At 39.4% G+C, this 72,089-nt stretch overlaps 1 pseudogene; it reads right to left on the bottom strand.

Moving 5' to 3' along the window:
- Positions 1–36,780: 36,780 nt before the first annotated feature.
- LOC101670388 lies at positions 36,781–37,585 on the bottom strand (annotated as a pseudogene).
- Positions 37,586–72,089: the final 34,504 nt, after the last annotated feature.

Below are 72,089 nucleotides of genomic sequence, written 5' to 3'. Positions count from 1 at the left end.
AAGGAGCACAGAGCCAGGCCATGCTGGTGGAGGGTCATGGTCTCCATGCTAAGAAAGAAGTTTTTAAGTGGCAAGGGTATCGAAAGGATATCTTGTGGAGGGAACAGGTGGCACCCAGAAAATGCTCTGGGAGAACATGGGTGCACCAGTGACATAAAGTTGACAATGACACTGTCAGCTTGCAGCAGAGCTACCCAGTCCCCGAGTCCTCATGCTTCCTTTTTCCTCCGCTTCCCCATCTCTCCCTCCTTCTTCCCTTCCTGCCTGCCTCCCTCCCCACTCCGTTCCAGGAGTCCTGCTCCTACTACTTCTTTCCCTTTTTATTTTCTTCCTCCTTTTCCTCCTCACGATCTTCTTTCTCTTTCTGGTCTACTTCCCTCTTCTTCCTGCCTCTGTTCTTCTCACCTTTCCTCCTTCTCCTCTTTCTTCTCTTCAAGGAATCTAGCTCTAATTATGGAAGGAAGTGGGGCAGCAGAACTCATTTGAGAGTCAATTTTGCTGGGCTGCATTTATTCTAGAATATGAGGGCTGACGATAATTTTAAAATATTGTAAGATAAATTCTGGCAGATTAATCACATTTTAATTAATCCCAATTTCTTTTGCAATGATAACAGAGCTTCTATCTGTCCTGTGTCATTTTCCTTTAGGCATCTTACGTAATTTAGCATAAGTGGGTTAAGTTTTTAATTAACTATGGTCAGTCAAGGAGACAGAATTGCCAGTATCTAATCATCTGTCTTATTTTGTCTTTTGAAATAGATTTGAACATGAGGAAAATCTGTCTTGTTTGGTTTAATTTGGTTCATTAATTTAAAACTTTTTAAAGGTGCCCATCTTCCATGTATTTGAGACATGATTTAAAATATTTTCTATTTTCAGTAATTAATACAACCATTTCCATGAAATTCAATTATTTCCAGATTAAATCAATTCTCCCTAATCTTAGGGTACTAGAATTTCTAGATATTAAATACTCTGTGGCTGTTATTCCATAACAGTCCTGATTAGAATCCATGTGGGTTGTTAAAGCTGAATGTCATGCTTAAAACTTGACAGTACATATTTTTGTAAAGTGAAGTGGGATGAAAGATATGTAAATGATGAGTTACCATTTTACCTGTGATAAAGAGTTTATTGATTTTTCATATTGCAATTTTAACAGAAAACTGTCACTTTTTAAAACAGTAGTTTATAATAAACTGATATTACCATATATGCTTGAAGACTTAAGGTTATTAAAATGGCTTTATTTCTAGTACATGAAGTACATCTGCTATTTTGAGACTCTGCTCTATATATGTCCAGGCTTATTTATCAGCTATTTGGTGTTCAAACCAGAACTATATAATTTATGTATTACTTTGATGGACTTAAGGCAATTTACATATATGCATTGTATTTTTAAAAATAAATGGAACTCAGGCGCACCTGGGTGGCCCAGTCAGTTAAGTGTTTGCCTTTGGCTCAGGTCATGATCCCAGGGTTTGGGATTGAGCCCCGCCCTGGGGCTCCCTGCTCAGTGGGGAGTCTGCATCTCCCTCTGGCCCTCCTCTTGCTCATGCTCTGTCTCTCACATGCTTTCTCTCTCTCTTAAATAAATAAAAATCTTTAAAAAAAATACATAGAACTTGGGACATTATTTCTACCTTTAAGAATTATAAAATGTCTTTCCTGTTCTTGTTTTCATTCTTTCTTGTCTTTTTTTTACACTCCTTAACCTTCCTTGCCTGCACCTGCTCCCTTACCTGTAAATGGGACTCCTACACATCTAGGATCATTCGTGCTCTCTTGGTCTTGATTCATCTCCCATCATATGAATCAAGGGGTCAGATCTTTTGGTAACTCCATCTCGGTCTCAGCCACTATCTTGTCTTGTCCCAAGTGAGTTTCCTTGTGAATGTCCTCACTTTGGTTGCCCATTTCATCTACGGAAGAGCTGCACTGAATTTGTTAAAGTGCAAATCTGTTCAGGACGCCTGGTGGCTCAGTGGGTTAAAGCCTCTGCCTTCCGTTAAAGTCATGATCCCAGGGTCCTGGGATAGAGCCTGAGAGCCTGCATTGGGCTCTCTGCTCGGTGGGGAGCCTGCTTCCTCCCCACTACTGCCCCAACCTCCTGCCTCTCTACCTGCTTGTGATCTCTCTGTTAAGTAAATAAATAGACCTTAAAAAAAATGCAAATCTGTTCAACTCTCCAACCTTCCTTCTAATCTGGCAATGGCTTCCTACTGACCCTGGTAGGAAGGCCAGTTGGTTTTTCAAAAGATGAAACCCTACCTGTGATATCCATGATCTTTGCTTGGTTCTTCAGCTCTCCCTCTCACCACAGCAACGCCAAAACTCAATCCTCTAAATCCTCTAACCTACTGCATTTTCCAACGAGTCAAGCTCACATTTAACCCCAAGTCTTGGCACATTCTATTCTGTATGCCTTAAATGATTCTACTCCTTTTAGTTTCACATATTATGAATAAAATAAATATACTTCAAGTTTGTGAAAATAATGTCTCTACCTAAATCATATTTTTAAAATGAAAATACAAATCTATTAAAGTTGATATTCCATCTCAGTTCACTCATTTGGAATAAGAAGGTTGTAGCTACCTGGAGTGACTGAATCATTTTTTAATCCACTCTCAACAATTTCTGCCTTTTATTTGGTGCACTTACATTGTTCATATTTAAAATGGTTATTGATGCAGTTGTGATAATATTTAGCATGCTTATAACTATTACTTAAATACTTCATTTTCTTCTTTGTTTCTACCACTTTCACTGTCTTCTGTTTTTAATTGAGCATTTTATATGATTCTATTTTATCTTCTCTCTTAGCATATCAATTGTACTTCTTTTAAAAACTATTTTGGTGATTGCACTGGAGTTTATAACTAATCTAAATCCACTTTCAAGTAACACTACACTACTGCATGAGTAGTGCAGGTGCTCTATAATAGGGAATTCACAATTTATCCTCCTACTTCCTTATTACACTGCTATAAGAAATTTTCATACAGGGATTGATTTATAATCATCATTTAAGGAATTATAATCTATTAGAATTTCCATCATATAGCTAAGCAAATTGAAGTTGACAGAGAAGAGGGAAAAAAGGACTGGATATCTTATATTTCTTTGACACCAATAAAAAGGATCTTGCCAAGGCCCCAAAATAATTCTATCATGAACACTTGTAATTGCTATCTCTTGGAGATGGGGGCCGAACCATCTCTACTGGCTGAAGACCATTGACAAAATAAATAAATCTAACAGATTCATAATATGGTTCCTCATCAGAACTTGCTCACAATCAGCAAACACATGAACGTTCATATATAAACATACAATTGCTCTCCATTAGACATGAATACTTCTTCAGTCAAGACTGGGTTTGCCTCATTCCTATATTAATTAAATTGGTGATTAACCCATCAAAGACCATTCCTTAATTATGTTTTTGTCCCTAAGATTCAGCCACACAGTCTTGACTTCCTGTCTTGTCCCACTGGTCCATTCTGGTTATCAGAGAAACTGGTATGCTTCTTGGTAAAACCCAGAATGTTTTCCACATTCCGCATTGCCTCATAGAGCACTGGCTTTCCTTTATTCTACATAATCAGATATGTTTCATAAATCTTAAATCCCCCCATTAACATTTCTTGATTTATGTCAAAGTATTTGTTTTTGGTTGCCTTATTAGTCACCTTAGTCATGCTTATTCAATTACAGATTCCTATATTTCTTATTTGGCTAACGTGTACAGTTTTAAAATTTCTTATCTCCCAGGTTTTAAAATAAATACTGGTGAGTCCCAGGTATGAGTGAGGCACTCAAGCTTTCATTATCAGGTTTACAAAACAAGATATTTTATATGTTGGGAACTCTGATATGATATCAGAATAAAGGGAAGACTTTTTTGAGGATTTCCTCGTAAAAGACTCAAAAAAGAATGACTTTAATTATTTAGTTTATATATATACACCCAGTCTTGAAGATGGTGTGAAATTTTTAGTTGCATAGGAGATACAGTGCAATTATGACCTCTTTGGTCAATGCTGAATAGCTTCAGATGAAATATTTACTGATTCTTTGGGGTTGTATTTACTCTGGGAGAAGCTGTAGTAAAGGCGATCATAGCATAGCTTTGTCATTCCTTTTAAAGATCTTCCTTGTGATTAGACTTTTAAAATGCTTCAGGTGTGAAGAGTGGAAAAGCACCCAACACATATGAAAAGGTTAAATGGTTGCTGTTGAAAAGAGTAAACATCTTCCTGAATATAAATCTTCTTCATTCATTTGCTTGTAGTGATTTCCTTACTTGAAGTGACTTCTCTATCTTGGTAGACTTTTATCCTACAGATCCTGCTTAGACATAACTCTTTGCTGAAACCTTCTCCAATCGTCCTCCTCACTCAAATTGCTATATATTCATTCACTCACCCATTCATTCATTCACTCATCTACCTACTCATTCATTAAATAAATCTCTAGATCATTTACCAGGAATTGGGGCTATAAATTCCAATAAGATTTAATATCTGCCTTCCAGAAATATATAATGTATTCAGAGGATACACATATTGAGAAAAATTAGGGCAATGCTCATTAAACCTTCTACTAGATAAGTCATTAGGAAGGATAAAGAGATTGCAAAGTCAAGAACTATTAACAACCTTAGGAACTACAAAGGTGTCATAGAGAAGGAGGCATTGTGATTATCTTAAGAAATGTGTACGTTTGGCTAGTGCAGCTGAAGCTGTTGGTAGCCTGTCTATGCTTTTGGTCTTTACAACATCTGTGCCTACTGGCTCAAAAGTCATTGGACTTTTGGCCAAACTCATGATAGGCTGGACATGCTTGGAATGAACCATTCTCCTCAAGCAGCCCTCAATCATAGATACATGGCTTACAATCAGGAGAAAGGTCTGGGACAGAAGTATTAAGAATGGGAGTTGGTGGATAAATGCTACACCTCTCTTACCCACGGTTGAGACAACTCTGAGGAATGTGTAGCATAATGATTAGGAGTCATCCAAGGAGAATAAACTCCAGTTACCCACAGTTTTAACTAGCTTTATAATGTACATTTATTAGCTGACTTCCTGTCTCACTTCCCAATTTTCTTACTTTTGAAATGACTCCCTATACTCTGTTATGGGATGATTTTTTAAAAAGTAAAATCAAGACTCTCATACTGCTATGAAATATAGACATATCACATACTACATTATTGATTAATGAGGGAAGTGAGGGCACTGGTAAGAGGTTACGTGGGGTAAATGTAGGACCTCCAGATGCTTAGTTAAATTTGAATTGCAGACAAACAACTTATAATTTTTCAGGATAAGTAGGCCCCCAATATTGAATGGGACCATACTTATGTTAAAAAAGAATTATTTATTTGAAATTCAAAGTTAACTGGGCATCCCGATATTTTGATTTGCTAAATATGACAACCTTACTCAAAGAGGAATTCAAACTACTACATACAGATGCCAGATAAAGCATGCTCGGAAATAAATTTACAAACAGATACAAAACTGACTGAACTAGTCAATATCTATAGGACCAGGAGGGTGTGCTCTAACAGAGCCCAGGAAAAGAGAGGAGAGCTTTGGGAAACAGGGAGCAAGAAACTATGTCAAGTGTTACAGAGAGGAACACCAGTAGGAATAGTACACCAGTACTAAAGTGATGAATATTGCCCATTAACCACTGGGGCAGCATTTTCCAAAGCATGCTCTGAGATACTCAAGTTCAGTGTACCATGTTCGCTTGATCTTAGCCAAAAGACCAAGAATCAATAGGGGTACCATGTTGAAATAAGCATAGGATCACTTGGATATCATATTCCCCTATTGTTGAGTTAAAAGAAACATCATTTAGACAACTTTGAGAAATTCTGATATATTTCCCCCAAAACAATAAGCACAGACAAGCAGTATGATTTAACATTATGTAGTCCAAAAGTTCCCAATCAGATTTGATGATGAAGCATTTTCTGTAACCCGCTACCTATTGATATACTCTGGAATATGTTTTTGGGAAGGATGCATTAGAATTAGTGAAGAAATAGGAATACAAGAGTAAAAAGTGGTAGGTGAAACAATGTAGAATGTTTAGTATCAGTACTAGCAAGTTATAATTATTGGTGCTTGGCCAATATACCAAGACCTCTACAATGATCCTGTAACATGGGTACTGTTATCATCCCCATTTACTAATGAAGAAACTTAAGATAAATAAAGCAGTTAACTAACTTGCCCTAGGGGGTGCCTGGGTGGCTTAGTTGGTTAAGCAGTCAACTCTTGATTTCAGCTCAGGTCATGATCTTAGGGTCCAGGGATCAGCCCCACATTGGACTGCCCACTCAGGGGGGAGTCTGCTTGAGATTCTCTCCCTCTCCCTCTGCCCCCCCCTCATTTGCTCTCTCTCTTAAAAAAAAAAAAAAGTTACCAACTTGCCCTAGATCATACAGATAATTAATGGCAGAATCAGCTTCTGAATTCAGGCAGCCTGCTGCTGAGCAATACTCTTATGCACAATGTTATATTACCTCCCAAATATTTCTGAGAGTTATTCCAAAATGTTAAGGATACATAAGGATGACCTATAAAGTTGAAACTAAAAGGAAGTAAAAACTGACTACAGTAACCACACATGTTCTATTATAGGAGCTGGCAAACTATGGCCTATGATCCAAATCACACCTGTCATTTGCTTCTGTGAGAACAGTGAGCTAAAAAATGCTTAATTTTTCATTTTAATTCTTTATGTTTAAGTGGTTGCAAATAAATGAAGAATAATGTTTCATGACACATTATATGAAATTATGTGTAAGTGTCCATAAATAGAGTTTTATTGGAACACAACTGGATCCATTTGTTTGCATACTACCTTTGCATGTTTTCATGGTACAACAGCAGAATGGAGTTGAAACAGACAGAATGGCCCTCAAAAGCCTTAATTAAAATTTTACTGTCCGGTTGTTTACAGAAAAAGTTTGCTGACTCCTGTTCTGTAAGAAAGGGCATATTTTCAAAAAGAAAAAAAGAGAGTAGAGACTCAAGGGCTAGGTGTCACAGTTGACATTATTATTATTGATGCAGGGCTTGGGAAAACGAAGCATTATGTTTGGTTAATACAAGCCTTCTGTGAATGTTAGTATGAAGAGCCAACACACAAGCAGACACAGGTTCAGTTATAGAGAATAACAACCATTCAAGACAGCAAAAATAAAGGGGCAGAGAAACATCATTGTATTTTCAGGATATGAGAATGCCACAACTCAAGGACTTGTATTGCAAGAAATACAGCTAGTACTTCCATAAAATGGACAGTCCTCAAGCCTTCATCTTTGCCCTCCTTTTTATCACATGGTACCTTGCCTCTAATTTTCTTCTGCCTCTTTTTTTGCCTTCATAGAACAGTTCTCTCCTCACTCACCTACCTTCACAAAGCTGCCTCCAAATGGTAGTCTGCATAACTCAAAGATATACACAACCTTCCAGTTTGGTTCCACATTGTAAATGGGTAAGTAGGTCCCAGAAGATGACATATATAGTATACTACCTTTTATTATAAGGTTAAAGAAACTAAAATGAAATGATATATTTCAGTATTTGTGAGTCCACTGAGCGATGAACTATAAAAAGAAGGCAAAGGAATAAGAGGCATAAGATTCAGGGTCACATTGACTTCCGGGGTGGGAAGCAAGGCAAAGGGATGGGTTGGGGGAGAAGTAAATTACTGACAATGTTCTCATTTTGGAGTTGGCTGTATTGTGGAAGCTTATTATCTTAATAATTTAAATAAATGCATGCAATATAATAAAAAGACACATACATGAAGCAATAATAGGTCATGAGCTCAGAATTATAATTAATCTAGTTTTGTACACATGTGGTTCACCAAAAAAAAAAAAATAAATAAAAAGAGAGAGAGAGACAGAAAGAAAGAAAGGAAGAAGGAAGAAAAGCCTAGAGACCTAGCTAATACTCCCAACTATGGCTGGGGAAGAATGAGTCCACAAAGTTAGCTTAGTGAGTGGAAAGAGGAGTAATACTCTTTTTGCTTGTACCTAGGACATCAAGCTTTTTCAGAGTTGTCTTTGCTCTAGCTTACACACATGTAAGAGGGTCAAGTTTTGACTGGCCTTTCAAAACATGGTAACATCTTGTCAAAGTGTAAGAGCAAGGGGAAGATGAAAACTAAAATGTCAGGGCTGTATTTATATAAACCAAGTAGAAGTGATCTGAAGGTCTAAAGAGAAGGTTTTATCATCAACTTAATTGTGGATTTTGATGTTAATGCTGGTGTTCAGAGTTTCCTCTTTCTCAACTAAAGGTTATTCTGTCAATGAATAAAGGGTAGAGGGTGACCTGTCAGAGATAAGGCTCCGGGGTGATACCAAAGGATCTAATTAGATAGAGCCAGAGGCTCCAAGAAACAGATGAAGGAAAAAATTGAGAGGTCCTCAAAGAAGACACTACTCTCAATTTTGTAAAGTAAATTTACATATAAAAAGATCCTATAATACAACTGTGTTAGAAACATTGGAACGTATTAAATAGTGTAGCTTTCTCCAATATTTGTCTTATGTGCCTGAGAGGAAGAAGAAAGCCTCAGATGGGCCTGAAATTGCTGGGCATTGGTGGTGTTTGGAAAGCCCTCGACCAAGGCAAGTTTCAATACCAACTGGAATCCTCATGGCTCTGGAAGCCCCTGTCTTCTCTCATCCACTAGCACCCTCCACACCAGACACTGTGATATCTAGTTTGCTAGCTGAACTGGAAAATGGTATGTGAGGTTTAAGTGTAATAACTGTAGAAAGAGATGGGAAACAGATCTCTTAGGGACAGGATAAGGCAGCATGAATTCTCAAAGCCACTCTCTAAAATTGGGTAAATGAATGAAGATTCTTTTTATGTATGTATGTATGTATGTATGTATGTATCTTGCTCTTTTGATAGAGTCCACCTTTCCTTGGGCTGCAAAGCTTGCTGAAGAGCCATTCTGCCTGGCTGGTGTCAAATGTACAGACATCCCGGAAAGTGAGAGAAATGCCTAGGACATATATCTGCTGATACATTCATAAGGATGGCTATCTATAAAAACTGACTTAACAAATTGGAGAAAACTCAGATCAATTTAAAAGCTGTCCTGGAACATTTGTATGAAGTAGCCAACCAGGGTATTCTATTCAATGGAGCAGATGGACTCTTGGAATGTGGCAAGTAGCATCTGGTGACAAGTGTCTACTTTCTCTGACTTCAGTCATTTCCGTTTTAAATTGGGGCAGAGGAAGAGTAAAAAGATGCAAAAGAGTGCCTGGTTCCAGAGAATGGTGTTGATTTTTTCCTCCATTCAACAGATGTTTGCCTCAATGATGCCACAACATGGTCAGCAATCGTGTGAAATTAGCAAGGCTGATTTCTAGAGCAGCTATTATGGGCACTGAAGTGGTTTTCAAATAGGTAGAAGCATTTAGTCACTGTGTAAGGAAATGTTTAAGTAGCTCAACAAATATGTCACATTATCTTGTTTAGACGTCCATGAAGGAAAAGCACATGACTCATTTATAGCCATTGCTAAAACTATATTATATATCTGTCAAGACTGGAGTTGGCTAAAAGATCTGAGTGGGGGAACCAAGCTCATTCATATCCATGTTGGAGTTAAGGAATAAAATCAACTGTCAAAGAAGATATCCCATGGGCCATTTGCAGTGATTGTGACAGTTTGTCCCTTGTGGCCAGCTGGAGAGAAGCCATACTTCATTTCTGCCAACCCCCTGCATCTCTCAAGTAGAAATCCTGGCACTGGGCAAATGCCTGTGTGAGTCTGACCTACTCTGGAGACAGAGAAGTCTGCCTGTAGGGGTCATGGTCCCTGAAAATAGATTCAGAAGATGACCTCAACTGACAACCAACCTTGTAGTCAGGATGCACCCTTTCAATAAACCATTGTGTTTTTGAAAAAGAGCTACAATCATGTAGTTTGGTTTATTCAGATTGCTTTATAAGAGTTGTTTGGGCAAGCAGAGGCATTTGACAGGAATCAGCTCTCAAGGCTGGCAAGAAATAAGGCTTATCGAGTTGGTGAAAAAATAATGAATACTGTTTTTCTGAAAATAAATAAATTAACTTATAATATATATATATATATTTTTTAAAAAAAAAGGCTTATAGAGTTTAGCAACGGTGGGAGTTTACGAGGCTCCAAACAGACAAAGTCAGTTTCTGGGAGGTGAATCAGTCAGAAACAGAGACCTTTCTTGAGTCAATTGATCCTCTGTTTCTTTTTTCTTTTCTTTTTTTTTTTTTCACATATAAAGTCTACTTTTATTCAGTGAATATCGAGGGCACTTGATGGATATTTGTACAATGACTGATAGAATTTTCCTCAGCATGGTGATTGCTTTATAATATCTATAACAGTGATTTGTTCAATGTTGGACGGCTGGCCCTGGCTGACCCTTGGTTTACCTGTAAGATTAGGGCCTAAAGAACATTAGAAACTGCCAGGTAAATCTTGCTTCTCAGTGAGGATTGTGGGGGGAAATGTCAGGCTTACCTCCCAGGTTGCACTTTGTGTACTAGGGATGAGTAATTCCTACAGGAGGACAAGGAAAAGTTATAAGCAAACAGGTTTATGTGTGTTTTCCTCTGGGGGAATGGCATTGGAGAATGAGACAGGCATCTCACTTTTACTTTGTGCACTTTTGTCTTGTTTGATTTTTTTTTTTTTTTTTTTTTTGGCCAAGGGCATTCATGTGTTAAAAAGTGAACTGGCATCCAAAGTCTATGAAAGATCGCTGTTCTGGCTGAGATATTTTTTGTAGGATCAGAGGCTGATTTTTGTTGTTGGTGTTGTTACTTGTTTTCAGTCTCTTTTTTTTCCTACTGACCTTGAAAATACATATGACACTAAATGTTCTTAAGGGAAACAGAAAAATTTAGTCTAAAAATCTGAATGTCAAATAATATTTAATATTTGAGCAACAAAACTGTAATGTTTTAACTGCTTTGGAAAGTCGTTTCTTAATCTGTATGTGGTTTAAGATATATTAATATAGGGGTGCCTGGGTGGCTCAGTGGTTAAAGTCTCTGTCTTCCGCTCAGGTCATGATCTTAGGGTCCTGGAATGAGCCCCACATTGGGCTCCCTGCTTGTCAGGGAGCCTGCTTGCCCCCCCTCTCTGACTGCCTCTCTGTCTACTTGTGATTTCTCTCTGTCAAGTAAATAAATAAAATCTTAAAAAAAGATATATTATTACATTGTTATAGCACTCATTTGAAAATAAATCAGTTAAACCAATTAATTGGGCTTATGAAATATGGGAGAAATGCTGTTTTTTGTTTTTTTTTAGCTTTCCTAGTCTTGTGTGTTAACTCCAATTCAACAGTCTTCTACTCAGTTCCTTGTATGTGCAAAATACTGCATTAGATATTTTAAGATTAATCCAATATAAATGCTGGCCTATAGAAGTTTACTTCTAATTGGTGGAAAATACAAGATGAAATAAGTCTTACTTGGAGGGGAAAAACAAAGATCTGTGGGGTACAAAGGAGTGAGTCATAGTCTTGAGGAATAGCCAAATGAAGATAAAGTTGTTTTTATTTTTTTTCTGGAATGGATCTTATTCCCACAATGATAACATACCTCATCTCTTATTTAAAAAAATGATTAAGACTAAAGTTTATAGTGGGCTGGTTTTCCAAATATCTGGATTTTGGTTTCAGTTCTTTTATGGGTCAGTTGCATTGGATAGATGCTTGGCAAATCATTCAAGGTTCCTATTTGGTCTCCTCTTTTACCTCACTCCACCCTCAGCAGGCGGCCATGATATGGGTGAGTATGTTTAAGGATCATTACTAGGTCATTGAGCTGTGCTGGAGTTAGTCATGATGAAGGGAAGGATTAATATGCAGAGCCTTTGGGTTGAGTGCTCCTCTTTGGAACCTTCCACAGTTCATCTCTATGGCGATTTCTTTCTTCCTTACCGGTGGGTAGAAAAGGCTTCAGGGTTTCTTTTAGCTTAGAAGGAAGGGCTCAGAGAACCATTAACAATCATAGCCCTTCCTAAGGAAAGGAGGCATAAAGAGTAACAGTCCTATAAGTTTAGGTCTTTAAGATCAAAAAGACCTCTAAAAGAGACCTCTTTTCCCCTCCATCTTTAACCCTGGAATTTTATTCAGCATTAAGATACTAAGTGTAGATCAGGGGATTAAGAATTGGGTGTGGGGGCGCCTGGGTTGCTCAGTGGGTTAAGCCGCTGCCTTCGGCTCAGGTCATGATCTCAGGGTCCTGGAATCGAGTCCCGCATCGGGATCTCTGCTCAGCAGGGAGCCTGCTTCCCTCTCTCTCTCTCTGCCTGCCTCTCTGCCTACTTGTGATCTCTGTCTGTCAAAAAATAAATAAATAAATAAAAATCTAAAAAAAAAAAAAAAAAAAAGAATTGGGTGTGGACTGAGGAGAAAGACTGGAAAAGCCCAAGAGCTGGCTTTTGATTTTACTTTTAGGCTCATTCATGTTGGGCCAAAGGTTTCTTTATAGCTATAGTCAAACCAATTAAGAAAGTCTAATATTCAGGAAAATATCTCATTTGAATAAATAAAATAATTTTGCCTCGTTGATTATTTTTTTATTTTCCTTGGGAATTTGGGGGCAGAGAAAGTTGGATGATTGAGGATTTCTGTTTTTAGGATGACATGACTGGCCATGTTTGTTTGTTTTTTTCCAAAAGAAATGAGATTTGTTTAGCTCAACTTGTTTCTTGTGTCTTTTTCTTTTGCTTTTTTTCTTTTACGTTGTTTTTATAAATATATTTGCTCTACTTTCTTACAAGCAGAGGCTCAAGGAAAATGCATGTATCCTCCTTGTTTTCAACTCAAAAGTATAGGGCTAACTGCAGGCAGCTCAGGAGATTAGTGGATATTTGAATATTATTCATAAGACAATTCATTAGCTAATGGATTAATTAAATGAATAATTATTGAGTTTCTTCCATGTAATGCTATCTTCTACATTACACTTTAACCTGGGGTTTCTAATTTGAGATCCTTGAATGGCTGTAGGGTCCAAAGATGATTTTCAGAAGGTATAATCCCCTGAATTTATATATAAGCTTTGTGTGTCTGTTTATCTAAAAATATGAATCCATAGCTTTGATAGGATTTCCAAGGGGATCTTTAACCTCAAAAATGTAAAAACAGTTACTTTGAAATCTAAATTCTCTAAGGTCATGGGCCTTATACTTTATTTTCTTGGTGTCTTCTAGTATAAAAAATCAGTGGAGAGTAAAAAAATCCATCAATGTGGATTAACTGACTCAATTCAATAGGCCTTAACTAAATGGCCATTTGGATTCAGGTAAAATGTTTATCTGCTAGATAAAGTTGAAGGGGAGGGAGTGGGAAAGGAGGAGAGGTTCAGAGCTATCTGGGGAGCTCATTCTCATCTACCGCCTACTGAATCTGAATTTCAGGAGCAGGGATAGGCACAGATGGATGAACTACAAACAAGGCTTTCCAGGGGATCTTGTGGGATCTGATCCTCTATCCAGGTGGTAAATCACTGGGCTGGTGGGAAAGATAAAGAGATAAACATTAAACAAATAGACTTCAAGACAGGATGAGCTGCCTTCTAAAAAGAAGTCATTGACATGAACTAGGAAACAGAGAGACCTATGTAAATTTCAGAATATCTACAGCTTTGAACTGGACCTTGAAGTGTGAGAAAATTTCAATAAGAACAGAATAATAAGGCTTGAAAATTCTGAGTATGGAAGTTTTGATGATGGAGAAGGAAGGACAAGAGAATTTTTGGATATTCTCCTGTGACAGAGTATTCAGAAAGGGTAAAATTTAGTATAGGAATCAGATACAAATATATTTAGTGCAGAGCTGTACACAAAGGACTAAGTCAATTGATCTGTGTTGGCTGAAAATACCTTCATAACTGATGTAGCTCTACCATAAATTCATCCTCATTTTGTTCATACCAAGTCTACTATTCACAGGATGTACAGTTTGACTTGACTTAAACAAGCAGGTGGAAGTTCTAAGAGCCAATTTAGCATAATCAATATAACTTCTTAAAAAGCAGACATTCACCCAAAGCTTCTCAAAAAAAAACCCCTTCATAATGAGAAAAGTACTGTGGATCTCTGGAATATCCTGACAGGGCCAGGATTTATCTTTGATGCTGTTAATTCAGCTTAAACGATTTCCAATATCTCGATGCCATTAGCCAGTATTTGGCTACCTGCATTGTATTTTCTTTGGGAATTTCACGCAAGAAATTATCTGTTGATACAGTATTGGTTTCCAGTGTCTGCTATAACAAATCACCACAACGCTGGTGGCTTAAAACAACAGAAATTTATTCTCCCACAGTTCTGGAAGCCCAACATCCAAAATCAAGGTGTCAACAGGTATTTAGTCCATCTGAAGTCTCTAGGGGAGAATCTGTTTCTAACATCTTCCAAACTTTGGTGGCTGCTGGCATTCTCTGTCTTGTGGATACATGTCTCTGCTCTATGTCTTCTATTTTGTGAGTCTCCTTGGTTTATCTCTCAGAACTCCAATTTCTCCTTTCATAAGGACACCTGTGTTGAAGTTTTCAATTTCATTGGTATTTGCTCAAATTTTTATTATTTCTTTCCTTTTGCTTACTAGGGCTATAAGTTGCTCTTCTCTTTTTTGAAAGTTACCTAAGGTAGAAGCTTAGATTATTGATTTTAGACATTTCTTCGATTCTATTATATTCATTCAGTACTATATATTTCCCTCTAAGTACTGTTTTCACTGCATTCTACACATTTTGATGAGTTGTATTTTCATTTTCATTTAGTTAAAAATATTTAAACATTTCTCAAGATTTCTTTTCTGATCCACTTGTTATTTAGAAGTATGTTGTTTACTTTCCAAATATTTTAGGATTTTTCCAGCTAATTTTGTTATGGTTTTCTAGTTTAATACCCTTGTGGTCTTATGATATTTGCTCTTTTAGATTTGTTAAGGTGTGTTTTATGATCCAGAATGTGTTTTATCTTGATGAATGCTCCATGGAAGCTTCAGAAGACCATGTTGGATGAACTAGTGTATAAATGTCAATTAGACTAAGTTTTTGTTTTTATTGAATGGCACACATGATGTCCTGGGTAAAAGAACTGAGGCAAACAGGTCTTTAGTGTGAGAGTTTATGCTTATCTAGTTAGGAGTAAGGCTATAATTACTGCTTGCTATAGCTGTGGTATCAGAGGCTAAAGTTTCCTTTAATGTCCTTGTTTTTATTTTCCTTATTGTCCTGTTTCCCTAGAGCCTCCTCCTTCTTATTTTTATTAACATATAATGTATTATTTGCCCCAGGGGTACAGGTCTGTGAATCATCAGGCTTACACATTTCACAGCACTCACCATAGCACATACCCTACCCACTGTCCATAACCCAGCCACCCTATCCTACCCCCAACTTTTTTTTTTTTTTTAAGATTTTATTTATTTGACAGAGAGAGAAAGAAAGAGAGAGAGATCACAAGTAGGCAGAGAGGCAGACAGAAGGGGGAAGCAGGCTCCCTGCTGAGCAGTGATCCTAATGTGGGGCTCCATTCCAGGACCCTGAGATCATGACCTTAGCCGAAGGCAGAGGCTTAACCCACTGAGCCACCCAGGTGCTCCTCCCTAGAGTCTCCTTCTTAACTAAAGTCTGAGTCTTGCTGTCCTTTCAGATATAATCTTCTGTCATGTAGGAGAACTGGTGTAGTGGTAAGTTGTGGGGGAGGGCAGTATTTTATAATCCTATGATTAAGTTTCAATGTTTTAGTGAGCCCATTTCCCTGGGCTGTGACTTACAAGTATTTCACAGTTAACCATTTTCATTTAGGTGAGATAGGAAGGCTATAAGGGGCTGGAGTCCAGTAGTTCCCTTCTACCAGGACAACTAGGCTCTGATAAAAATAGTTTCCCTTGAGGATAGGCAGTTGTTAAGAAGAATGAAACAATCTGAGCTCATTTAAAAATTATTCCTTTCCTGGGGTGCTTGGGTGGCTCAGTCCGTTAAGTGTCTGACTCTTGATCTTAGCTCAGGTCTTGATCTCACAGCTGTGAGTTGAAGCCTTGCTTTGGACTCCATGCTGGGTATGGAGCCTACTTTTAAAAAATGTTATTTTTCCTGTCTCTCTGCCAGAAACATTAAGGAGTTTTTCTCTGATCTTTACTGGGAAAACGTGGTAGAGCTCTTTGAGGTAAAACTCAACAAAGTTGGCAACCTCCTTAAGGCTGTGTCCACAGGAGTTTTTCTCTCTCAAATGTTGCTGCATCTCCAGCAATTATTCCATTATCCTTTGAGCGTTCTTAGTAGACTCCAGCAGAAGCTTCTGCTGCAGGTAAACTGCAGCACTGCGATTATGTGTTCACTCATTTCTCCAGTTTTCAAGGTAGTTGTTTGCCCTGTGACCTCAGTTCTCCAATGGACCTAAGAAGAGTTGTTGGTTTGATTTTCAGTTGGTTCAGCTTTTTCATTGCTGTTGTAAAAACAAAAGTGATGATCCCAAACTTTTTGCATGCCAGAATGGAAACCATATCATTGAGACCCACTTTTTAAAGATATTACAGAGTGGGCATATTTATCAGGAAAAGTAGTTGTACTTAATAATCCCTAAATTCTCTTCTAGGTCTGAGCTTTTCTTCTAGTTCTAACAAGTTTTGCCTTGTAAATTTTGCCCCATAAAATGGAGTTCAAAGCCATTATGATGTCTTTAATATTAGAGTTCTGAAGCAATATACAAATGGGGTAGGAGAAAGCCTGTATATAAATCATGAAGGTGAGGTCTAAGTTTCAGCTCACCACTTCTGTTGGGTCTAAGAAAAAGCTACCTCATATCTTTGGATTTCAGCACATTCATTTATAGAATATGGCAGTTGGCTTACATTGCAATTAATGTTAACATTCTGCTATTCCAGAGGATGATTATTTAAAGGATTCATAGCAAAATTGTGCCTAATTTATGACTCACAACCTTGGTTCTCATACATGAAATACTTTATTGGCATTAAGCAAATAGCTATTTAAATGTCAGCAGTTGATCTGGGTACTTTATCTGGCAGCCTTCCATTTTCTAAATGGAAAGGAGAGGTCTTGCTGGTGCTCCCACTTATTTTAGAAATAAGAAATATAGTTCCTGGTGGTTAACAGATCTCCTGAAAACTAGACAAATTGGCCTCAGTTGAGCAAGATGGTTTTTGAATAGCCGATTAACTAAAAGGGGAACAAAAGCTACAGATAGTACGTACTGATTTTCAGCAGTTGAGAACTCAAATTATTGAATTTGTCAACAGATTCAGTTGGAACATGAAAAGTTCAATCAGTCAGTGGGTTATTAAGGCTCTCATGCTCCCCAAAGATGGATTTTTTCCTTCTTCTTTTTTTACTTCACCGATTTGAATATATTTTTGTGTGACCTGAACAAATAGGCTTTCTTTGGTTGCTATGTTGGCACAGAATAATTCTAGTACTTGCCTGTATGCAATAAATTTACATGTGTCTGTACTTTCATCTTCTAACCAATTCAGATATCATTTAGTGAATATCTATGGCATGTCTGGTACTATTTTAGAGGAATTGATTTGAGTATCATCAACCTATAGATAGTAAATGAAAACAAGAATATGGATTTAAAAAAAAAAAAAAAGGGCGCCTGGGTGGTTCAGTCGGTTAAGCCTCTGCCTTCGGCTCGGGTCATGATCCCAGGGTCCTGGGATCGAGCCTCGCATAGGGCTCTCTGCTCAGCAGGGAGCCTGCTTCCCCCTCTCTCTCTGCCTGCCTCTCTGCCTACTTGTGATTTCTCTCTGTCAAATAAATAAATAAAAATCTTAAAAAAAAAAAAAACAAAGAATGTGTGGATGAGCTCTGTCAGAGTATGGGACCATGAGAATCCCCAATACTTAAAAGTTTCAGTGGGAGGAAACCACTACTGAAAATAAAAATTTAGGGAAGTAACTATAGAATTAAAAATTTGCCTTCATTTGGGTTCCATAGGAAGTAGACCCCAAGACAAGGTTTAAGTCCAAGGAATTTATATGATGAATGAATGATCCAGGAAGTCCCAGTAGAGGAGTAAGGAGGCGAGGCAGAGAAGAGAAGGCAGTAAAGGTTGCAAGCTCCTGCTGTGAGTAACTGAAGCTTCGCTTCACTGGAACTCTGCACTGAAAGGCAGTACAGACATGTCTCCTAGAATTGTCTTGGCTGAAGGGTGGAGGAGCTGAAGTATTTGTTCACTAATTGTTGTAAGTCATTGGTTAGGGGAAGTTCTTGGGAGATCTTCATTCCCTGGCATCGCTGACCTATTACCTGTGCACCAAGAGCGGGTTCCAGTGGTCACAGAGAACCCTGAGTTCCACAAAAGAGGGTGTGCTGATGGTGGGTATAGGTCTGGGCCATCACGCACAGACATGTTAAGTGCATAGGAGCTACAGATGCAGCATTAACAGCACTTGCCGAAGTTTAGCTCCCTGAGACTACCAAAGGGAGAGAGAATTTCTGGAGGAGAAAGTAGTAAATCATCTCAAAAAGACTGACGCGTCACATAAGTAAAAGGACGGAGAAAGTGATAAGGCGAGGGGAAGGCACTAACAGAAACAGAAAAGATAAAAAAAAAAGTGATAGAAAATGAGTATTTGATGGAGCAGGATACAAGAGGAGATGAAATGAGAGGTATGTGCTTATTTATAACTAAAATTCAGAATATATACAAAGACAGGGATGCCTGGGTGGCTCAGTCAGTTAAGTGTCTGCCTTCAGCTCAGGTTAAGATTCCAGGGATCAGGGGCACCTAGGTGGCTCAGTGGGTTAAAGCCTCTGCCTTCGGCTCAGATCAGGTCATGATCTCAGGGTTCTGGGATCGAGCCCTACATAGGGCTCTCGCAGAGAGCCTGCTTCTTCCCTTCTCTCTCTGCCTGCCTATCTGCCTACTTGTGATCTCTGTCTGTCAAATAAATAAATAAAATCTTAAAAAAAAAAAAAAAAAGATTCCAAATCCTGCATCAGGCTCCCTGCTTCAAGAGGAGCCTGCTTCTCCCTCTCCCTCTGCTGCTCCTCCTGCCTGTGCTCTCTCTCTGACAAATAAATAAATAAAATATTTTTAAAAAATCCCTTCATAATATACATAAAGACAAATTAAATGTTACAATTAAAAATAAAAACGCCTTTTTGAGACTTAATTCATTTATCAACTTACTCAGGAGACTCTCCTTGAACTGCCAAGTCTGGCTTCAGTGTCACTTTTTCTTCTTTCCAGCGCACCCTGTGCTCATTTTTATGATGGGATTTACCACTCAGACTCCAAGTTATTTATTTGCTGCTTATGCAGGGATGGTATCAGGCACAGAGAGAAGTTAGAGCTCCATTTGGTTCATTTGAGCTATAAAGCATTGAATTACTTTGTGCCCAGCAATCTTAGGACACCTGAATAGAAACTAAACCAGCATCCTGGGGGATATAAACCCGGTCACACAGTGTCCATCTCAAATTGAGGTTAGTCACGTCCTTGATGTTCTCTCCTGACATACCGAGGAGCTGCACTGCAGCCCAGCATCAGAATACAGGATGACTTCTTTGGAGCAATTACATTTTTCCTAAGCAGGCTCTAGATGGAGATATTCATCTATTGTTCCTTTGTTTTCTCCGCAGTTGGGGTGAACAATATACTCGACAACTAAAAAAAAGTAAATTAAAATTATTCCTCATTTTTAAGTCTCTCAAAGACTTGTAGAAATGATTTAGAATATTCTTTAAGGCAGATAAGATATGAAAAATATTTTTGCATTGCTAATCTGGATAATTTATTAAAGTGGGACACTGCTGCATGTTACCTCTTTCTATCTACGGACATTTTCTAAAGAAGATACAGATCAATTGCCTTTTTATATGAAATAGATTTAATCTGAAATACAAAGGAGTTAAAAAACATTTCAATATATTCTTTAAAATCTGCATTTTGTAAACAATGATGGAGAGTACCAAAGTCAATTCACAATAGAAAATAAAAGACCAAATTTGCAAATCTGCATGGATTTTAACCTTTAGGTAAGGTTTAAGAAGTTAGTATTGTTATAGCTATTGTTATTGAGTAATCACATGCCTCAGTTCTTTGGGGGGAAATGGGTTACTTGGTACCCCTCCTGTTTCAAGCAGGAGAGGAAAAGAAGGGAAATTAGTATGGAGTGAGGAGCGACACAGGTTGATGGAAGGAGAAGGTAACCAACTCCTCACACTACTGGGAGAACATTAACCTCGCTGAGCTTCTACTTTCTCTGCTGTCAAACAGGAACATTTCTTCCTGCTGTGCTTATCTTGTAGACTGATTAAGGTAAGAGAGGAAAAGAGTAAGTGGTTGTGAGGGGGAGGTGGAGGGGTTGGGGGTGGGGGGGAGGGGTGCAGGGTAGGGGGGAGGTCAGGGCCAGCTGGCAGCAGGACATGCCACGGCCCAGTGACTGCTTCTTCTGCTGGTGGTGGGGCGGACCTAGGCTTGAAGCTGAGCTTGAGTAACACAACTGTGGAAGAGATATACATACCTAGTACTGGGGTCCCCCATCCTGCTAACAGTTTGCATAACTGTGATGTGACTATGGGTTTATCATGGAAACTACTAGAAATTTCCTGACCACTATTTTGAGTGAAGGAAGAAGCCACTGAAATTTATATAAACCATGATTTGCTTTTTGGGGTCACTCTGTGGAAGGACATGTAGAAGACTGGTATTATTCACTTGTACCAGCAGGGACTCCGGAAGTTCCCAAGCCCTTTGCTACTCCTTGCAAAGCTGTGGCTTTCATCCTCTCAGTGGGCTTTTACTTGTGTTTTCAATCTTTGCAGGAACTCCAGCTCCCCTCTTCCCCCTCCTGCTTCCCAGCAGGGGATATTGAAGAGCGGCTATACAGTTCTCCCCAAACATGAGACACCTGCTACTGTGTTCACCCCTAGCAAGAAAACTCTGCTCTGGGTCTAAGATACACATCTCAACCTTAGCCAAGGAAATATGGAAGGCTTTCCTGGATCTGCTCTAAAACAAAAGACACACTTCCAAGAAGGTTAAGATGTACTCTCAGCTCCGAAAAGGCAGGCATATCTCAGAGTTGAGCATGCCGAAGCCAGTATTTAAGACTGCTACTTTAGGAATGTTAGCAGAATGATTCAGGACCTATCACTTAAACCAAGATCAAGCAGCAGCACAGGCAAAGTGCAATGCCTAGCCCAGCCCTACCCCGAACTAGGTCAAGATTTCACAGAACACTCCAGAGCAATTCTTCAGCAACACAAGGATAAGTCTTATAAATTTTTCTATAAGATGTCAATTCTCTGAGAACATAAGATTAACTGGCTTCTGAGCCATGGGGAGGGGTTGCATTCTTACCTGAAAGTGGGAGCACAAAGAGAGCAGAAAGGAAAAGACAATGTAATTTGAAATTAAATAATTCCATCAGTGACCTATAATGATTTGTCTTTTTGTTCTTTTATCTTTTCTTTTTTTTCCTCTTTTCCTTCTTTTGCATTGTGAAATAGAGAAGGCATATACAATTACGAACTGCAGGGTAAAGTGTGAGGCTCACTTTTAGATTTCAAGAATCACGGGAGATTTCGGGTGTTTGGTGGGGGTGTCAGTTACACTGAAGACTGCCTACCACCGAAGTAAAATCCATTATAGACTTTTTACCAGTTTGTTACAAAAAAGATGGCATTAATGTATAATGAACCCTAAGTTAAATCATGATTTCAATTAATATGAACTGAATTAGTTGATAATCAATGTAATAATTGTAGATAGATGAGAACTGTAACTTCTGGGCCTTTACTGGTTCTCAGACTGGTTTAAGGAAATCTCATCCAACAGAGTATTGCCACCCAGCACACTTAACCAGCCTTGTGATTTAATGCTTTAGTGACTAGAAGCTTTGGACAATGTCATGTGCTATGCCAGGGGATTAGCCAACCTGAGACTTTCCAAGGAGCATTTGCCATGGACAGTCCCTCATGGACCAATCTGGACTTCAGTTCTGCAGTTTCAGAAGATGGATTTTACCAGCACGCTTAACACTAGGAATGAATGAGCTCAATAACTAGAATTAAGAGACTCATGTAAATGAACCTGCTGCGATAGTAAATTTACAGAGAGACTGGATAAACACACAAAAATGATTGAGACAGTGTTGTGAAAGATGTTACATAACAGGAGGCATTATAGCAGCCTTTGAATGTAAACCAGAATATCCAGAATGGATGCAGCCTAGAAGCAGAAGCTCAGTTCCTGGAAATAAGAAAGTTGTGGCTTTAACCCCTTGATCCATTTTCCTGATCTTGAAAATCCAGCTGACTTTTCTGTTCCTTTGTTACATAATCTGCAAAAGTGGGCTGTTGGAGAAGCAGCAAAGGTGAAGTTGTCTGTAAGTACAACACGCTAAGATAATTAGCCACAGGAGACTGTTTTCTTCAAAGAAGTTCAAGTTTCCTGAAACTCTGGTTGGTGAGATTATTTTCATGCTTTTCAAGTTGGCATTTGAACTTTCAAATGAAAAAAAAAGTTCTTATTTTTACACAGCTAGAGGTGTGACAGAATTTTATTTCTGCCTCTCCTGGGTTGACTCGAAGTCACGACAACAAGCAGCAGAGTTGAATGCTGCCAAATGGTGTATTATTCAAATGTAGTCGGGTACTCCCCCCCACCCCGACACCCGCACTATTTTACTGGGAGGTGATACACACAGTAGTAATTATAATACTATTGATCTCCGACAAGCAGGCAGACACACACTCCTACATATTCATTACATCATTACATTACTGACCAGCACACTTAGTCTTTTCTTTTCTTATCACTGTGAATGATAAGTTGAACATTACCTCCCCCGCCACCAACTGCTAGATGTGGACTGACCCCATCACACATTCATGGCCTACTGGCTCCATTTGTGGCCCAAAGGTCTCAGGGCACATGCTGAGTTTTCTTTCTTCATGTTATGTGACATCATCTCTATGTTTATCTTCCCATGGTCTTGTTTTCTATCATCGTTTTTGTTTCAGTGAACATTTCTTGACTCAAGGATAGGCATGTGGTCACACTGGAAGTTTCGTAAAGTGCCAAGACAAATATAAATGACATTAAAAGTAGTGTGTGTGTGTGTGTGTGTGTGTGCACGTGTGTATGTGTTTTACCATGGTTCAAAGCAAGAGAGCATAATCAAGGAACTGTTTTAGGAAGCAAATGGTCAAAATTAGCCTTTAAATAGACACTGAGGAAAATTCTTCAAATAGCATCTGATCAGACGGAGTGACCAACAATAAAATAGAATCTAGAAGAGAGAATGGCCAGAGACATGACATGATTTCAAGTATATGCTGCCCAGAATGTATCTCCATGGGGGCCTGTGCTTTGGCCTTCTAATGAAGATTCTCTTAGCCATTGCATTTCCAGGAGAATATTCTTGTCCCATTGCTGCGTAAGGGTAAATATGGATTCTGACTCTAATTTCAGTGGAGAGTGAGGGATTTTCTCACCACCAAGCAATTCTCAGACACCAGCTGGGTGCCCTAAAATTCAATTTAATTCTGGCGCTATCTCCCTAGGGATAACATCAGATCCCACGGATTAAGGGCTCAATCCCACAAGACTGTCCTCCACTTCAGATGCTAATGGCAAGCACAGGTTGTTACCTGGGCTTCTGACCTGCCAATTACTGATTGGTGGTTTCCTCAACTCCTTCCTTGGGTTGATTATTTCCAAGAACTCAGGAAGCCCATTTCCTCACTAGATTACTAGTTTATTATGAAGCATATTAAAAGATATGAATGAACAGCCAGATGAAAAGATACATAAGTGAGGTCCTGAACAAAAGAGCTTCTGTCCTTATGGAGTTTGGGGCCTGGCACTGTGGCACACAAAAGTGTTCTAGTTCACCAATCTGGAAGCTCTTTAAACCCTCTCTCACTCAGTCTGTTTTTTTGTGTGTGTTTGTGTGTGTGTGTGTGTGTGTGTTTTAAATTATGAAGTCTTCACACAAGCATGGTTGATTAAATCATTGGCTACTGTGACCTATTCCACCCCCAGTCCCTTTCTCTTCCCCAGAAATCAGGGGCTGGGACTGAAAGAAGTTCAATCCCTCTGTTGCCGTTGGTTCCCCTGGCAACCAGCCTTAGGAGCTTTCCAAAAGTCATATCATTAACATAAACTCAGTTGTGGTAGGAAGCACTTATTATGAATAAAAAAACACCCATTTCACCTTTATGGCTCTGAAGGGATTTCAAGAACTGAGGACAAGAGACCAAACATTATAACAAAAGATGCTCCCAATTGTTCTTTATCTCTTAGAAAATTCCAAGGGTTTGGAAAGCTGTGATCTAGGAAGCATGGATGAAAACCAAATGTATATATATTTTAGTACAGATCATAATATCATAGGATAGTTACTTGTAGAATATTATGGTTAAGAACATAGATTTATAATGAGACCCATGTTCAAACATGCCACCAAAAAGTGGTAACTGTGTGACCGATAAATCCTTTTATTCCTCAGCAAGAATTCTGTGGAGCAGCATTCAGATCCCCCCTTCAGGACTGCAGCACCAAATCCCCTAGCTGAGACCAGTAGTGGCTGGTGGCTTTGAGTCCCTCCCCAAGACAGCTCTCAGAGTTTCCTAGGGGATCCTTGAGGTCTTTGTTGAGACTAGTTCCAGTTCACCTTCCTCTGTCCACTCCTCTGCAGGTGGCTCTCCCCAGTCAAATCCCTGAATGTAAGAATCTGTCCCTGAGTCCATTTCTCTCAGGACATACTTGCAACCCTCTTGGAGTATCTGTTTCCTTATAACAGTATAGACCTCTTCACAGTTTTGTGGAGAAGAAAGAACATGCCATTATTTTTTCTGTATCATACTAGAGGCAAGCTCTGCTGTCCTTCCAAGTTTCTCTTGCTGCTACCACCTTCCCTTTTCCTTCTTACACCACTAGCTCTGAGAATAGCTATTTTGTGTCTTCCATAATCTTTCCTTTTGAGGCACTATTCTTGGCTAGCTATAAGCTTTTTTTTTTTTTTTTTTTTTTTTTTTAATTTTCCTGTTTAAAACTCTGGTTTCTTCATGTGAAATAAGGCCTAAAATTAAAGTCCCAATATTATGTGTTCCTCGGCATCTGGGGCAAGGCAGGAGTACCTCAAATGACCTAATCACAAGTTCATGTCCTCACTCTCACTCTGCTCCCAGGAATAAGATTTCCTAGGAAACATCTCTCCTTATGATGGGGACCAGCTATAGTTCCTGCTTATCCTTGAGTACCAGCTTTGGTTCCTTGACAATCTATGGAACTATTCAAGATTAATTTTTTTTTTTTAATTTATTTGAGAGAGAGACCGTGAGAGAGCATGAAAGGTGAGAAAGTCAGAGGGAGAAGCCAACTCCCTGTGGAGCTGGGAGCCTGATGTGGACTCGATCTTGGTACTCCCGGATAGTAACCTGAGCTGAAGGCATTACTTAACAAACTGAGCCACCCAGGAGCCCCTATGGAATTATTCAAATGAGCCAACCATATCCTCCCTGGAAACCAGGAGTTAGCCAACTGCCTGATACTGCAAAGCCCGGCTCCCACCACCACTGACTGTTCACTCTGCTCCTCATTGTAAAGAAGCGTCATCCTACATGGTGTGTGGTGTCCTTCTCTTCCAGGCTGCAAGTATATATGAAGGACAAATTGCAGTCAGTCTCATTTGTCCAATGTCAGTTGTTGTGGATTTGTCATTCCCACAACCCCGAGGCAAGAAACCATTTCTCACCAATAGGTAAAGACATGACTGAAACACTTTACTAAAAGAAAAGGGCCCTTTTCAATGGCTCACTTCACTGTAATGAGCTTTCATGTCTGAGATAAGAATTGTAAACAAGGCTCCAGTCAGTTTAGGGTGTAAGGGCTGAGGGCAGGCTGTCCTAAAATGTGTCACTTTGGTATATTATTTTAAATTAAAAAGTTACTTAAAAAACAGCCAGTGCAAAAAAGAACACCCTGACCTCCCTTTGTCTCCAGAAATCAGGAAGTGAATCTCCCACGTGAAAGGTAGCTTTCCTGCACCAGGAGCTAAAGACATACTGTTATCACCAGAGATAAGGAATTCAGAGAAGAGAAGGCTGTATTACGAATCTTGTTACTTTTTATTAATTCAACCCCAGCTCAAATCCTGTTTAGAAGTCCTTACTAATTAAACACCTGAATGTAAGTTTTCATGGTCCTGTCAATTCCTCACAGATTTATTATCTTTTTGTCTAAAAAGTATAAAAACTGCCTACCATCATTTCTTTGGGTATCAATTTCGTTATTGGTCCTCTGTGCTCATGTCATTAATTTTTTTTTTCTCCTGTTTATCTGTCTCATGTCAATTTAATTCTAAGGCCAGCTAGAAGAATCTTGCAGGGAAGAGGAAAACAGATGTCTGCATATGCAATCACACAGGTGTCAACCACTGGCATCTTATTTTAACAATTATTCCGTTGGTTACTTCTGCAATTCTTTTGCCACCCAGTCCCATAAATTCCCTCTCTACCATGTCCCTAGATATTATTGTCCATGTCCACTTTAGAATTTTTTTTTAAAGATTTTATTTATTTATTTATTTGACAGAGAAAGCACAAGGAGGCAGAGAAGCAGGCAGAGGCAGAGAAAGAAGCAGGCTCCCCACTGAGCAAGGAGCCCAATGCGGGGCTCAATCCCAGGACCCTGAGATCATGACCTGAGCTGAAGGCAGTGGCCCAACCCACAGAGTCAGCCAGGTGCCCCCACATTAGAATTTTGAATGCCGAAAGGCTGCTTTGAGAAACTGAGATTGGTTCAGAGTCTCAGTTGAAAGATGCAGGTACAACTCCCAGGGAAGATGGTGGAATAGGAGGATCCTAGGTTCATTTTGTCCCAAAGACACAATTATATAACACTGATATCGGTCTTAGTAACCCAGAAAATGACATGGAGACTGGCATAACTGAATCTCCACTACTAAATGTAGAGAAGAGGCCACATAGGAGAGGGTAGGAAGGGCAGAGACTCTGTCAGGAGCCAAAGAGATCCAGGCCATCCATTGGGGGAAGAATTCATGGTACAGAGAGGGAAGAGAAGCAGAGCCCCACACCAGGCACCCCAGGCTTTGGGGACCCACAATGGGAAGACAAATCTCTGTAACCTTTGGTGTTGAAAACCAGAGAAGACTGGTTTTGCAAGTTTTTTTTAAAAAAAAGATTTTATTTATTTATTTGACAGAGAGAGACCACAAGTAGGCAGAGAGACAGGCAGAGAGAGAGGAAGGGAAGCAGGCTCCCCGCTGAGCAGAGAGCCCGATGCGGGACTCAATCCCAGGACCCTGAGATCATGACCTGAGCCGAAGGCAGCAGCCTAACCCACTGAGCCACCCAGGAGCCCTTTTTTTAAATCAGTGGGGCTTAACACCTGGAACTTTTAAAGTCAGTAGGCTTGGCTCTGGGAGAGCTGGTGGATGATGGGAAACTGAGTCTCTGCCCTTAGAGATAGCAAAACAAAAAGCCTTGCTGATATATAGCACAGAAGAGGCAATCTGAAAAATATCCATGGTATACAGGAAGGAGATTTATTTAATAACCTCAGCATGTGCTGGAGGGATAGGGATCTTTGGGAGAATTCTCCAAGAGCAAAAGAGCTTGTGGGCACCTTTCCTTCCCTTCATCCCCAGGCTAGGTAAACTGACACCTGTGGGAACCAGCACAGCATTTGAACCCTCTCCTCCTAGCTAGTAACAGTGCACCCAGCCCCTGTGTGCTTCTGAAGAGCTGCCTCCTCCAACCCTGCTGGTCTCAGCAGGAGTTTTTTTTCAGGCAGCTGCAGGGCTCCTCCTGCAGCAGACTAGCACAGATTTTGTTGGCCTCATGTGCCCCACCCCCTCATTCTCCTGTGGATACACCCTCCAACATGCCCTTGAAAGGAGTCCATACAAAGTGTGCCATGAGCCTCGCAGTGTGTGCAAGCAGCCCTGATAGGGGCCAGTACCCCTCCAAAGTGACTCATGCCCAGGGAGAGGGGAAGATAACCACACACAAGCCAGTACTAATGCAGCCCCAGTGGTAGGCTGGGGGCAGGAACTGGGATTGACTGCAGGCTCTGCCCACCAAAGAAAGATTGTCAGGGCACCACACAGGGAGAGTACCCTGCAGTTCTGTGTTACTGAACTCTGGAAAAGGCATGGTCTGACTCTCCTCAAATCCAAGGTGGCCCCAGACTGGCCCACTACAACACAGAGACAAAAACCTGCCCCAAATAGGACCATCGTAGATGACTGGACTGAAGGCAAAAGTGGCTCAGCCACAACAGTAGAGGGCATGCAAAATACATAGGAGATATCTCTCTAGTGCCAGGTTCTAGTGAATAGAAGATAGCTCATCAGAACAGAACCATTTAGTAGTACCTGTCACTTCAGGGTACTACAGAAATCATCTTCAAAAAGCCACTACTTTCAAGAGCTGACTTTCCTAAAACTTAGAAACAGATACAGAGAGTTAGACAAAATGAGACAGAGGAATATGTTCCAAATGAAAGACTAGGACAAAAACCACAGCAAGAGAGCTAAATGAAATGGAGATAAGTAATATGCCTGACAGAGAGTTTAAAGTAATGGTCATAGAGATACTCAATGGACTTTAGAAGAGAGTGGACAACCTCATTGTGACCATCAACAAACAGAAAACAAAAAGAACCAAGCAGAGATAAAGAACATAATAACTTAATTTAGAAATACACTAGATGGAATAAACAGTAGATAACAGAAAGCAGAAGAATGGATTAACAACCTGGAGGACAAAGCAAGGAAAGCAATCAAGCCGAACAGGGGAGAGAAAACTGAACATTAATGAAAGAAAATAGATTCAGGGAAATCAGTGATACCATCAAGTGTAGTAACATTCACATTATGGGGGTCCCAGAAGAAGAAGACAGAAAAGGGGGCAGAAAATTAATTTGAAGAAATATAGCTAAAAATGTCTCAAATCTGGGGAAGAAACAGAAATCCAGACCAAAGAGGCACAGAGACCTCCAACAAAATCAACATAATGAGGCCCATACCAAAACACATAATAATTAAAATGGCAAAAAGTAGTGACAGAGAATTTCAAAAACAGCAAGAAGAATACAGTTACAGAAAAGGGAATCCCCTTAAGCTATCAGTAGGTAGATTTTTCTGCAGTCCAGAACAGATTAGGATGATATATTCAAAATGCTGAAAGAAAAAAACCCCTGCAGCAAAGAATACTCTACCCAGCAAGGCTATCATTCAGAACAGAAGGAGAGATAAAGAATTTCCCAGACAAAAAAAAAAAAGTTAGAGGAATTCATCACCACTAAACCATCCTTACAAGAAATGTTAAAGGGGACTCTTTGAGTGGAAAGGGAAGACCATAAGCAGGAGTAAGAAAAGTAGGAAGCATTAAAATTAAGTATATTTACAAAAACCCATCAAGGGACTCACAAAATAAAAGGATGTAAAGTGTGATAACATATACCTAAAATATGGGTGGAAGAAGAGTGAGTATTTGGTGCTTTTAGAAGGGGTTCAAACTTAGGCAACCATCAACTTAATATAGACTGCTATATGCATAAGCAGTTATATATAAACTTAATGATACATACAAGTAAAAAGCCAGTAATAGACATGCAAAGAATACAGAGAAAGAAATCCAGGTATATCACCTAAAAACAAACAAAACAAAACAAAAAAACAGCAAACCATGAGAGAAGAGAGCAAGCCAAGAAAGGAACAGAGGAACTACAAAAACAATTGTAAAACAGGTAACAAAATGGCAAAAAGTAAAAGCCTATGAATAATAACTTTGAATGTAAATGGACTAAATGCTCTGATCAAAATACATAGGATGATGGAATGGATACAAAAGAAAGACCCATCTGTATTCTGCCAACAAGAGACTCATTTTAGACCTAAAGACACATGCAAATTGTGAAGGAAGGGATGGAAAAGCATTTATAATGCAAATGGAAGTGAAAAGAAAGCTGAGGTAGCAATACTTCTATCAGACAAAATAGACTTTAAAACAAAGTCTGTAACAAGAGACAAAGGAGGACACTACCTAAGCATAAAGGGAACAATCCAACAAGACACAACAATTGCAAATACTTATGCACTCAATATGGTAGCAGCCAAATATGTAAAGCAGCTAATAACAAATATAAAGGAAGTAATTGATAGTAATACAATAGTAGTAGGGAACTTTAACACCCCACTTACATTAATGGATAGATTATCTAAACAGAAAATCAGCAAGGAAACGGTGGCTGTGAATTACACATTGGCCAGATGGATCTAACAAATATATCTAGAATTTTTCATCTTAAAACAATGGAACACACATTCTTTTCAAGTATGCAAGGAACATTCTCCAGAATAGAACACATATTAGTTCACAAAACAAGTCTCAACAAATTAAAAAAGATCAAAGTCATTTCATGCATCTTTTTCTGATTACAATACTATGAAACTAGAAATCAACCACAAGAAAAATTCTGGAAAGAGCTCACATACATGGAAGTTAAATAACATGCTCCTAAATAAAAGCAGGCCAACCAAGAAATCAAAGAGGAAATTAAAAAATACATGGAGACAAAAGAAAATGAAAATGCAATGGTCCAGAATCTTTGGGATGCAGCAAAAGCTGTTTTAAGAGGAAGTTTATACTTACGCAGGCCTATCTCAAGAAGCTAAAAAACTCTCAAATAAACCATCTAATCTTACACTTATAGGAGCTAGAAAAAGAAAAACAAAAGAAATCCAAAACCCATAGAAGGAGGAAAATAATAAAGATTAGAGCACAAATAAAAAATATAGAAATTGAAAAAACAATAGAACATAGCAATGAAACCAGGAGCTGGTTCTTTGAAAAGATCTATCAAATTAATAAACCTTTAGCCAAACTCACTATGAAAAATTATACACCAACAAATTGGACAACCTAGAAGAAATGGGTAAATTCCTAGAAACATTTAACCCCCCAAAACTAAATCAAGAAGAAATTGAAAATTTGAACAGACCAATCATCAGTAATGGTATTGAGTCAGTAATCAAAAAACTCCCAACAAACAAATGTCTAGGACTAGATGGCATCCCAGGTGAATTCTACCAAACATTTAAAGAAGAGCTAATACCTATTCTTCTCAAACTAGTCCAAAAAACAGAAGGGAGGTACAACTCCCAAATTCTTTCTATGAGGCGTCATTACCCTAAAACCCAAACCCGAAAAAAACACCACAAAAAAGAGAAGTAGAGGCCAATATCTCTGATGAACATAGATGTAAAAGTCCTCAACAAAATAGCAGCAAACCAAATCCAACAATACATTAAAAAAAAAAAATCATTCACCACTATCAAGGGGATTGCAAGGGGTGGTTTAAAATTCCCAAATCAATGAACACAATACAGTCACAATAATAAGAGAAAGGACACAAAACAAAAGATCATTTCAATAGATGTAGAAAAAGCATTTGACAAAGTACAACATCCAGTCATGATAAAAACTCTCAATAAAGTAGGCTTAGAGTGAACATACCTCAACAGAATAAAGGCCATATATGAAAAACCCACAGCTAACATTATACTCAATGGTCAAAAACTGAGAGCTTTTCCCCTAAGCTCAGCAACAAGGAAAGGATGCCCACTCATACCAATTTTTTTTCATACCACTTTTATTCAATATATTACTGGAAGTCCTAGCCACAGCAATCAGACAACAAAAAGAAATAAAGGGCATCCACATTGGTAAGGAATAAGAAAAACTATCACTATTTGCAGATTACATGATACTATATCATGTACCCACCAAAAAACTATCAGAACCAATAAATAAGTTCAGTAAAGTCACAGGATACAGAATCAATAGAGGAATCCATTGCACTTCTATATACTAATAATGAAGTAACAGAAAGAGAAATTAAGAAAACAGTCCCATTTATAATTGTACAAAAATAATAAAATACCCAGGAATAAACTTAACCAGGGAGGTGAAAGACCTGTACTTGAAAACTATAAAACACTGATGACAGAATTGAAGATGACACAAACAAGTGGAAAGACATTCCATGCTCATGAACTGGGAGAATAAATATTATCAAAATGGACATACTACCCAAAGCAATTTACAGATTTAATGCAATCCTTATCAAAATACCAACAGCATTTTTCACAGAACAAATAATCCTAAAATTCGATGGGACCACAAAAGACCCTGAATACCTAAAGCAATCTTGAAAAAGAAGGACAAAACTGGAGTTACCATAATCCCAGATTTCAAAATATACCTCAAAACTGTAGTAAACCAAACAGCATGGAACTGGCACAAAAATAAACACAGATATCAAAAGAGTAGACCAGAGATCCCAGAAATAAGCCCATGATTATATGGGCAATTAATCTTTGACAACAGAGCCAAGAATACTTAATGAGGAAAAGACAGTCTCCTCAACAAATGGTGTTGGGAAAACTGGACCACTCTCTTACACCATACACCAAAACTCAAAATATTTTAAGGACCTAAATATAAGACCTAAAACCACAAGTATCTAGAATAGAGCATAGGCAGTAATTTCTCTGATGTAGAGATTTTTTGCTATGGCAAAAAATTTCTCTGATGTAGAGATTTGTTGCTATGACAACATTTTTCTAGATATGTCTCCGAGGGAAGGGAAGCAAAAGCAAAAATAAATTACTTAGATTACATCAAAAGAAAAATCTTCTTTACAGCAAAGGAAACAATCAACAAACTAAAAGAATCTACTGAATGGAATAAGATACTTGCAAATGACATATCCGATAAAGGGTTAGTATACAAAATATATAAAGAACTTATACAACTCTACACCAAAAAATAAAATCATCCAATTAAAAAATGGGCAGAATACATTAACAGACATTTCTTCAAAGGATGACCAAGAGACACATGGAAAGATGCTCAACACCACTCATTATCAGGGAAATGCAAATTAAAACCACAACGAGCTATTGCCTTGCACCTGTCAGAATGGCTAAAATAAAAAAACCTGAAAAATAACAAGTATTGGTAAGGATGTGGAAAAAGAGGAACCCAATGCAAACTGGCACAGTCACTGGGGAAAACAGTATGGAGGCTGCTCAAAAAACTGAGAATAGAATTACCATATGACCCAGCAATTCCGCTACTGGATATTTACCAGAAGAATATGAAAACACTAATTCAAAAGATATGTGCACCTCTCTGTTTATTGCAGCAGTATTTACAATAGCCAAATTATGGGAGCAACCCAAGTATTCATTGGTAGACAGATGGACAAAGGAAAGTGGTATATACACACAATGGAAAATTACTCAGCCTTAGAAATGAATGAAATCTTGCATCTGCAACAACATGGATGGATCTAGTGGGTAAATGCTGAATGAAAAAAGTCAGAGAGAGACAGGTATCATATGATTTCACTTGTACATAGAATTTAAGGACCAAAAAGGAAAATGAACAAAGAAAATAGAGACAAACCGTAAAACCAGACTCTTAATTATAATGAACAAACTGATGGTTACCAGAGGCATTAAGAGTACACTTATTTTGATGAGCACTGAGTAATGTATAGAATTGAGTCATTATATTGCACATCTGAAACTAATATAACACTGTAGGTTCCTTATGCTGGGGTTAAAAAAAAAAAAAAGAGAGAGAGGTACAATGAATTTTTGTATCTCAGTCATCAAAATATACTCCTAGCTGTCAAACTCAACTTTTATCTAAGGCTTTACTCTTTCTATATCTCTCACCCATTTGCATTTTTCACTTACCCTCTTTGAGGTGATTACTTTCAAATATCTCTCTATTTTGGCTTCACTCCTGAGGGGTAATTTCATATTTTCAACTACCACAAGGATAATTCAGATGGCTGCCCTATCATCAAATCCTGTTCTACATTTTAAAAGAATTTATGTTTCCTTCAACACAAATTTTCTCCTACAGTTGACTGATTCCTAATAGTCTATTTTTTCCACCTACATTTCTTAGTCTCTGTTGCAGGTGGACCAAGCCTATAGGTATATACTAAGACTAGCCTGTGCACCGAAATAACCCTAGCAGTCATGCACCATCCAAAGGAGACAGCCCTGTGCCGTGGCACATTATTTGCACGCAGAGATGTGAATGTATTGTGCCTCATGTGATTTTTTTTAGGTGAATCCAGAAATCCAGATTTTCATGTGAAATTTTTCAATTTTCAAACATTGGTTCAAATTTATTCATCACTATTTGGGCCACAAAAAATGTCTGTGGGTTATATTCTGCTGATGGGACATTTGTTTGCAATCTGGAACTGTATGATCGCTAAGTCTTTGTCAGCAAACAACACCACATCCATTAGACAGATGTTCACACATTGGTCCATAATAATATTATGGAAGTATCTATTTCATTGCATCATAACCCTGCTTTAAAAACAAAAATCCTAGGGCTGCCTGGACTTTAAACCTCATACTACCCACTCTAAGCAAACTCATCTTCACAAAAATGTGCCATGTTCATTTACTTGTGTTTGTATATCTTTTCTACTGTGCTGGCTACCATGTGATCATCTATGCCCCTGCTACTTAGCCAAATCATATCAGTCCTTAAGGGTCACCCAACTCATTCAAAGCAACCTTCCTTGATCAGTAGAGTCATCACTGGGCCACTTTTATTTTGAATCCTTGATGCATTTATAGCTGAGAGCACATTAAGTTGCCTTTAAATGCATTATCATATATTAGCAGTACTATTCCAAGTACATTAGCACTCTCTCTTAAACCAGAATGAAAGCTGGAACAATTCTTGAACCATGCCATTTTTATATTTCTCAAAGTGCTCAGTGCTATTCTTCAGCATTATGTGACAAATTTTCCTGTGTCACTCAGACTGCTAGTGCATAGGACAATACTCCACTACAAATGCAGCTGGTAACACCTTTAGAGAAGATGGGTGAGGACGTTCTAACTTGAAAGCAGTCCATGTCTGGTAGAAGGTAAAAGAGGGCAAAGAAAGAGAGTAAGCAAAGGGACATCTAGCACATCGTTTTTTTTTTTTTCCCCTTTAATTTTTAAAGATTTTATTTATTTATTTGACAGACAGAGATCACAAGTAGGCAGAGAGGCAGGCAGAGAGAGATAGAGGAAAGCAGGCTCCCCACTGAGCAGAGAGCCCAATGCGGGGCTCGATCCCAGGACCCCGAGATCATGACCCAAGCTGAAGACAGAGGCTAAACCCACTGAGCCACCCAGGTGCCCCTATCTAGCACATATTAGCATAACTACTTACTTACTATACAAAAAGGCAAGGAGAAAAAGGGCATGATTGTTTAACAGAATTTGAATTCCAAATAAATTATCTTAAAAAAAAAAATCAAACTTGCTTTTTCAAACATTTTTGAACTGGTTAAAGAGAAAAAAAAAATCACATTGCAAAGAAAAATCTGTAGGCTTATACAGCAAGTTAAGACCACTATATTAATAAAATAAATAAATGCTTCAAATATTTTACACAAATTCAAATTTTTCAAAAAACAGGTCAAATGTTTACCATATGTTTGTTTCAGCAGCTGAAATACCATTTATCAAACTGACATTAAACTGGACTGCACTTCCTATCCTACAAACAGTACAGGTGCATCACTGAGGCTGATATGCACATGTGCGTATTACATACGTGTGAAATCTCTGACACTGCTGGGCATACTATTTCCATTAGTAGTTTAACTCTCTAAAAACCCCTTGGACTATCTTGAATCAAATGGCAAAGAATCAGTGAAGGTAAGTGTTTTGACATTTGGTCAAAGAATTTGAAAATGCAAAAATTTGTAATGGTTTTGGGATTAAAGAGGATTGAACACTAGAAAAAAGTCAATATTCCTTACAAAATACCTGGATATGGAGAGTATATGCAACACACTCATGTCAAAGAGTATAAGAGGAAGGTGTATTACAGAACTCTGGCTTCATTAATTCTGTACCTATTGTTTTATTCTAAGTTTTACCTAAACTTGGATGGAAAGTCTATCAAATAATATGGTTTTTTTTTTTCCCACTTCTAATAACCAGCTTTAAGAAGAAGTACAGTGCAAGGGTATAGATCTTTCTGTACTCATACTTCTATGGCCAGTTTGATTTTTATTGTGATGTGATATTGTAATTAATATCATGCTAAAAATAAAATCGACTGTATTATGCTTTTGTCCACAACATTCAAGTATCTTATTGCTAAAATATTCCAAAATGAATCCAGTAAACTATTTCCAATAGCCTGAGAGATGGATCCAACCTTTTTTTTTTAACCAATTACAACTAAACTAGGCTGAGAGAACAGCTGTGTTGAAACCCCACAAACCAAAGCCAGTCATCCAAAACCCGAAAATACTAACATTTTCCATCCAAGATAGAAAAACAAGTATGCAAAGTAACGAAAACCCCACAATTAATCAAGTAACCAATGAACATTCATTTCTCTGTTATTCAAGCTAATAGTTCTTTGAAGTTTGAAATTTCTGCCTTTGTTATTTATTGGTGGCTCCTAGAGTCACGATTTCCATGTCAGATGACAGTGTTCCATTGACCCCTTTGTCTAGAGGTAACTTTGCACAGCTGATTATATTTTTCTGTTTAAAAAATGGCAACATTTGTATTAATGCACAATGCTTGATCCTTCTAAGAGCATTTCAATTATGAATGCTAATGTTTGCCCACAGTAATAAATTAGAGTGCTAGAGCTGGATTCAGAATCATTCTGGTGTGTTCTATGCTCCGACAGTACCTCTCAAGGCCAGCTTTCCACTCATCAGGCACCAATGTGGAATGACATATTTGGAGGATGCTCCAAGCACTCCACTCCTATCAGCCATCTCCCCCACCAGAACTGACCCTCAACACTGGAGTCTATGTGCAATGCTATGAGTTCCATGTCAGGGTTACATGTATATCCTCAAAATGACTGGAAGTACATTTATGGAATTGATGCCTGTAATCTTGGGCGTCAAAGTCACCATCTACCTTACACCACTGTACTGTAATGCCTCCGGGGTTTTTTACTAGTTCTTGTATGGGTTCTGATGTTTGAGATGACATTGTACCATGGTTAAAAATGTAGTCTTTTACTATGTCAAGAACTGAGTTATCTGACTGAGCAGATAAACAAGGCACATTAAACAGTATGGTCATTTCTGGTAACCTGTCCAGCTGAATGTGTGAGGCTTTTTTGGTAAAGCATCCCAGCTTTTCATTCTGTTTTCACTACCAAGACTCGGCTTTTCTCTTCTTCTTGGACTAAATCCTCTGCAATGTTAGTCCCAAGCTCTCTGACTTCTGGAAGTCGTCTATTGGCTTAGTAGTCTCCTGTTCAGTGGTGTTCACCTCTTATAAAAAAGAGACAGCAGTCATTTATCCTGGAGCTTCCCTTTAAATCACTAAAATGCCATATCAGGACTTCCTTTGTGATGCTCTCTCTTGGATCTCTGGGACAGCGAGCTAATCCTAAGTCATGATCCTTTTCTGAGAATCTCATGAGAGATTTATAGACACTCTCTCTCTTTTTTAAAAAAGATTTTATTTATTCATTTGCAGAGAGAAAGCTAGAAAGGGAACACAAGCAGAGGGAGAGGGAGAGAGAGAAGCAGGCTTCCGGCTGAGCAGGGCACCCGATGCGGGTCCCGGGACCTTGGGATCATGACCTGAGCCAAAGGCAGATGCCTAATGACTGAGCCACCCAGGTGCCCCGATTTATAGACTCTCTTCCCAGAAAAATGATAATCCCTATCCTGCCTCTGTGCCTCCCGCAAAGCAGCTCAGGTGCAGCTCCCTTGTCCCCTTGACCCGGATGTATGGCTGTGAGCTGTGCTTTGCAGCTTCCTCACTTCCCATTCATCACCTGAAGCAGCTCTTTGGAGGGAGAAACAGACTCTGAAGAAAACCAAAATTCTTGGTTTGATACGTTATGCTCGAGCTGTTTTCAGCATGACTTTTGCTCTTTCCAGATTGGTTGACCCATGTTGGCAACGAGAAAGAGTAAAAGAGACCAATAGCCCCATCTGGCTACATATGGTACCTCTCGGCCTGGGGTTGATGGTGTGAATGCCTGGGGGGGGCAGGGGGCAAAAGCCAAGGACAAATGGTCTTTTTATAACAAAAAAGTCAGGGAACCAGGCCAATTAGTTGATTGCCCTAACTTCTAACTCCCAAATCCAAACCCTGTATTCACCTAGCAGTTATTTCAGATGAAGAGGAAAAATCTCTTCATCTGTTTTCTAATATTTCCAGTTGGTTTTGAGAAAGAAAACCTTTTTCTGGTTAAATTATATGCAACTTCTAAGGAAGAATTTGAGAGAGTTGAGCCAGGGGAATTAACACTGAAATGATTTTTATAAGCTTCAACAACATTATGACTCAGGAATAAAGTAATAATTTTAAATGCTTTGAATGTTTTATGAGAAGAAAATGAGTCAGGTACGAGGAAGAGTCCAAGAGTCGTCATTTGGCATTGCATGCTTCCTAGCTCATACATTCTGTAGAGTGGTGACCTCTAACTGAAGGTTACAAGAATAAAGCATGGCATGATGTAGAGGATGGAGATGAGAGGGTATTAGCCCAGGGAATGTGTGGGCTGAAGACGCTCCCATTATGCCAGCATGAGATTATTTGGATCCATGTTTTTTCCTCCATGGGCCTGGACCAGGTGGGACCTTTGGTTTCCTCTGACTCTGTTATTGCTTGAGTTTCCAGGACTGCCTGTTGGAAGGGGAGGCGAACGTGGAACGGACAGCAAGCCCCATAGGCCCTGGGACTAGGCATTTGGTATGCTGCTCATGGTGCTGCTGTTACAGACTCTGACCTTTCTGCCCCTCTGGGACCCACCCATCCCTTTCTGTCTCAGTGAACCCCTTCATCCTGGCCCACTGTCTTGCTGGACTGAGGAGTCTGCCCGGCTTTATCTTCTCCAGGCCCATTCTCTCCCTGGCTTATTTTGAACAAAACTCCAGTACTACCCACCACCCTGTTCTTTCTCTTCCAGGATCACATGCCTGAGGGACAGTTTAGCTAAATGAACTTGTTAACCTTTATGGAATGTTTATTGTGTACCAGGCACTGTTCTAAAGGCTTGCTCATATCAACTCATTTAATTCTCTTGTTGACTATGTGAGGTCCATATTATTATCCCCATGCAGTAATTTTCCCAAGTTAACACAGGTATTAGGGGACAGAGCCAAGATTCAAATCCAGATAGTTTGGTTCCCAAAGGCTGAACTCTTAACCATCACACTGTAAGGCCTCTGTAAATAAACACCCAGGTGGTAAAATGGGAAAGCCAGACCAGCACGTGGAATCATTCAATATTTATTTTATTTTTATTCTGTACCAGGCTCTTATGCCTGCAATGACAGATCCTAAGTCATACTAGATAACAATTTTACATTCTCTGAGTTCCCAATCTAGTAAACAATAAAATAAAGGACACTGTGATCATGACTAGAAGAAAATGCAGTCTGATTTACTAAGAGAGCACAGAAGAGAGAGTGAGCAGTCCCTGGACAGAGGATCAGGGAACCCTTCATGGTTGAGCCAGAGTTTGATCTGGATCCAAGCACTGTATCTGGGTTTTAGAAGGGAGGAAAAAAGGCAGCAATTCCAGGAAAGGGACCAAAAGAGTCTCTGTGTACAGGGTCAGCATATAATTCTGGATAAGAACCAGAATAGGAGCAGAACATAGAGCTGAGAAGGCAAGGCTAGAATTTAGAAAACCTCATATGCCAGGTTAAAGAGTTTGTATAAAAACTGAAAGGCGACATACGTCAGAGGTCTTGAGCATGCTTTAGGAGAAATGACTGGGCAGTAGAGTAGGACATCAATCGGAACTAGGAGCAACAAGATAGGAGGTAAGGCAGTTTCTTAGAAGGGTCACTAAGGAGTGAGCCCGCAGGGACGGGGGGTGGAATGAACTTGAAGGCCATCTAAAAAGTTGGGACAAAAGTCTTACTGAGTTGAATATGAGAAGTGAGGAAGAGTGAACTGTTGGAGTTGGTGGGAGTCAGAGTGCCCAGGCCCTTGCCCATGGCTGAGTATCTTTTCCCTTCACCTGATTTCTTAGCACACCTTGCCCAACAAACATCAAGTGAAAGGCCTCCACTTCGACTACTCTGCCTTCTGTGACCCTCAGAAGAGGCAGAATAAAGTGGGTCTTGGCTGAGATCAAACCCTTCTTGGTACCTAAGAAACTGATACCGACAAGTGCAGAGAGCACTTACTGAAAATTTGGCAGGCTCCATTTAGAAATTGCATCAATTCTTATAGCCACAGTTCTTAAAAAGAGTCAGGGGAACTCCCAAAGTAGCCCAGAGAGCCACAGCTCAAACAATGATAGGTCGAGTTAATTGTTTACTTATACCTTTGTTTTATTCTGGGATCTCAGGGAGGGAAAAAGATGAAGTACTATTTTGAGAAGGGCTTTGAGAACAGGTGTGATCTACTGAGCAGCAATGTTAGTTGTGGATACAGGAGGGGGGATAATGGACCACATACAAGCCATCCCAACTCAGGCCCAGTTTTTATGGGATTCTGGAGTTAAAATGGGGGGACCATCTATAGGGACAAGATCCCTTGAATATCTCTAGGGGACTTTGGGAGTATGGCTTTTTTTCTGTGAGAACCTTTTTTTTTTTTTTTTTTTTAAAGATTTTATTTATTTATTTGACAGAGATCACAGTAGGAGAGAGGAAGGGAAGAGATCACAGAGAGAGAGGAAGGGAAGCAGGCCCCCTGCTGAGCAGAGAGCCCGATGTGGGGCTCGATCCCAGGACCCTGAGATCATGACCTGAGCTGAAGGCAGTGGCTTAACCCACTGAGCCACCCAGGAGCCCCTGTGAGAACCTTTTAATGGAAATGTCAATAGCCTTAAAAAAGAAATGGAGATTACCTTGCTTCATAGGAGCCTTAGGAGACTAGCAGATATGTTGGACCTAGTTTTGGCAAATGGATTTCACTTCCTCCCTCCAAAAGGAAGAATAGGACCTAGTGTGATGGATACATGGGTATCTTCACTGACTGAGATTTATATTTTCTTATTAGTACTGGTCTGAAGGGGCCAACTGCTCTTCTTCTTCTAGTGGTTCCCTTCCCTTGGACCCCAAAGAGCGAGATAATGAGACAGAACTGGATGGCTTAGACCTGTCTCTCCTTCCTTGACAATAATTTCAGGACATGTGCTCTTCTGGTACAGCCACGTGATAATGAAGGGTAATTCCAAAGTCACAGCGTTGTTCCCAAACCATGCCTGGACTCAGTCTGAGGCTGAATGACCTAGACATCAAATCCACTGCCCTTTTCATGCCTGCAAACTGGAATACCAAATGTTGCTTTCTTCATGTGACTTTGTCACCTGTCAATCTATTTGCTCAGAGTCCGCTACTTGCCCAACTATCACTTCTCTTATTCAGATGAAAGCCAAAGTGTTACATAATATACAAGCTATATTCTCCATTGGTTCCTACCAATGACACTTCATAAAAGAGGCTGATGTGACTGCCTAAAACCCAAAGTGTTAATTTCACCAATCCTAAGAGAGCACCTTTTTCTTCTTAGGGGCTGTTGGAGTGTGGTTGTATTAAGCTGTTGTATTAAGCTGTTGTATTTATCAAGTATGAGTCAGATAATGGCCAGCATTGCATTTATCCTAATTTGAAATGATGCCTGATCTTATGAGCAGACGTCAGTCATTTTAGAGGTAGGGGCATAAACAAAACTTGGCAGTGACTTGGAAGAATCTTTCACTCAAAGGCTGGAATCAAGATTTTCTGAGCTATGATTTCATTAGGAGGTGGCACGGGTAAGAGATGGCAGTAGAGGCCAATGAAGCAACGTTGCCGTATCTAGAGGCTGACCTGGTTAGAGTGGGACACTCCTCAGTGAACCCAGAAATCCTTCCTCCTTGACTGATTAGTAGAAAACACCTTGTTCCCTATATGTATGAGTTTTACCTTTTGCTCTTTGTATTACGTGAATATTCAACTCAGCCAATAAGGAATTTGGAAGAAACATTTTCATGTGTGACTGTTTGAAATATTTTCACATAGATCAATAAGATGGAAACATAACTCTTTAGACGGTTTAAATCCACAGCAACTCAGAGAAGCCATTTTGCATGATTTATAATAGAATTTATTCAAGGCTGTGACAGGTCCCAAAGATAAGCATCCTGGGGTCTATGATGGTTGCATAATAAATCGAGCTGAGCATAACAGGAGAGGTCAAACATCCAAAAGCAAACCCCTTATCTACCACCACATCTTTTTTTAAAAAAATGAATCCCTAGAAAGAGGTCACACTGTTACTTTTGCTATGTTGGGATTCAAGCAAATTCACTAGTAATTGTACCCAAGAGAGATATCTTAGCCTCTACTTGAAAAGCAGCGACAGGAGGGGAAATAACTCCAGGTGGGAGGTTTTTTTTCATGGTCCATCAAATCTCATACATAGGTTTCTTATTTTAAAATAGAAAAAGCTGGTCAGGATGGTTTTGTTTTACTCTCTTGCCTCAACCTTTTTAATACCTACTTGGTTTCATATTTGACAAACAATGATCACGACACGGCTGTTTGCCTGGCAGAGTGCTAAGCATATTTGCCCAGTTTTCGCACTAAATCACTTAACACTAAGAAAAAGATATTCAGATCTTCATTTCAAAGATTACGAGACTGGATTTCGGAAATACACGGTACATCACCCAAGGTCACACAGCGAGGATATGGCATCTTAGGGATTTGAACAAGGTTTTCTCCAAGCCTCGGAATCTTCAGATGGCAAAATGCCATCTCTTTAATATTACATCTGCATTAGGAACACATTTTTATATCTACAGTGTTGATGTGTTGATCTTTTTATGTATAAAACTGCACTTTTTATTTTCAGTTTTTGAGAATGTAGAAGCACAAAATATGCTTCTTGTTTATTGAAACAATTTTAAGTGCATTTAAAGTATAGATCTTGATTTTATAAAATATTATCTGATAATCTCTTATTAGATCAATAAAATTATGCAGTAAAGCCATTTTAAATGGAATTTAACAAGCACAGAGTTTATTCTAATACATGCTTTTAAATCCCTAAAATATCAACACAGGTGGAATCCCAGAGTAACTGTATAACACCTTCAGTTGCCTCATCTATAAATAAGAAGGTAGGTATTTTAATTTTTATTGTTTTACCCTTATAACTCATGTCTCTGCAGTTGGTTAGTTTAATTCAAGGCAAGTCTCAGACCCAAATTGAGGCAATTACTATCCCATTATGAGAGGTAATTAATACATCGTTCATTCAAATTACTGAAGATTTTCATTTCCAGTATTTTCACCTGGTAGATCTTTAGAATGCCAGACCTCATACTCTGTAGGGAAGTAGCTTAACACACTGTTCACTTTTCCTACAATTCCTAGTCTGGACCTTCTGTGCTATGAGACTGTCAAGTTTCTATTTTGCATCCTTCTAGTCAAGGAACTCTCATCCTGTATTTCTAACTCTTTCCCCTCGGAGGGCTTCCTTCCCTGGCCTCACTGACCCTTTTGTCAGAGGTGAAAAAGTGACATTCTCCCTTTTCAGTCAAGTACCTAATGGATGTCAATTCCTAGAGTTTCCTCACTCACGCAAAGTAGAAAATCAGACACAATATTCTCTTCCTGTGAAAGTAATCACTTGGGATAGCAGAAAACCCTGGAAATCTCCAAATTAAGATGACTTCCTGGCTGGAGGACATCTGGTCTTCATAATGGCATCTTTGGAAAAGAAGGATCTCTCAGCTGCTCCTCCTCATGGCAATTTCTAGCCCTGTATTTTCTACTGGAGCCCTTTTGTCTTTAGGAATTGCTCCAAGCTACATGGGTTTTGAGAAAAGTTATATATTTTTTAAATCTACCGTCTGATTTTTTTCTTACGACAGAGCCCGTTAGTGGTAGCTGTGAGACCATGGAACTAATCTGTGGATCAGTTTTTTTGAAAGTTTCTTTTTAAAGTTCTAAAGTTCTAAAGAATTCCACCAGAAAGTAAACAAAGACATTTCAGTGGCACATGGGTAGTTCCTCCCTTATGCCCTTTCCACCATGTTGCAAGGGAGAGCTGAGATCCACTGATTCCCTGGCTGGGTTGAATATTCATATACTAATGTAACAAACACTAAGTATTTACTTTTTACCAGTCACAGTTCCAAGCACTGGGGAATACAGAATATAACCAAAGAGAAAAATTCCTTCCTACATCAAACTTATTTTCAAGTAGGAAAGAGAGACAATAAAACACATAAACAAAATATGTAAGATAATATATGATAAATCAGGGAGAACATTCTGAATTGTGTGTAGGCTGCCATGTTCTTCAGCCCCTCCTCATCCTCATTCTCTTCAGACCATGTCTGAATTCACATTACTGGGTATAATGGACATTGACTTTGCTGCCTTATATAATATCCTTACTCCCTTGTTCTTTACTAACAGAATTCTGATTTTCTCTAGGCAATGTCGTACTAATTTTCCCAGACTCATTTGCAGCTGTAGAAGGCAATGCAACTCAGTTCTAGTCATGAGATCAAGCAAATAAATGTTCTTGAGCCGGTTGTCTCTGAGTCTTTAGAGAAGACTCTATTTTCCTTCAGCTTTATTCCTGCCAAGGATATGGACATGATTTCTGGAGTTGCAGCAGACACCTTGCAATCAGGAGGCAAGGTCATACCAGAGATCACATAGTGGGAAAATGGAACTTAAGCAGTTGTATCAGCCTGGACTACCTGCTTCACTCAGCACCAAACATCCTATGACCTCGGGTGGCTCCATCCACATTGCAGCCTCTGCAATGGGGCACATTGAGCCCCAATTCTAAAAAGTCTGTAATATGTAAGAGATTCTCGGGAATTGTGTAATACTGCAGCACTGTGTGTGTGTGTGTATGTGTGTGATAATCCTGTGGTTTATTCATGGTAATATTACATGCAGCCAAACACAACCTTACACCCTGATTTACTAGAGGATTAACAGTAGCTGCATTTCCTCTTCTAACCTTTTCTCTCAGGAAACACACAGGCATATACTCAAGTAAGTCCTAGGACAATTCAAGTATCTTACACGACAGTTATGCAGAGTGGGCTGCAACAGGTCACTGTCAGGATGATTCATCTAGCAAGTTCGTTTTCTTGCCCACCCAACAACTTTTAGGAGACCAACTTGTTTAGGAAGGAGAATTCAAGAAAAGAGGAGGTTGAAAGCATTAGGCTTTAAGTCAAATGATCAGAACTCTATCTCACATGACACAGATTCAAGGGGTGGCTGTTTCTCAACCCCATATCCAGGTGCTCACCTGTCAAGACATCTTTCAAGCCAATCCTCTACAATCTAGAATCTGTGTCCACTGTCATTGACCAGATTTAGCCTCTTATGTCTTGCTCAAGCCATTGCATTTGCTTTAAGCTTCATCTCCTTGTCTTCACTTATGTTCCTTCTAAATAAGTCTCCATATTACCACAGACTTGCCTTCCTCAAAACTGCATTTCCTACCACTTTCTTTCTTTAGAACTTTCTTCAGATAAACACTGCCTTCTGAATAAAGTCCAGATGCCTTAACTTGGCATACTAGGTTCCTTATTTTATGGCAGCATTTCACTTTCCACCTTCAATTCCTGCCACTCACTACTTCTTGACAATATCTCAGTACATTGTGCCATTTATAATTTTGTGCCTTTCTTTTTCATGGGTTTTCTTTCTGTAAGAATGTTCCTCCTCTTCTCAACTTTCTGTGTTCCCCTCACTCTTCTTCAAGGCTTAGCAAATAGAACTGCCTCTAAAGTTTTTCCCGATTTATGCAGACACTTGGTTATTCTTTCCCCTGCACTTTTCTTCTTTTATAAAAAGATTTATTTATTTATTTATTTATTTATTTATTTATTTATTTGAGAGAGAGAGAGAATGTGGTAGGGAGGAGCAGAGGGAGAGGGAGAGAGAGTTTTAAGCAGGCTCTATTCTGAGTGTGGAGATCCACTCAGGGCTTGATCTCATGACCCTGAGATCACAATCTGAGCCACAGCCAAGAGTTAGATGCTCAACCAACTGTGCCACCCAAGCACCCCTATCCTGGATTATTCTTTACATATCACTTGGTACTACCTCATAATAATACTTACTTTACCCCATTACAACGATCAGCTTTCATTTGTCTCTGTCTCCCTTTCCATATAATGGAATCTTCAAGGGTTTATTTCCTCATCTTATTAATCTTTATACTAATTTTTAGTATAAGTGCTTGGCGCAGGATGAGTTTTCTAAATATGAGTTTAAAATTTTTTAAAATTCTGGGGCTCCTGGGTGGCTCAGTCGTTAAGCGTCTGCCTTCTGCTCATGTCATGATCCCAGGGTCCTGGGATCGAGCCCCGTTTCTGGCTCCCTGCTCTGCAGGAAGCCTGCTTCTCCCTCTCCCACTCCCTGTGCTTGTGTTCCCTCTCTTGTGGTCTCTTTCCGTGTGTGTCAAATAAAGAAATAAAATCTTCTAAAAAAATTTTTTTTAATTCAGAATTTAATCTAGGTAATTGTCTCCATCATAGGTAATGTGGTTAAGTCAGAGATGAGAATGAAGTAACCAAAAATTCCAAATGCAAAGTTTCTGAATTATTTGGAATCAGAGTCAAAGCCTTGAATTATGTTGAAAATTACTAATCTGAGACCATTCCTAAAATAGAGACTTTGAACTGCATTCAGGATAATATCAGTGCACAACATAACTATCAATAGATAAGTGTGGATACATCTTCATATACTTAATGGCAGAAAATATATCTTAATATATTTTGCTACTAACCAGAGCAATAATATTTTATGAGATTATATTATGTAAGTATACATATTAATTTTCAGTTGGCTGGTATAAGAACTCATCTAATTTGATTAGATTGCAGTGGTATAAACAATACATATTGATACCAAGGGAGCCTATTGTATTTAATGTTGATGGATGCTAACAACGGCATTCATATATGGTTCCAATAGCAGTGACTAGAAACATTGCTTTTAGGTGCAAACCTATTAATAAATAAAGCTCATTATAAAATGTCATCCAGTGAGCCTATCTTTCCCCACTAGAGAAAAAAAAATACAGCTTAATGCTTGTATGTGACATGTCTAAGGGAATTGAGCTAGAAGACAGATGCATAATTACTGTGCTCTGTATTGGAAATTCTCAGGTTGTTATGAGAAAGTGGAGCCAGGAGGGCGCGGTTTGCACAAAATTATACACTGAGCAGTGGCATTCCTCTATCCTCTCCCTCTCTGTCTCGGCGCCTCTCATTTTCTCTCCCAAATGGACACTTTGTTGGCGCCCATTGTATTTGAATAGGCCACTATTTCGTCTGTACTTTAGAACACATTAGTATACACTGCGCGTACGTGTGTGAGAGAATTAACTTTGCACCGAAGTAATTGTTTAACACTTGATACATCTCATTCAAATTCACATTTCAAAGGTAGTTCCTAAGCATTTTAAAAGTTCTGATCAGGAGTCTGCTTGTCAAAGGAGGCTCAAACTGGCCCTTCAATAGGGCCACCTGAATCTCTACTAGCCTCTTGCTCTTTAACGTAGTTCAGAGATCAGTAATAGGCTTTCCCTAGGAGCTTGTCAGGATGTAGAATCTCAGGCCCTCAGCCCAGACTTAATGAATCAGAGTCTGCATTTTCACATGACTCTCAGTAGATTCTGTGAGCATTTAATTTGAGAATCACTGCACGAGGCAATTTGTTAATGAGCATATGAGAGGTTAGGAATATTTTTTGCATGGGTGAAGTGAGTAATGACCAATCATGTAGGTTGTTAGAAATATCGTACAGGTACCTTTGCTCTTGCCGAAATCTGGGAGTTCAGTAGCTTTTTGGGTGGCACTCCAAAATGAATCTAGGACTCTTTGGGTTTGGTTTCCCACTTAACAGAAGATTCTGGTATCTGCTCTGACCGCGAGGTCGGCTGGCCCAGCTGTCAAAATATTGTCACATTTACTTTGGAATAAAACTTTCACAAAAGGTGCTTGTCATTGTCCAAAAGGATAGTGAATGAGGATGTCATGTAATTGCTTTTGTACTTGCTTGTTTTCCTGTACTTTTTGGTTTGGACCCCACCCTGGGAGTTTGCTGGATATAATCTGAAACCGGGCCTTGGAGCTGCAGGGTGGGGAGGGACAAGGGGAGGCAGGCCACTCCAGATGAGGTAGGTGGCAGGTTTGAAAAAATCAGGGGAACTATGAAGCTTGTTTTAGGCAGCCCCAAGACAAGTAGATCTCTGCATTCCCTGGCCAAATCTTAAAGCTTTATATAGAGGCCTTAATTGGGTTTAATTATACCTAGATAGTCTGAACACCACCTCCCTGTCTCAATGCTGTCCTTGGAGCAGCTTCTAGCGGTGAGAAATGAAAATAGAATTTAAAAAAGCAAAAAGCAAAAAAAAAAAAAAAAAAAAAAAAAGCAAAATGCACATTCTAAGGACGGGGAGGGTGGAGCCTCTGATTGCCAGGGCCAGTTCAAAGGTCAACTGGTGGTCCCGTGTTCTCAATGATCTGTCACAATAGAGTTTCTAAGTTTGTATGTTCGGGACTTCTCACATGATAACATTATAACATGCCACCCGGTAGGAAGCACATTATACTTCTAACAACCCTTCCATCTTGATATTGGCACCTACTGTCTCTTCCTTTTGTTTGAGATCTTCCTGATTCTCAGTATGATTAATCTTTTTTTTTTTTTTTTAAACTGTAGCTTTTTGTGCTATGTTGTAATTCTACATTCTATTTAAACCTTTCCTTTTAGCTGAAGATCTCTGACTTCATTTCAGCAGAAGGGAGCATGATGCCTCGTTATTGTCAGTTGGCTATAGAAACCTGGGTTCCTTAGTCTTTGTTGACATCTGGATAGGAGTCACTACTGTTTGGCAGGGTGGGAGTTCCAATACTCTGTATGGTTTCTATTGGCAGTACACTGGTGTAGTCTCATTACTACTGTGTGATTATGAAAGTCTGTCTCTCCACGGGCCTCTTCTGATTCCACCTGAGCAGGGAGGGGTAGGGGCACCTCATTACTGTGTGTGTGGGTGGAGGTGGGAGGGTGGAAGTGTAGGTTTCCCACTTGGTCTCCACTGTGGATAAACACTGCTGATTGTTGACTCCAGACTCCTAATAAGTTCATGACAATAAAACTGATTCTAAATAAGAAAGTCGAATTCTCCAAATGAGAGGAGACATCTGAAATCTTTGAGAAATCAATTCTTGTGGAAAATGGAAGGGGAAATATTCCTTATGATTTTGTTCTGGAAACTTTGCCTTTTCTGCCAATCCTTCCTTTATGTTTGTTTATTTTGCATTCCCCCATCTCCTCTATTACATGCTTTGTTTATGTGAGTGCTTCTGCATTGAAGACGATGCAATTGTATCCTTAGAGGGGAGGTTGTAGCAGCTTTACAGGAACATTTTGATCTCTCTGAAAGAAATTGCCTTTGCAATGCTGTATCTGCACGGTATTTTCTCCCTGCATCTCAGTTAAGATACAACTTTATATGGGTGAGTACATCTCTGGAAAAATTCTCTTGTGTCAATTTCCCCAGGCCAGAAATCTCAATTGCAGAAAGCTCATGGCACATTATTCTTAAAGAAAATAATAATTTTTATAAGAAAGTTCAGATCTTGACCACATATTGTCAATGTGTCAAATTTTTTTAAAAATTAACAACTTACTTTATTTTCTTTCTGCTTAATGTCAATTAAGTGCATTGATTGATATTGTTTACAGAAATTACACATCCAGGCTCTGGATGGAGAGAATTTCTGACCAAAGTTTCCCCTTATCTCATGTGCAGTTCTCACTGCAGAATCACATTCAAGAGGCAGCAAAGGAGCTTAGACTCTATGATGTATCAGTGTTTTAAGGGAAATGTCAGAAACTATTGATGTTCAGATTCTAGGGGGGAAAAAAAATTCAATCCAGAAAATAGATCCAAGCATGAAGGATTTGAAAAGGGTTACAAATGCAAGTATATTAAAAAAAAAAAAAAAAAAAAAAAAAAAAAAGGTTATTTTTACTGAGGAGATATGACAAAGTGTGAGACTGTTGTCCACTTGAGGCACTAATTTTCTTTCCAAACCCTGCTAAGACTTAATTGTCATAAGTATTGCATCTCCCTATTCTAGAAGCAGTATTTATCAGAATATTACAGATAATATCCATTTCCACCACGTTATCCGGAGGGATGTGTCTAGAATTTAGCTTGTGAAAAGCAACGGGAGAGAAATGGAAAACAGTAGCTTCTGAAGACCTGTCACCAAGAAGTAAAGAGAAATTTAGAAAAAAGCTCCACATTCTCCTATTAAAATTCAGCTTTGTCTTTTTACAAGTATTTTCTTATTATTCTCCTTTATTTCTCTAACCATTTTCCCCACCCCACTCCCCTGACTTTTTGTTCTATTTTGGAGAGGTTGTTGGTTGTGTGGAAAAGGAGTGGGGGAGACCCATTACTGAGGATTCTCAGCCTTCCCAACTTGGGTTCATGCCATATTCCCCTGGAAGCAATTTCCCTCCTAAATATAACACTTCTGCTGTATTAATACATTGCATTAACTGTCCCCTGCTCTTCCCTGCAATTTCACTCCCCAATATCCTGCATATACACCTCTGCCTGGATCACTTCAAAATCAAGTTCTTCCCAGGGTTGTACCTGAATAGCACATACTTAGGATCAGAATGCTGATGAAGAATTTTAATTTCAATATTCACGGTCTATGATCATAAGGAGTTAAAAATGTTCACTTTTCTGTCTTTATGCTTGAGACCTAACTATTTGAAGAATAGCTTTAGACATTGGTCTCTCTTTGTGAATTTTACCTGATACTGAATAAACCTTCAGTTGTGGTTTTAACAGTCATTCTTTGCTTCTAGAATTTCTGTTTCCATTTTACTGTGGATTACTGCTTCTGTCCCATTTTCTAGATTTCCCTATAGGACTGTCAGTTATCCATATGCTTAATCTCCATTGTCTGTCTATCATGTTTATTATTTATCTCACTGTTTGCATGGTTTTTACATGATTCTTGGAGATTTCCATAAGTTCTTCATTTACATATTAAGATGAGTGAGCACAGGATGGAGACAAACTATTATGAATAGGCCCAGTCAAATTCGTTGTGTAGCGAATACTTGTGGTCAAACCTCACTTAAGCCAGGTGAGAGCTTTTCTGACTTGAATATGAATTTCTGCCAGTGCATTATGAAGCAGGTGGTAATTCTCATCTCTCTAAAGGATGGATGAAAAACTCTAAGCTCCAAACTGCTCTGTTCTCACTGCCTTTCCCTGTCTTTTTAGCTCCCTTTGTCATCTTGATGCTCAAGCGTGGAGGCGGCCACCCTCCCCTTGAGACATGCAGTAGAAGGGGAGGGAAGAGGGCGGTATCTGTCTCTGGCTTTCTCAAAGCATACACATTCGGGTCTTGTTTATATTTGGGGCAAAAACTATATTTTTAAGGAATGCTGTTAGGTTGAAATGGTCTACCGTTTTCCTGTAGGACACAGCTGCTCAGTTTCAGGCATAGAAGCCTGTGTCAGAAGTCAAAGTTGATGTTTCCCAATACAACCCTGTCTGGCAATCTAGTTAATAGAAATACCTCTTGTTCTTCAAAACATTTATTTCCATCTGTAATGCTAGGTTATCATTGTTACTCTGCATATTTATTATCTCTTTCTATTTTAATATAAACTCCCTATGAGCAGGGAATTTGAGAGCTTTGGTCACTGCTGGATTCTTAGTGCCTGGCACACAGAAGGTACTCGGTAGATGTTTGTTAAAAGGAAGTAAGGACATAACCATAAACTGGAGAAGACAAAGGTGACTATCAGTCTCTTTACTTCCTTAACTGTCTGTTTCCAATATATAAGTGTCTAAAGTTGAGGATGAATGAATGGTTTAGGAAGGGAAGGTAGAATGGTGTATTTTAAGAACATATTGGGTTTCAGGTGCCCAAAAGACATTTTCATGGAACTGTCAATTACAAATGTAGATTGAAAAGCTGAAGCTAAAGGGACACTTCTGTGCTGAAGGAGAGACTGAAGAGTCAATAGCCTCTACGTAGTATCTGGTGGAGGGAAAACACTAGGCAGATTTTACAGAATGAAATAATCAGTGTACTGAATACTGGATCCTTGGCACACTAATGTGGAACTTAAAAGTATTTTTTACGGGGCACCTGGGTGGCTCAGTGGGTTAAAGCCTGTGCCTTCAGCTCAGGTCATGATCCCAGGGTCCTGGGATTGAGCCTCACACCGGGCTCTCTGCTCAGCATGGAGTCTGCTTCCTCCTCTCTCTGCCTGCCTCTCTGCCTATTTGTGATCTTTTAAGTAAATAAATAAAATGTTTAAAAAGTACTTTTTACATAGTTATGGCCTTCTAAGCAAAGAACACTAAGTAAAAGGGACAAACATGGATATGACACAGTGACTGACTAGAGATCTCTATAGATAGAGATTTATCTTCAGGAGGATAGTTTTTATATTTCCAAAGGGGATAAAATCCCTGGGGCCATCTGCTTATAATTAAAAGGATTATAAAACAGCAGGGAGCAAAGATTTATCTCAGTCTTTCTGGAAGGAGAGTGGTAGCTTAGTAGTAGTTCTTATATGAGCTCCCAGATTCACAATTTTGGGATTCTTCTCTTTAGTGCCAAAGGGAAAAATTACTTGTGCATGCAGGGTTTCATCTGGCTCCCTCTGTATCACCTTGAAGAGAGATAGTGGGGTATGGGGAACCAACACATTTGTTGCTGTAACATAATAATACTATGCCTTTGATCCCAAAACCTAATGTTTGATTTTAGGACAAAATAACTATATCTTTTAAAAACACTGACTAACAGTTACAGGCCATTGAGAGAAACAGTTACAGGCCATTCAGAGAAAAGAAAAAAACCATGCATGTGACTGAGAACTGGGAGAAGATGGTATCTTAGAAGGTAACTGAGTTTTCAAGTATTTGAACTCTGAAGTAGAAAATAGATTTAATCTAATCTTTATCTAGATCACAGAGGGCTCTATAAAGGTCAGTTGTTGCATATTACTGGCAAGCCAGTTCTGGTACAAAAAGGGAAAGCATTTTTATCAAAGCTTCCAGTAATGGACCATGATCCCTTAGAATTTGAGAAGTAATATATTGTAATGAAAAGAATACTGGACCAAGATTAGGACAATTCCTGGGATTTTTAAAATTCTCATAGTCACATTTTTTTCAGGCCCATTATAATATTTGAATCTTTGTTTTCTCATCCATTATCTATTTAACAGTCCTGTCCTAAAGATGAATCATGTGAAAATACTGATGTATAAAAAAGTTATAAATTTTTAAATGCCAAATGAATCTGAAATAAATTATCCTGAATTAAAGTATAAAAAGAGACTGTGTGGCCACTTCTCAAACCATCTTGAATGTCTGATATTCTGATGACTCCAACCCCAGTTGTCTAAGTGCAACTTCATGGGGGACACCAGTAGGGACCACCCAATGGAGTCCAGTCAACCCACAGAATCATGAGAGACAATAATACATTGTTGTTTCAAATTGAGGGCTAGTGCTGTATACATACACATAGGTAGGCACATAGATAATAGATAGATAGATATCTCTGTGTATTTCCTGTGTGAACGGGCAATATATAAAAACTAAACTACCTGAAGGTTCCCAAACCCAATCAACCTGAAATGTTTTGCTAGAAGTCTATCCTTTGTTCTTATCACAGAGTTAACTGGAACTTTTAAAATCTTATGTGCTCATTTTTTCCCCAAGCCTCCAGCTCAGTTCTCTGTGGAATAACTTCACTGTGACTCCACCTACCTGAGAGGACATAACTCAGTATTCCTTTCCAAAGCAATTTATGGTCACCAGGGATGTGCTGCAAATATACTGGAAAGGAGAACACCTTGTTCCCTTTATAATATTTTCTTTGCTTAAGAAAATAGAATTATGTAAAGAAAAATAAATACATTCTTTGAGAGGTACCATAAGCACCTGAGAATTGCATGAGAATATGTCTTGTTTTTTGAGGAAATGGTCTATTTGGGGCATACTTTTCCTAAAGATTGAATGTTTGATGTTATTTCACCATACAACATGGCCATTCCTCAGAAAGGAGGTATGTGATATATGTAAACTGCCTTTAACTTATCCAAATGTTTTTGCATATGTTAATAATATTAAAGTGAATGAGAATGTTAGACAAAAACAAGTCTAATTCCTTCATTTTCCAAATAAGGACAATGGAGGCTAGTAGGTAAAGTGTTTTGTTCATGGACATTCAGCTAGTTGGTGGCAGAATCTAGATTCTTCAGTCCCTGTCCACTCACCATTAGATCATTTCTGTCTTGGGAGACCCCTCTGTGATAAATACAGCAGGATTTGTTTGTCTAATTTTACCATGAGTGAATTAAGGCAGAATATAATTATGTTTGAGTGATTTAATTGAGGTAAAAAGGTAATTTAAAACATAACCCCAAGCACTGCTAAGACACTTTATCATCTCAGCAATTCCACTCCTGGGCATATAATGCAAAAAAAAAAAAAAAAATCTATGGATCTATGGCAGCCAAAAAGTGAAAACAATCCCCAACTGATGAATGGATAAACAAACCGTGGTATTTCCATGCAATGATATATTATTCAGCAATAAGAAGTTGTTAAAATAGTGATATAGTCTACATCATGGGCTAGTTTTGAAACATTACACTAGACGTAAGAAGCCAGACACAAAAGATCACATGTTGCATGACTCCACTTATATGGAATACCTAAAATATGTAAATACATACAGCCAGAAAGTAGATTAGTGTTTGCTTAGGGCTGGGGTGTAGTGGGAGACTCGGAATGACTAGTAAAGGAAATGAGGTTTCCTTTTGCAGCGATGAAGATGTTATAGAACGGACTGTGGTGATGACGGCACAACTGTGTGAGTATGCTGATGGGAAAGGTCATCAAAAAGATACGACTGCTGACGGACCCATGAGCCAGATCTGTACACTCAGAGGCTCTCAGCCTCTCCTCTGTCCTTGGAATGTGGGTTCTGCTTGCCTTTCCTGCTCCCAGAGGCTGCTCTAAAGACACTGCCTTGAGATGATGATGTCGTGTTGAAAACATCTACATGGTATACATAATTGAGCCCAGTTAGGGCTTCTTCATAAATTTTTATGGGGGTGCTGGAATCCACTCCTCTTGCTATAGCCCAAGATAATTCTTTTATGTCAGTCCCCTTTGCTTGTCAAAACTGCTACCTACCAATCTGGAGGGGTCTGCCTCTTTAATTTCTTCCTGCCTTCCATTTTCTTGTGGGCCAGTTTCAGATTACACCTTGGAAGCTCCAGAGAGAATTGCAAACCAACATATACCATTGAATTACACTCTTAAAATGGGCCAATTTTATGGTATGTGAACTATACCTCAATAAAACCATTATGAGAAAGACAGAGACAGACAAAGGAAAAAGAAGAAGACAGCTCTTCACCTTGACCAAGGAAATCAGGATTGAATTTCAAAAGGGTACATTCTATAATACTGAAATATGCCAGTTGAGTAGTTCCATTAAAGTGAGATGCAAATGAGTTAAGGTTGTGATTTATTCCTGAAGTCTGTCAGATTTGCCTAAAGCGGTATATCCTAAAGTGTGGTAAGCATTCTCTTGAGGGCACCCGTGATGATATTAATGAGTACCCAGATTTTAATTACTATGAAATTAATTAATTGATGCTGATATTCCATTTGTGGTGATAATATAAAGTTTTCTTTGGAAATATATTAATTTTAGTTAAATTAATTTAAAGAAACAAAAATGTACCAAAAAATGGCACAGTTGGAATGAGGATATGGTAAAATATTATGAAGATGGTTCATGAACAGTTCACTTTTGGGAAACTCTACTCTAGAGTATACTTCTTTGAACACTCAAATTATTATCTAAACTTCTCCAGGATTAGTGAGTTTTTGGTTACCTGAAGGGAGGATTAGGTGTGTGGGCATATATGGTTCAAGGCCAACAAACCAGAGGGCACGTGGCTTAAAATGGCAAATCAAAAGTGGCTCACTTCTGTAGGAAAGACCCTATCTCATGTTTGATTCAGTGATACAAAGAAAGAAAATAGAAGTGCTGTTAGCTCAAGGAATTTGGATTTGAATATTTTCTATGTGACTTGTTAAACTTTGGGCACATGACAGTATCTCTGAGTCTGTATTTTATGTGTGAAATAGAAATACTAAGACTTACTTTAATAGCATGGTTGTGAGGATTAACTAAAACAATGTAAGTGACATATCTTACACTGTGTAAAGTAGATAATTAAAGACTGGTTTCTTTCCTTTCACTGTAGTTTGTACAATCACATTCCATGGAACAGAGTGGAAATTTAATTAGCTGTGTCATTCTATCAAGAAGATACATGTTATGGCTCTTGTAGGGCTGAAGGTTGAGCCCCTCTGGTCTTCCCAAGACAAATACAGTTATTGGTAAGTGACACTCCACGGGCAATTAGCACAGTCTCTGGACAAAATTCACTTCCTTTCAAAAGATTTCTCTGCTGAATTGTGTCATTGTGATTACTGTTCTAGACCCTTTGGTGTCATACAGAATGTGTGTGTGTGTGTCTCTGTGTGTGTTTGGTGACTGTGTCTTCTCTGCATATAGACTGGAAGATCACCTAGGGAATTCCTTTGGGTTCCCAGATACTTCCTACTAAAGGAAACTGATCACCAAGAGACTGGTAGTTTAGTTCACTTAGAAATGGAGCAGAGGACCACCTGGGTGGCTCAGTGGGTTAAAGCCTCTGCCTTCTGCTCATGTCATGACCCCAGGGTCCTGGGATCCAGCCCCGCATCAGGCTCTCTGCTCAGCGGGAGCCTGCTTCCTCCTCTCTCTCTGCCTGCTTTTCTGCCTACTTGTGATTTCTCTCTGTCATATAAATAAATAAATAATCTTAAAAAAAAAAAAAAAGGGGAGCAGAAATGACTCCCTCTTAAATACCACCGTATCTTTCACAGAAATTACATAATGGGGTCTTCATTCAGGGTGCAATATGAGAAGATAAACAGAACATGGGCTTTGCAGCTTTACATGCTGGCATGTACCTGTTCATTTGCTTCTTAGTCTCAGAGTTCTCTTCGATGAAAAAAAGAAGATAAAAGAAAGGAAGAGAGGGAGTTAGGGAGGGAGAAAAGACGGAAAGAAAGAGAGAAAGGAAACTAAGAAGGAAGGGAAGAAGGAATGAAAGAATGGGGGGAAGGAAAGAAGATGAATCTCTCTCTCTCTCTCTCTTTTTTTTTTTTTTTGGATTGTATTTCCAAGATGTTTTCCACCAAGATGTTGTAAGAATAAATAAAAGCAAGGTAATCTGGAAGAGAATTTGAGTAGTCACTTAGCAAATGGTTTTGTTCTATTCTTACCTCCTCTTTGTCAAGTAACTAATCTATTCAGACTGGACCGGTAGAGATTACAAAAGCCATAGGGTATAGTTCTTATCATTAAAAACAATTACCACTTAGATAAGACGGAACAGGCTTAACATAAATTGGATGGAGGAGCAACGGCTGGGAACTACACATAAAAGCTAATAAAAATCCTTCTAAATATCACCGGGAAGCTTCCACTGAGAGAGTCCTTTTTCTCCTATATCACCTTGTTACAGTGACATTTCAGTCAATATATTTCTGACTTGATGAATGAGTGGCTTTGTCCTCAGGCAGTGAATACTGTTTCACTAGCAAACTTGTCATACTTCGAGAAACACCAAGATGGGGCTATATTTATTATTGTCACTTTACAGATGAGGGAATTAAGGCTCACTGAGGTTGAGCAACACACCCAAAGTCATACAACTGGGGCGGGGGGAACCCTCAGACTCGACTCTATCCAATCCTAGAGACCACGCCTCGTCACCACGCATCACTGCCTCTCCAGGTCTTGAGGAGAGTGAGGAGAGTCGGTTGTTGGGAAGAGAGCACCTGTGCAGGGCATTGGGCTCGTTTCCAGAAATGACAAGATAAAAGCCTTAGGAGGCTCTCTCAGGAGAGACATCAGACAACTTGGCACATTTAGAGCAGAGCATGGGCTAACTCAAGTAGCTAGCTACTGGAGTACTTTGGGGATGTTACGGATTCCAGGTTTACAAGGACAAAGCACAGGTTTTAAAGATCACAGCCCGAGTACTTGGTTATGAAATAATGATCATTCCTTTGTTTCTTAGGTTGAGCAGACAAAAGTGACCTTGCCATCAACTTCTTTTTTCTCTTATTAAAAATTCTGCATTCTAGGGGCACCTGGGTGGCTCAATGGGTTAAGCCTGTGCCTTCGGCTCAGGTCATGATCCCAGGGTCCTGGGATCGAGCCCCGAGTCGGGCTCTCTGCTCTGCAGGGAGCCTGCTTCCTCCTCTCTCTCTGCCTGCCTCTCTGCCTACTTGTGATCTCTCTCTGTCAAATAAATAAATAAAATCTTTAAACAAACAAACAAACAAACAAAAAACCTCTGCATTCTGCAGCAGTCTGGGTTAATATTCCTGCCCACATGCACATGGAGACCAACCCTTTCCATTTGTTTGTGGAAAGGCCATCATGATGTAAGAAAAATGCTAATAGACTTCATCTTTGGAAGAGAATGAGCTTGGTTTCTGTGAAACCATCCATTACATCTTTAGTGTGATTTTCATGCAGAGAATGCATGATTTTTACTGCTTTTTAAACTTTAGCAAGATGGATACTGTTTAAAAAATACTGTGATCAAAGTGCACGTAGGGAAGGGTGGTGTTTGGGTTCTGTGTGGTGAATACTGTGGGCATATGGGGGTTCTTCCCCCACATCTAGGCAAAGTGATACTTTGAGTACATACGAGTTTGTTTGTGGGGCATGCATCTCTTTCTCTCCTTTTTGGGGGCCTCTCTCTCCTACCTCCTGGAGTCCTATTCCTTCATGAAATTGTTCCAGCAGCTTACTCTCTTGGATTTAATCTAGTCATCAAATACTGTCCACTGACACTAATTCCCGGAGCCAGAGGTTCAGTTTTGTAGGAACAGAAGTAGTTTAAAAAAAAAAAAAAGGGCCTTTTCTCTCATCTCAAGTGGAACAAGCATATCTCAGACTTTGTCACTTAAAGCAGCGACCAGGGACCAAGAGCCAAGGCACTGCCTGGGTATCTGTGAGAAATGCAGAAGTCTGGGCTTCATTCCAATGGACTGAAATCAGAATCTGCCTTTTTACAAGACTCTCAGATGACAGAGGTTGGAGAAGGTCTGCTCTGGAAACCCACTGCCTTCCATGGAGATTTCCTAAGTATCATGTCTCAGCACAGTATACAAACCCTGTATGATCTTAATGCATACTAGAGTGGGAGCTCAATTTGCTCAGGTTCCTTTGGGAAATCTCTGGGTTAAATTAAACAGATAGTGATAATCATGAAAATAACATTGCTAGTATCGCTACCAGCTGCTGTGTTTGAGTACTGACTGTATCAAGATACACTTGAAAAGTCTTCTTACTTAATTTTCACTATGATTCTATGAGGTAAGTACATTAAGTGCCTCTGCCTCACATGTGGAGAAACCTAACTTCATGATATGAAGACCACGCAAGGAGGGAATTAAAGATTCGGTCAAACCCCAGGTAATCTGGCTCCAAAACCTAAAACAGTATTTTGACTGTTTGGAACTTCTTAGAACCTTTAGAATCTAATCTGCTTTATGTATCTTCAAACCAGAAATATAATAGTTAAGTTCTCTCAAATGAGTTGGACACAGAACCCCTTTTGAAGGAACGAACAACTCTCTAGAATAGCCTCTGGGAGAGCATCTGGGAGCTGTCACTTCTGGTCATAGCTTTGTAGATGATGATGGACGTAGGGAATGTGGTGGAGCCGACAGGTGGGCATTCGGCAAGTAACTCTGAGGTGCCAAAAGGCCTAAAATACTCTGACAGGTCTGTAATTAGTATGAAGCTGTTGCTACTACACTCATTTTGTGTAATCACTGAAAAACATTTTATGTTAAGCCTTCATCTTCAACGCTTTGTCAGAGCTCCAGTAAGCAGCAGACCTTGGGTTTTCTTTCTGAACATGGTGAGGAGCCCAAAGTGGGTTCTTCTCAAGCTCACATTTCATTTCAAGTTTCATTCTTTCAGATTCAAAGTTGGTATGACTTCTGCTTTCTGCTCTGGGCGGTCTGTTCTGTTTGCTCCTCCAGATTCACTTGCTATGCTCCTCCTCCTTGCTCGGGGCTCCCCTACCCAGCCTCTATGGATGGCACTAATAGGCTGCCCTTACCCTCTAGCTTATGGCTGGATTCAGCTCAAGGGTAATGATATGTCAGAGTGCAGAGGGATAGAGAGGTCAGGTTACTTATTTACTTGGCTGTGTGCCTACTGGGCTACTTCTTCAGTGCCTCCTTGCTACCAAATATCCCAGTTCCAGTGGAAGGTTCTTTCTTACAGCTGCAGATTATCCCAGGTTCCCTCTGGTCCAGGGGTGAGAATGGACCCCTGCTGTTAAGATGCTTCACTGCCCCTTGTTGGTTTCCCTTCATTCCACCCATTTATCTGTAAATAAGCCTTTATTAGACTCTGTTCATCTTCACCATTTGATCCTGCTATTGATTTCCTGCATGGATCTTGAACGATATATAAATCAACATATAATCAGGTATATTTCAGTTAAAATGTTATTGACAATTTTCTTAATATATTGTGTTACTTCTTTCTCATATGTTCCCCTATTTCCTGACTCTTCGGATAAATCAGTGTTCCAGAAAAATGTGCCATGTTCCTCCACTGGGTTCTTTCCAATATTTCCAAGGGTATTAGGAGTACTCCAGATGGAGGATGCTGTGAAACTGATACAAATGTTCACACCTACCTGAGAGCCATGAATGAACAAAAAGCAGAGCCCCAAGGCATTAGCTAATTTCTTTTCACCAGAGAAATGTAGGAACATGATATGGGTCACTGTCTAGGATGAGAACCCTGAGAATCATTGCAACAGAGTGAGGTACAGGGAAGCGCCGATGGGGAAAGGGAGAATGCTAACAGGAAGACTGCTATGGGGAAAAAGAATGAAACAAAATTCCTGCCCTGGAAGGTGCCTGCGGCCTCAAACAGGATTGAGGATGTGGGAACAAAGGTGTAAGATGTTTTCGTAGTTGTGAGGGATGTCAGTCTTAGAGCATCTCTGGGTCCAGATGGTGGCTGTCAGAACACAAACACCTCTTCTGGAGACAAGAGACATCTGGAACCAGGTGGTGCCAGGGTTGAAAAGGAGTGAGGAGAACTGACAGGAGAGGGAGAGGCCTTTTGAGGAAGCGGAGGGGGAGCTAATGAGAGAAAGGCTGTGAGAAGGGCCTTCTCTTAAGTACCAGGGGCTCGCAGAGAGGTGTGACTAGAGGTAGTGACTGAGCTTGGCGCACTAAATAAAGCCCCTGGGAGACCGCGGGTAGATTCTTTGCCTTGTTAATAAGGGGGGACGGACTGCCAGGACAGAAGTTTGGATCTGGATGCAAATAAAATGAAAAAAAGGGGAGCTAGAGTTTCTTAAATAGAGCAGTCTCATTTTTATCCTCTTAATGAGTAGTTTTTTCCTTTTCATTTTATACTTGAGGAAACTGAGGCAGAAATTGACTAGCAGGAGATCACAAGACTACTAAGTATCAGAGCCAGACTCAAATTGAGCTGGTTCCAGGTTTGGAGCCAGCTGTCCCAAGCATCCTCCTCCTAACGCCCAGAGGGAGTCACTTTCCTACCACAGAGTGGACGCAGGGATAAGCAGAAAGCAGTCAGCACAGGGCTGGAGTGGCAATAATTCAGACAATTAAGAAGAACTGATTCATATACCCAAAGCCTGAAGGAAGAGGTCTATGAACTGGAAAGAGGAAAAATTGAGGAATTCCCTGGAAGAGACGGTTTTAAGCCTGCCATCTGTGGCCAATGAAGTGAGTAGGTGAAAGCCCATATTTTAAACTTACATTAACCATATGTATTCTGCAGTTAGACTCCACTGCCCCCTCCCACCCCAACAAATCTCGGTTGAATATTAGAATGCATTTAAAGTACCAGACCACAAAATGAGAGTACATTGAGAAAACTGATCCCAAATTTACTGTGCATGAAAATCGCCCAGGAGCAACAGTTAAAACACAGACTACTAGGTCTTAATAGGTCTGGAAAGGAACCCAGGAATTTGCATTATAAAAGCACACAGGTGACTTTGCTGGAGGGCGACTGTGGGCTTTGAAGCATGGGTTTTAAAACTGTTTGACTTGAAATCTGACCTAGGAAATCATCTCAGTAGAAAAACAAGAATATATGGCAGATATGTACATGAAATGAGTCATTAAGGATTGATTTATACAACTCTACTTTTTTTCATCTGTTTTTCTTTCTTTTTTTTTTTTTTTTTTAAGATTTTATTTATTTATTTGACAGACAGATATTACAAGTAGGCAGAGAGGCAGGTAGAGAGAGAGAGAGAGAGAGAGAGAGGAGGAAGCAGGCTCCCTGCTGAGCAGAGAGCCCGATGTGGGACTCGATCCCGGGACCCCAAGATCATGACCTGAGCCGAAGGCAGCGGCTTAACCCACTGAGCCACCCAGGCACCCCTTCATCTGTTTTTCTATTTGCTTAGTTTTCACATCATCATCTCCTCACTCTTGGACCACTTAATAGACTTTATTACTGAAGTTCCTAAAAATATTTCTTTTTTACCCACTAGATCATCTCATGTGATATATCCTAAAAGGTAATTTTTCCATACTCATTTCATGATGATGTTCTTTTCCACAAAACTTCAAGTTTTCTTAATGACTAAGCAACAAAGACTAGGTTCTTTGCTGTGGCATTTAAAGTTCTCTATACTCTAACCCCTCCTTATCTTTCAGGATAATCTCCTATATCCTACATAGAATAAGCTCATTTCTTCTTCTTTACCAAGTTCACTTTGAGCAGCCATTCTTCCACGAGCTTGCTAAAACTCTACCTATGAGGAATGAAACTCCTCACCCTTTCTACCTGGAGGTAGGGAGGAGGTGTGAGGACTAGGCAGTAGGAGGCTGGTGAAAGGCAATCAGCTCCCTTTGGGGAAAAAAGATCCTGATTTTTACCATTTCAATTTCCACGGTATAAATAAATCCCATTAGGGCTGATTTCAGGCTACCAACGTGATAGCAGGGAAAGTAAGGCTTGGAAGCACTGTGCACAGTTGGCCCCCTGTGTTAGGCCTATATAAGCTAACTAGAGCATACCAGTGGGAACGGAGTTTATTCCCTTCTCATTCCACATATCCCAGTCATGTCTGGCTACAAGGGAAACTCTACACATCTTTCACAATGCTTGGATGGGTGACTAGTCTATATGCAAAACTGGTTCTGCCCTAGGTCTTGGCTGGTTTCTGGCCTGATGGCCTCTGTTCTGGGCAGTACTTGGTGTCCTGCTGCCAAAATCTAGTTGGTGAATTATGCACAGCCTACACTCTTGGTACTTTCAAGGCCCTGAGCCCCTTCTGCAACAGCTAACTTGCTTTACCTCAGTTCTTGCTGGGGCTACTTGGCTCTTGGCTCATACTGGGCTCCAATAATCACTTCCACACTGCCAGCCTGTGGTTCCCACCTCAGCCATCTTCCAAGTACTGATTGGGTGCAGGCAGGAACTTCCCAATCCTCAATCCAGGTTCCTCAGGAAACCCTGGGGCATTATCAATCACCCCTCTATACTACATAGAGTATAGAGTACTCATCCTTTATTTCTTTTCCAACATTTATATAGAGTCATGTTAGTCACAGAGATTGTCTAAGAGACCTACAAAGGTCTCCAGTTTTCATCAGAAAGATCTAGGAGTGAGTGGCAGAGCTCTGAGGTCCCCTAACCCGTTTGCTTGTTTCTAAAACCACCAGCAACCCTTTACCCTGGCTTTCATCCTACAGTGGTTAGCAGGGTACAACCATTTCCCTCTCTGTCCTTCCCTATTCTGCCTCCCCTGACTTTTCCTTGCCAAAGGGCTCCTATTTCCATTTCCTTTTTGGAAAGTCACTTTTCTTATATACTGAGTTCTCCCTACAAATGACTATATGAAAGAAAAATTAAAAAAAAAAATCCAATACATTCATATATTGAGTCAATACACAAATTCATTCCCTCCATAGGTACAAACAAAGGGATACGAGCAGCAAATAAAACTTATAATGACATTAAGTTTGGACTCCAGAATGTGCCGGAAAAAGTGATGGAGCCTCCAGTCCCTCCAAGTTTCCCCCATTAATTGTCCTCAGGCTGACGTATACTCGCAGCTTAAGTGGACCCGGGAACGCGGTCTCAGGGACACCAAGCCCACCATGTTGATTTCCGCTGCACTGATGCTCCACTTGTCTTTTTCATGATGTGGAGCTATCAGGTTTTTAGGTTTAATATTCAAGTTTTTAAGATTTCTTGTTTTTTAAAATCATAGTTGCAAAGACGTCTGCTTTGAGATTCCAATCTGTCTGCTGACCTCTCATATGTACTTTCTCTGGCATGAGGAGCTTCATGATTTAACCTTCATGACAAGAGACTTGCCAGTCTCTTGCCCAGAAGAACAAGGGGAAAAAATCTATCATTACTTAAATATTTTTGAATACTATGTTGGTTCACAGTGTTTACTGAGTTCTGTTCCTAATACATCTTTGCTATCCTCTCTCCATAAGGGGAGTTGATATTCTATTACTGGGTGTAGGTATTCTGCCCACAGTTGGGAATGGACCTAGTGCGTTCTCTTATTTCTTGTACTCTGGGGTGGTGTGTCTTCTTTTTCTTGTAGGAAACACCCTTGAGTGGTGGTTGCCGGAAGAATCCCACCCTCTCTGTTCTCTCTGTTCTGACTGAAGAGGGAGCAAGGCCAGGTTTGAACTGAAGACCTGGTTATTGCTAATGTGAGAGGCAGGAAGTCTACCTTAGCACCAGTACTGAGTGTATTTGACCTCAAACTGCATTTGGGGGAATGGATACTTGCTCAAATATATTATTTTTGTTTCCTTTTAGGTTGTTGCTCTTGGTTATACTCCACGTGTCAGGGGCCTGGAAAGGAGGAGGGGTATGTGACAATTCTTAGCCCTAAAACTTCTCACCATGGGAAGTCTTCCTTCATTTACTCGTTCCAATTTTTACACTCAACCACAGGTCAGCTTAAATCCCAATTTATGTCAGCAACACATTACCTTTTTCAACCTGTATTTCAAGTATTCACCAGTCTGGTTCACTGACCCGATAGTGTGCTTTTGAAAGTAGTGACAGTATCTTCAAATTCTTTGTATCTCATTTGGCATAATAGAAACTTCCTTAAATAAAACTTAATTAAACAATTAATAATTGCACCGCATTTTATGTTTTACAAGCTCTCGTTCAGAGGGTCTGCTAGATGTTTACACACTTTACATATTAGAAATCCACATTTCAAAGGATGCAGAGTTATCTCAGACATGGGATCCGCCTCTCCAGAGACAAGAGATGAGAAGAAGAATCCTGGCTACCTTGCTTTCATCTCCTGTCATTGTTCCCAGAGTCTAAGTTCTGAGACTCAAGGGCTTGAAACAGAACCACAGATGAGTCAGCAATTATCCTGATGGCAATTCTCCCAGAGAGAAAACATTGAACAACTGGAATGACTTGTCCCTTCAGGGTCTTAAGTATTTAGGGGGGTAATCTTCTCACTGGGTATTTCTAAATTATTTAAACTAAATTGGCCTGCCCTGTGGTCTGTTCTCTCCGCAGGATTTGAAAGGCTGACTATTTCCGTCTCACAAGTGGGTAGGTTTATAGCTTAATCAAAATGACAATTACCTAAGGCATTATGCCTATTATAAACCACATACATTACAGGGTCACCAAGGCAGGGAAGAGGGAGGGGTGAGGAGGACGTTCAGGCTGCTAGTATAATTGGAAAGCAGTTTCCTTCCTTTGCCTTCTATGCTTTCTCCTGCAGGTTAGAAGGGAGCCCGCCTTTGGGGCAATTCGTCCTTCCCAGAGGCAATTTCGGCAGCCCATTTCTGGGGTCAAGATGTCAGCACGCTGGTTTTGCAGCCACATAGTTGATGTACTCGATAGTCAGGAATTCTGCCTTTGCCCTCTGTGCCTCCGGATCACTTCTCTCACGACACATAGGACTTCCATTGTTTTGACAAGAGGAAGACAGAGTGCTGAGACACACGGACATTCCAACATTTTAGGAGCTGAATGATTTAGGGATTTACATTTTTCAGTGTGGAAGTTCTGAAAGTGGTATTGAAACCCACGTGTGGAAGTTGTAACTGAGGTTGTTTTCCGTTTTATCTAACCAGTCTACTAGGTCACACCTGCATGGATAGGGATAATCAAAGAGATAGGACCAGTGTGTGTGTGTGTGTGTGTGTGTGTGTGTGTGTGTGTGTGTGTGTTTTAAGAGAGAGAGAGAGAGAAAACAGGGAGGGCAGGGGGAGAGGAAGAGAGAGGATCTTAACCAGGCTCCACACCCAGCACAGAGCTCGACATGGGGCTCAGTCTCACAACCCTGAGATCATGATTTGAGCTGAAATCAAGAGTCAGACAATTTTATAATGACATTAAACTTTAACTCCAGGATTCACCAGAATATGGAAGCTCCAGTCCCTAAAAATGTCTTCTATTAGGGTTTTCAGGTTGGCACATATGCTCATCTTGGCAGACCAAACTACCCTGTTTAAGTACTGAGCCCACTCTGTGATATTTCTTTTCCTGTACTGATGCAGCAAAAATAAGTCGATGTTATTTTTTTCTCTTTCATGAGGTTATTTGTCACTCGACCTCTAGTCCCAGTGGTTACTAAAACCAATCTTCTTGCTGTAGATGGTCATGGCCACTCTAATAGTTCAACAATTAGATTAATTCTCTATTATTCCAAGACTGTGTACTGCCCCTCCCTGACGGTGATTTGGACATACTATTTGCACATAAACTTTTGCAGAACAAATTAGGTGAAGTGAAGTGAAAAGAAAACTGGCAGAAGGGAAATTTTTTCTTGAGTCCTTAAAGCAGGGAGCAATTTATCCGCTAAATGAGATCTTCATTCTCTGGGAGGCCCCCATGGTTAAGCTCATTAAAAAATACAGCCATAAGCACATCATAAACCAGGTAAAAGGTCTCAGTGTGATCCTTGGAAAGGTGCCAACATAGAGAATCACAAAGGGAGGTTGGGGACCAAGATGGGAATCTGGATCCACCTGGCTCTGTGGATGTCTCTCTCCAAATTACAGTGGGGGGGGGAAAAAAAGGTTGGAAACAGAGCTGCATACATAGAAACTTGGTTTTCTTTCAGGAGAGACCCCTAGTCATTAGTTTTGAAAATAAGAATTGCCTCCTCTGTAAAGGCCTTATGGAAATGGGATGGGATAAGTTGGAAATAAAGTTGTGCTTGTATTTTAATAAGGATAAGATGCACTGAATTCTTAAGCCATCATTGTGAGAAAAGGAATAAGAACATGAGCACAAAATAAGTACAAAGTCAGAATATAGTTTAGGGGACATCACTGGGGACATAGAGGGTTTTTGACTATAACACTATTAAAACCCATTAAAGTCATATCTTTTGCTGTATGATGAATGGGTTTAGATATCCTATTAGGGAAGAAGAATCAGGTATTAGTACTAACTGAGATTCCTGAAGAGCATATTTTTATGGCTTCTGTAAAATAACTTAAAAGAGAGTGATGAAACAAACAAACAAACAACAAAATAAAGAGAGTGATGCAAACGATTGTTACTTCTAAGCTGTCTGGGGCCTACCTAAAGATCTGGCACAAAGGATTTGCTTCTGGTTTTTTGTTTGTTTGTTTGTTTTAGTATTTTGCTCAGCAGCTGGAATCCAGAACTCTGAGATCATGACCTGAGATGAAGGCAGACATTGAACCAACTGAGCCACCCAGGTACCCCACAAAGGATTTGTTTCTGTTTTGCCTAACTAAGAATTCACTCAGGGTGGAAAAGCAGTATTATCCAACAATGTTAAAGGCAAACAGAAAACTTATAGCCACCTGGGACAATAGGTTATGGTTGAGATATACAATAAATCGCCTAAAGTCTGGGGATCAAACATGAGGGGAGAATTTTTTCCTAAGAAATCAGGGCATTTAAATACTCCCATGTATACCTGACAATTTATAAAGCCACACACATGCCTAGGACTTGATGCATGCTCAGGAAAGATCTGTGAAAAGCCTAAGCTGCCATCTTTGCCTGATCTCTAAGCTTGGTGCAAGCAGGAAACTAAGGCTAAGGCAGAGTTGTAAATGGTCTGCCTAAGTAATACTGCCTCGAGGCAGAGAAAATCTGCAAAAAGTGGGAGTTTTTTTTAAGCTTCTAGTATTCAAGAAATCTCTTTCAAAATACTAGCTGAAAACAAGCTAAAGGAACAGAACTTTTAGTGACCACTCATGGAAAGAAATAGAAACTTTGCAGAAATAGACTGGAAAAGTCACTAATTAAATGGATGACTCCAGAGCGAATATATTTAATGGTGAAAGACTGGAAGGCTCCTGCCTTGACAAGGATTCCCACTGTTATTAACCACTGCTAGTTAACATTGTACTGGAAATTCTAGCCATCGAAAATTACTTTTGAAGTACATGGAAGTTTAAAAGTTGAGAAGGACTTCTTGGGTGATGCATCTATTACATTTGGGAGGTGGGTTTACTGTGAGCTATTCATCAAGCCACGCATTTGTGATTTGTGCATTTTTGTATCTATACTTTAATAAAAAAGTTAAGCCATATACCACTGAATAAAAAATTAAAGTTGCCATTGTGAGAGATTGTATTTTGGTTCTAATGTTACTTTTTCCTTATCTTTGGATTAAATAATAAATCTACTTTTAATGGAATGTAATAAAAATATATAAAAGCATATATTAAGCTTCCAGTAAATGAACAGTAAATGCTTTTTACAGCAGTTATTTTTCAGTGGAGAACTTGTGATATGGCATTTCTGATTTAAGCAATAAAAATCTCACTGGAGGTGCTGATAGAAACTAGAGGAAGGATCTGATCTGATGATTTTACATTATTAGCCTGGCTGTTTCTTCGTTTTTTCATTCCTCTATAATTCTGTGAACATTAAGATGGAGAAATGACTCTTTATTTCCCGAAAGATGGCTTAAAAATCATTATTTATTCATTCATGTATGTTGATTTTTTTTTCTTAGTATTAATATTTGAGACTTTGAATGTGTGGAGAAGAACTCTTACTATTTGTACTTTGATTAATGCTAAATTCATTAAATTTTGTCTTTTTGGCATCACCCTTGACATTTTATTTTTATTTTTATTTTTCTTCACCCTTGACATTTTATAAAGCATTTCTGTTTTCTGTCAATAGCATCATAAATCCAGAAGCATTCTGATATTTTCTCGGCTAGCCCATGGAATCAGGTGTTTTCTGATGTTCCCACTGATTTTCCCAGTTCCATATATTATGTTGCTTAACCCTACTTTTTTAGAATGAGGCTTCATCAGCTACTAAGGCTCTCTTCTACCCTGGTAATTTACAAAAAGGAGATCAAAGGAAGCCAGGTTGGAGGAATACAGATTCTTGCCACTGTGACATGGAGGACAGGTCAGTGGAGGTCATGCAACAGCTGAACTCTATCTTGGGCAGCATCACAAGAATGGGATGTGAATGGTGCCTCCCAGACTCAGAGCTGTGCTCATTCTGTACAAGCAGTCACTTTGATGTAAACAGTGGAAATATACTGATAGTGAGATTAGCAGTTGGTTATTTCAATAGGTAAGAAACCCCAGGGTAATTTGGCCAAGGTCTGTACAAACCAACCATTTCCTAATAGTGCCACACAAATCACTTGCAGTGTTAGCCCACTGTAATTATGGGTCCTGGATAGTAATATGAATATACAGTAATGTGAATGTAATGTGAATACACAGTGTTTTAGTTTGCTGGGGCTGTCATGATGAAGTACTACAGACATGGTGGGTTAAACAACAGAAACTTATTTTCTTCAGCTCTGGAGGTTAGAAGTCCAAGATCAAGGTGTCAGTAGGGCTGGTGTATTCTGGAGCCTCTCTCTTTGGCTTGCAGATGTCTACCTTCTCTCTGTGTTGCCATCTTTGTCTGTCTGTGTACTAATTTCCTCTTGTTGTAAGGACACCAGGCAGATTGGTTTAGGGCCTATGCTAATGATCCTATTTTAACTTTACCTCTTTAAAAACCCTATCTCCAAATATAGCTACATTCTGAGGTACTAGGGTTTAGGACTTCAACATAGGAATTTTGGAAGGACACAATTCAGTCCCTAACACTGGAGTAGTTTCTTATCTTGGTCAGGTGCATTGACTTGCAACCAATATATTATATGTAACAGCATCACATTCTCAAGTCCATGTTCAAAATGGAAATAGTTTAGCAGGTCTCTCTGAGGTGATCATGGGTGTGAAATATAAAAAAGAAATGGAAGCATATAATACTCATAACTTCTTTGTAAAAGGGGTATTAACATTTTAGCAGAATTTTGTAGCTAGATACATATTAATAAGACTACATATTTGCAGAAGTACTGTAAAAGCTGGTTTTAAAATATCAGTGTTACTAAAGCACTGCTTTGCCCCTTTCTCCTTTGTTCAGTAATACTAGAACATATGCAAATGTAGGAGGATATTAGAAATTAATGGCCCTCCTAGTCAAAGTGAATAGATTTGAACTCATCCTATTTACCATCAAATCTGTTCCTTCTTTAGTATGACCTCTGTTTTTTAATGATAATACCAGTTAGCTGTCACCCAAAGTGTACGGTCTTTGACTTTCTCCTTCTCTTTCTTCTTATTCTAATGTGACAGCTGGAGCCAAACAGATCTGCTTTCAAAATCTAGGTTTGCCATTTATTCTCTGTGTCCCTGACATGTTATTTATCCTCTTGTTTTACCTGGGTTTCCACATCTGCAAAATATGGGACAGTAACAGTCCTCATTTCATGGAATTATTGATAGAGTCAAATGGTAATATAGATATATAGTAAATATTAATAATCATTGCTATTATTTCCAAGTACCCCTGATTCTATCTCTAAATTTTCTCTAATAGTTGCACATTTCTCCACATTCATATTGTTCCTGTCCTGATTAAGGACTGGTCTTCTTGCTGCCCTGGGCTCTTGGAAATCTAATGCAATTCTACTCTTTTCACTCACTTTTATTCCTTATCTTACCCTGTTCCCTTTATAAACCTCCAATGATTTCAAATTATTCAGAAAATGAGGTTGAATTGTCTTGAGCTGGCTTTTTAGGCCTTTAAAATTTTAGATCAATGTTCCTTTTTGATTCTCTTTGGTCTCAGCCTGCTCTTTACCTGTTGTGTTGTCTTCAATCAGTCACTAGACTTGGCAGTGAGGATGCCCACTCCTAGGGTTTATTTTGAAGATTATTTAGTTTAATTTTTATTGTAAGGATCTATTTAGCCAGAGGCTTCCATCAAGATTAAAACAATAACGTTGTTTAACCCTTAAACTATCCCAGGGGACTGACTTAAAAACAAGTCTCAGAAACCAACCCCAGGTAACAAAGCCCAGATACAAGGGTGGGTCAGGCCAGGTGGAGACATCCCATCAGTGCAGGGTTGCATACTGTCTCCCTAGCTACCAAGGAGTATGGACCCCACCCTTTGAAAGTCTTTTTGGGCGCCAATTCTAACCAAGGTGATAGGCTGGGTCAAATGTCTACTATAGGGTAAACTGTAATTCAATTGGTCACCTAGCATCACTGTGCAGCTTTCTCTGTGTGTTATAATTTCATTGGCCACCTGTGCATGGCCAGGCCCAGCCGCATGGCCTTTGCCCTTAAAAGCTAGCCTGTGAAACAGAGAAGGAATGCCCTCTCTGTAAGAGGTGTGGCCCTGGACGGTCAGTGTGATTCTTGATGCTTGGCGTGAAATAAAGCTTTGCTTGACCTTCACTTTACATTAGTCTCGTTCCTTTAATCACGGACCC

The sequence above is a fragment of the Mustela putorius genome, unplaced genomic scaffold (assembly GCF_011764305.1).
Source record: "Mustela putorius furo isolate JIRA1106 unplaced genomic scaffold, ASM1176430v1.1 tig00000281_pilon_pilon_pilon, whole genome shotgun sequence".
Classification (NCBI taxonomy): domain Eukaryota; kingdom Metazoa; phylum Chordata; class Mammalia; order Carnivora; family Mustelidae; genus Mustela; species Mustela putorius.
The sequence above is the reverse complement of the archived record's forward strand: the minus strand, read 5'-3'. Positions and strand labels throughout refer to the sequence as shown.